General features: G+C 49.5%; 1 protein-coding gene across 1 annotated transcript; it reads right to left on the bottom strand.

The window, feature by feature from the left end:
- Window positions 1–17,252: 17,252 nt before the first annotated feature.
- SLC6A2 (solute carrier family 6 member 2) lies at window positions 17,253–53,527 on the bottom strand (the record flags this gene model as incomplete). Its single annotated transcript, XM_082677810.1, has 14 exons — window positions 53,239–53,527; window positions 42,559–42,690; window positions 41,587–41,824; window positions 32,562–32,700; window positions 27,621–27,755; window positions 25,901–26,004; window positions 24,531–24,655; window positions 23,677–23,789; window positions 22,303–22,431; window positions 21,245–21,344; window positions 20,172–20,272; window positions 19,509–19,676; window positions 17,912–17,983; window positions 17,253–17,276 (listed from the first exon to the last, which is right to left on the bottom strand). The coding sequence occupies exons 1-14, from the start codon at window positions 53,510–53,512 to the stop codon at window positions 17,253–17,255; spliced, it is 1,854 nt and encodes a 617-aa protein (XP_082533936.1). The 5' UTR covers window positions 53,513–53,527.
- Between the last annotated feature and the right edge of the window lie 6,393 nt (window positions 53,528–59,920).

Below are 59,920 nucleotides of genomic sequence, written 5' to 3'. Positions count from 1 at the left end.
TATAATACTTTTATTGTGCCTAGGTTTAATATAAACTAAATAAGATCTGATTATATCTGCTACAAATTTGTCAGCAATGAAAATAACTCAATGTGAAGAAACTTTTAAGAAGAAAAACTGCAAATGAGATAAGAACTTTGGGTGAATTTTTAGGAATAATTATGTTTTAGGAATATTTACTTAAGCATGATCTCTCCAGATATTAAACAACTTGAAAATTTAGAGTTGTGCTAAATTAAGTTAAAGGATGGAAGTTTATTAAACTAATTACTGCACATTGGCTTCCTTTTACAGAGAAACAAAAGGTTTAGAACTATTAAAAAATGTGTTTGGTGCCACACTGAGATATTTTCTATAAGGAAGCACATTCTTCAAAAATTATTATTTGGATGTATGTTTACCAATCTACAGAGTGCTGATATAAAGGACAGTTCATGGTTGCTTAAGGAAAGTAGAAAGTGGTTTTTAGTAAGGAAGGTAAGAGGAATGGAATTGCATTTTATTAAAGGAAAAGGAAGTAGGTCTGATTTACAGGTGGCTGTTTCTGATTGGGAAAATAAAGTGATGGATACAGAAAGTGATAAAAAAGGTTTGCAGAATGTGGACCCTTAGAAAAGAGTTTTATACATGGTACAAGTTTTCTTAAGATGCTGAACTGCCTTGGATGACAGATTTCAAGCTTGCTTATTTATTTATTTATTCATTCATTCATTCATTTATTTTTGGCTGCATTGGGTCTCTGTTCCTGCACACAGGCCCTCTCTAGTTGTGGCCAGCGGGGGCCACTTTTTGTTGCGGTACGTGGGCCTCTCATTGCAGTGACCTCTCCTGTTGTGGAGCACAGGCTCCAGGAGTGCAGGCTTCAGTAGTTGTGGCGCACAGGCTTAGTTGCTCCGCGGCATGTGGGATCTTCCCGGACCTGGGCTCAAACCTGTGTCCCCTGCATTGGCAGGCGGACTCCCAACCATTGTGCCACCGGGGAAGTCCCATGCTTCTTTACCTTTTAAGTGATCCGTTTGATACTTGCCTTTAAAATCTTCTATCGAGGGCTTCTCTGGTGGCGCAGTGGTTGAGAGTCCGCCTGCCGACGCAGGGGACACGGGTTCGTAACCCGGTCCGGGAAGATCCCACATGCTGCAGAGCGGCTGGGCCCGTGAGCCATGGCCTCTGAGCCTGCGCGTCCGGAGCCTGTGCTCCACAACGGGAGAGGCCACGGCAGTGAGAGGCCTGCGTACCGCAAAAAAAAAAAAAAAAAAAAAAAAAAATCTTTTATCGTTACTTTGGCTAAGTGAATAACTACTGTTTCCCAGTGACGTATGATCTTATCTGACTGAGTGTTCTAAACGCTTTTGATTTTTTCCATAAAACTTCCCAAATCAAATGTAATGAAGTTTCTTTGACCTCTAGGCAACTTTGGGGTGCTTCAAATGGCCCCTGAAACATCCCAAAGAGAGAGATTACACTAATTAGGTTCATTTGGTATGTTAAAAGTATGTGGGAAGTATTGTCAAATGTGTAATAAATCTTCTTAGGTTATATTGTATGGTAATTGTTACTAATATAGATAGTCTAGAAATTATATGGAGTTTCAAAAAAATTCTGCTATGTCCTGGTAAAATGTTATCAGTCATAATTCTAGTTATTATCTTAAGTGTCATATGTCACAACAGTAACCAAGTTACCTTGTTAATTACATTGTAATCAGATTTTAAATTTGCCTTAAGCCTTTTGTCTCCAGAGACACAGTTTCACTCTGATCCCTTTGCAAAAATGCTTCCTCATCAAGAAGATTTATAAAAAGGACTTCTGGATAAATACAAGTTTCTGACTTTCAGACCATAATGCTAAATTGGATATAAAGAAGCTCTTCTCCTCAAGCTACTTATGGTTTACAACAATTTGGTGATTTACATTTATGGGTAAAATTAAAACATTTATCTTCTCTATCTGCTCCCTCCAGAGACTGGAAACTCTTAGGTCCCCAGCAGCTTTATCAGATAAATTAGGAAGGCTACCTCGCTAACAGGTATAGAAATCTCATGGTATTTTCGGGACCTTGCAAAGGGAGGAATTCACCTACATCTGGTAAGCGAAATCTGTGACAAGCCCTTGGTGTGACTTCCCTGAGAGGTCTTTTAAAAGTTCAGTCTGAGACTCCTTATAAAAGTTTCAGCAAGCAAAAAGCCTATATGATCAATTACAGTTATATAAATCATCAGGCCAAGTTTATTGATACCAGACTAAAATTTGGTTCTCTTTCTCTGTTTACAGAACAAGGTTTTCTTGGAATGCTGCTTTAATAACAGACTATGTCAATTTCTTTGCCTTTACGTGATTTACATTTGCTTTTAAAATCTTCTGTTACTTTGGTAAAGTAAATATTATTTCACAGTGATCTGTAAAGATTATGAGGGCGCACGTAGATAAAGTTCACTCTGCTTCTACAAAAATTGACCCCTCATTGTCAGACTTTTGCCATCCTGATGTCCTGAAAACATGACAACAGTCTACTCCTAAATCAGGGAATTAAAAATGTGTAAACAATAGCTGTCAATCAAACAGTCAGGGCTATGGAAAATCCAAGACGGCTGCTTGGCTTTTTCCGGCTCCCTAACAAACCTCATTTTTTATTTGATGGTATAAAGCCTTCCCTGGCTGCAAGGTTAATGCCCTCACAGTGAAGAAAAAAAATTATGTTTTACTGAATATTAAATTCTAGTTTTGTTAATTGAGGTCTGTGTTTACCAAGACTCACTTCCCAGATAGTTCCTTGCTGTTATGTTATATTGCTAAGAAGTTTAATTGAATTATTAAAGGCCACTCTAAGTTTGTTTCTAAAGCTGATCTCAGTAATCTATCTTTGGATGAAGATCAGATGCCCCACAACCGACAACCAGAGGATTATACATACTGGAAAAGACATAATTTAAAGGACTATCTCCAAACTGGATGGAAGGACCCTTATCTGGTACTCTTAACTAGCTCGTACACAGTAAAACTAAAGGGAATTAATTCTTGGATTAATTTCCACTCACAAAGGGCCCCTGCACTGGACTGGCCTATAGAGAGGGCAGCTGACCTCAAAATCACCTTAAAACAATGCTCAAACAGCGGAGAAACTACACTCACCCCAGGATGAGAAAAAGACAACATCAGAAGTAGACAGCTTACCCAAGATCCTGGACCTGACTCATATGCCCATCTATAATGTTCTCTTGACTTCTTGGACCTTTGCATATGAATCAAATGTTTTTCTGTCATAGGCACGATCCTATGCTAGTTTTAAAAATCAATCCAGTTGTTGGGTTTGTGGCCAATTACCTATGTCTAGTACTTCTGGATTACCTGAGTGGATTTCTCCACTCCAAGGCTCTAATTGGTTGACTCTTAAGAAATTAATCGTAAAAGGAAAATTATAGTCACGTTCAGGCCACTATTGGTATTACTAGATAAGATCCCCTCACCTGACCCATTCATAATACCTGCTCTGACCCTGACCACAAATATGAATTTTCCTCTATTCCTCAAAGTTCAATCAGAGCAACAAGCAAAATTTCAGCCAAGGAATAAAACCTTCCCACCATCACGGGATGGATTTATGTAGTTAACACCACGCTATGGTAATTTAAGGTTAAAGGCTCCTCTGTGCTGGGAACAATTAAATCATACTAAGGATAATCATTCTAGTAACACTAGGAAGCTGGGCTGAGTACCTTATGGACAATGCCAATATATAATTTCCCTGAAGAACAGGGATTACTATAGAACAGACTAAGTCAAGACAACCTGGGATATACTGGGCTATACCTAATGGAAGTTCTTGGCTATTTGTATTTTGCCTATTTCAAAAAAATGATTGTTTCTTACGTTACCAAATGTGTGACTGAGCCTCTGATAAAGTGAGGATATATAGTTCCATGGGAGATCAAATGATTACCATAACCTAACTCTAGATATGAGAAGAAGCAACAAGAGGGAATATCCTGGACCATAAGAGACTAGGAAGACAGGTGGTCCAGAGACTTCTGGATACGAGTAAAGGCCTAGTCCAGTAATAGCACATGGAGTGGCCTACTAGCAAAATCTTTGCCAGACCTGGGAAAGAGCGTTCCTAGCACCGTGGGACAAAATGGTCAGGAAATGCCCCAAACCGTGGTTGAAATTATGACCATAAAGGGGCCCTGCCGACTGAAAACTGACACTTGCCATCTCCTTCTACAAGGATTAAATCATGAGCTTCTGTAGCTGGTGACCTTCAACAACCTCTACAAGGAGTTCAGGGTGGAGATCTTAAATGAGGCACACTGTACTCTGGGAAACACAGACAAGGACAGGCCTTCAGATAGTTAAATACTTTCAGGAGAAGATTTTATGAGCCCCAAGTCTTGCATCTTCTCATACCTAGAGAAACACTGACATCATTAACAGGGACACTAAGGTGTTATTTTAGGCAAGTCCTTTTATTGCTAAGAACTTGAGTTTTCTGAGCTGTGTTAGATTTGGGATGTTACCGGCCATTCTCAAAAGAACGTCTGCTGGCAGCTGGTAACTGCAACCTTACTTCTTAAAGGTCTCCTCTGGTAACTATTACACTTTTAGATGAAAAACTTGCTTTAGATCATATGTTAACAAAAAGAGAAAACACATATGTAGTGACCAGTAGCTCCTGTTAGTTATATGTTAATACCACATCAAAGGTTAAAACCTATTTTGATGAAACTAGATAACCGGCTACCTAGCTACAAGTGTCCCCAAAGCGCCAGGCCTAGACTGGGTTTCAGGCTTATTCTCCTAAAAAGAAATGAGATCTATTTTGTCTATTAACGTTTAGGTTGTCACTCCCCCAAATACTTCTAACAGGGTCTGTTACACCTACATCAATCACACTGGGCTAATAGAAGAGGACATAAAATTATATATATGACTACACCAAATGGCTCCATTCCTTTAGACAGGGTAACCCAAATGCTGACTCTATCTAGACCAGGATCAAAATTACCACCGAGCGTAACATGGCTCTTAGTCCTGCTTGGGACCCCGGCTACAATAATTCTTTTACTAATCTTTGGCCTCTGTTTTTTTTTTTAAACTACTTGTTAAGTTCTGTCTCTTCCAGATTACAATAGGTTCACATCAAGATAATGATGATGCAAAGATTCCAGCCATTTCTCAGAACAGATCCTGCCAAAACAACAACAGAAGTCACCCCGGGGCCCTTAACAAGACAGGGTGAGAGCTCCGTGACCCCAACTAGGTAGGGTCTACGAGCCCCTTGCCAGCCTAAAGAAGCTACAGAAGACATACCGTCGTCCCTTATCCTCCCAATGAAGATTTCTTGGGGTTCACGCCTCTCAGGGGGGGTATAAAATAGGAGATAGATGGGCCCCTGGGCCGGATAGCTGGTGTTTGTCAAGTGGAGCAAAACTGAAGTTTTGTCCTCAGCCAGACAAGAAGGACGCCTGTTTCCCTCCCTCCATTGATACGGAGGGAATGAACTAGCAGTGGGGAATTTGTTGCAGCAAAAATAGAGGTGAAGTTTTCTCCCTCCTGAGAACAAGGGAACACTGAACAGGCTAGAGAAGAAACATGACCTGGCCTGAAAGGTTAATCACTCCTAGTTTTTTTTTTTTTTTTTTTAACTGTTACTAATCTGTAGTTTCTGTAACTAGATTTGCACTTCACAAAGCTAACCTATTACTCTTTAACACTATGTGAATTACACTCCCTTGTAGTAAATCACCCCTTGTAGGTGTTGCATTTCAGAAAAAAAGTCGCAGGTGGATAAGGCAGAGACAAACGGACCCAATTACCCGACTGCCTGACGCCAGCTGTGACTGTTTTGAAATAATGCGGGAAGAAGAAGAATGCAAGACCTTCACTACTTTGATCCTTATCATATACCCCCGGACTGCAGCCCCACATATAAAATCTTCTCCGATTCCCGAAGGAGGGTGGGGGGCACAGTCCTTGAGGCGCTAGCCTGCTGTGTCTTCCCTTGTGCCTGGAAGAAAAAAATCAAGCCATCTCTCTCTTCCTCCAAAATCTCTGGCTCCGAATTTCTGTTCGGCATCGGTGCACAGAGAAGCCGAGATTTCGGCAACAGTTCTACTTATTAACTCAAGGCTGAAGTCTCAGGCAAAGAGGGCTGCGCTTATATTTCAAGGACATGTAAGAGTTAACCTCAAGCTTTCTCTTAGGCATATTTTTGTTCTCACAGGGTCAGAATTCTGAAAAAAAGTATTTTATCAAACCAGCTTTCTCTAACTGCATATGCAAAAAGAAACAGTTTTGGAATAAAAAAACTTCATCTTGGCCATTTTTCTCCAGAGGCTAAAGAACACTGTGGCCATGCAGTGTTTAAAAAAAAAACAAAAAACTTTGGGCTTCCCTGGTGGCGCAGTGGTTGAGAATCTGCCTGCTAGTGCAGGGGACACGGGTTCGAGCCCTGGTCTGGGAGGATCCCACATGCTGCGGAGCAACTGGGCCCGTGAGCCACAACTACTGAGCCTGCGCGTCTGGAGCCTGTGCTCCGCAACAGGAGAGGCCGCGACAGTGAGAGGCCCGCGCACCGCGATAAAGAGTGGCCCCCGCTTGCCACAACTAGAGAAAGCCCTTGCACAGAAACGAAGACTCAACACAGCAAAAATAAATAAATAAATTAATAAACTCCAAACCCCAACATCTTCTAAACAAACAAACAAAAAAACTTCTCTTTCTAGAAGCATACTAAAAATCACCCAGTTTCGTAAAATACACCCTAGGGAACAAGTACAAGATGGAATAGAGCTCTTATTACCCATTTTCCTTTTAGACATAGGCTTATAGCTGTAAGTTGGTCATTCGGCCATAATCCTTCCCAAGGGACTTTCAGACGGAATTGAAACGGCACCTCCCATGTTTAAAAGCAGACAAACGACAAAGGAACCAAACCCAACAAGGCCAGCTAAACAAACAGGAACCTTTCAAAACTCAAAAGAGAACAACTTCCCCGGGTTCTCTGGTCTCACTCAACCGTGACCTCCATACCATTGGTGCCACAAACAACCCGTAAAGGGCTGGAAGTTTCACAACCTTCCTTAAAAGTACGGAATCAAGGATCTCGGTGTGCACACCAGGGGACTTACCCAAATGGCCAAGGTGTCTCGACTCTTCCAAAATCTGTTTCCTTTTCCTCCAAGAAGGTTCAAGTTGCAGGGGACCATGTCCTATCTGGGGAGAGAGACCGGAGTTCCCCAGAGCTAAATGGGGCTCTGGCCGCTTCTTGGACAGTCCCTCACTCTCTTCCCGGAAGGCAGCCCTCTTGCCTGCGTGGGCTCCAAGTGCAACCTGGGGCGGGGGCGGGGGCGGGGGTGGGCCCTCGGGGCGGGCGGGCCCTCCCCGCTCTGACAGTGTTCCATCGGGCTTGGGTAGGGGATGAACACCACCCCACTGGGGAGCCGAGGTGCCTCTGGCTGGCTCAGCCAATTTGTAACCGAAAATTTGGTCCCTGTCCCCGATGCCAAATGAGAATAACGAGGGCAAGGTTTTGAGGATAAAGGAAGGAAAAATTTCTTAATGTGCCAGCAAATGAGGAGGGTAACAGACTAAGATCTTGAAAACTACCGTCCTACTCTCTGAAAGAGGGCAGGTCTATTTAAGGAGAATTTTGAGGGTGGGGATCGCAAGACTATTGACTGAGACCTCGCTGGGCTGGAGCCATTTCTTTTGATACTTCCATGATTCATGGACATTGTGGTAGTCTGCCTCCGGTCAAGGCAGACCAGACTGACTGTTTCTCTGCTGCCTGCTTGATCCTACACACCTGTGATTCAGGATAAAACGAAATAGCCAAACAGGCTAGAGCCTATCAGCATAGTTAGCAGAGAGAAGCAGCATGTGTACATTATTTGAATTAAAACATGAGTTAAAAGAGAAGGTCAGCTGTTAAAACTTTAACTCTGTAATTGGCTACAAGCAGACCTAGCTGCCAGCTCAGCCAGTTAGAGGTGCCTCTGTAAATGCCAACCCAGGTCAGTCTGTTCTCACCTGCAAGACCTGCGTCCTGAATCCCCATAACTTGAGCCCAAGGGAGTCATTGATCTCACCCCATAGGACAGAGAAGCCCTTTATCTATGGCCACTCAGACCATGGTGCTTTGCACAAGGGCCCCTGCCATTGTCAGCAGATGATGGAATTCAGGTGAGGAAGCCACGAAAGGGAGGTAATGACCAGTGTCTTCCCAATATCCTTCTCATCCTCTTCCTAAGATCCTCTTCCTGATTCTGTCCAGAGAAGCAATGTATCCAGTTACACAGTCTTTCTCCCACCCCAGACTCTCTTACAGCTAAAGTTGCCAGGTTACATGAATCTGGCCTAGGAGATGTAGATGGACATCCAGGTGGGTTTCTAGGAAATCTACTCTTCTTCAGAGTCAAGAGGCACAGATTCAGCAGGCCTCTGCCCTTTGCTCTTTCTCTTTATTTCCCTTCTTCCTGCCTGAAAGGTGGGCAAGATGTCAGCAGGTGGATTAGCCATTTTTCTCCATGACTGTGAGAACCGCATGCTGTAGATGGTAGAACAGGAAGCTAGAAGGAGTCCAAATCCTTGATGACTTTCTTAAGCATCACCAGAGGCATCCTGGGCTTCTGGGCATGTCCAGGAGGAGATCCTCACTAAAGTCCTTCTCCAGAACCAGGGACACTTCTCCTTTTTCTTCCTGCTGAAGAACACTCTTCTCTCTGACTCATTGCCTATTTGTTACAAGAAAATGAGAAAAACTCATTGTTAAGAGACCATGGTTAGATTTCAGTTACATGCAGCCACTTACCATCCTAACGCATATGAGTATAATATTTTTGCTTTTTGATAGTGAGTCCAGATGGATATAAGAACCAGAAAGCATGGGATTGGGGTGTGTATGGAGAAAGCCAGCAAAGATATTTTCCTTGAGATAAAGGAGAGGTCTGTTCAAGATGAAATCTCTTACTTTGTGATCTAGGGCAAGTCATTTGCTTCCTAGCATCATGTAGGCAAATTATATTTATATATAAATGTATACAGATTTAAGTGCATGCATATATAACATATGTATATAAAGTATGTATATGTGTACAAATTATAAATGTGTATACATATAAATAAATTTATTTTCATTTCTAGTACTTATTTGTAATTGGAGAGGGTGTTGGAACTAGTTGAGGACCCATGCCCCTACCAGCTGGACCATGGTATGCCTGGATGGCCGGGGACCAAGGAATATGCACATCAGAGTGGTTAGAAGCACAGACTGCAGCCGACTTCCTGGCTTCAAATCACAGTCCCACCAGCTAGTGAGTTGTCGCTTCTCTTTGTGTCTCCATTTTCCCCACTTACAAATGGGGATAATAATACTACCTCATCGACTCATTAAGAGGATTCAAAGAGTTGCAATTTGTAAAGCACCGGGAATAGTAACTGCGGCAGGATAAGCTGATGTGCTTGTTAATTGAATGTCAGCCCAGTGCATTGGCCTTGTCCAAGGTGCTGATGCTCCTAAGGTCTCAGTCCTCCTGGGAACCATGGCCTGTGAGACCTGGATGGCCCCATTTTCTATTTTAACAAAGCCAGCCAGGTACTGCTTGTGCCGTGCTCCCTTCCAATCCCAAAACTCCGGTGGGGAACTCTATGCATTTAATTGCTTACCTAAAAATTCTAGTCTTGGCTCTGACACTCCCTGATCTGATTCTGCAGCTCACTTGAAATGCCAGAGTGGCAATGTCCTTCCTTATCTGTGAAGTGAGTTTGCCTCGTTTATTGGCCCTGCCCTCTCACTCCTCTCCATTGATAGGTTATTGTTACTATCTAGTGACTGGAGATGGGAGTCAGGGGTCAATGGCAACTACCAGGGAAGTCTGGGGCGCCGTGGTGCAAGAACAGAAATGTAGCAAGAACCTGGGAATGGACTCAGGGTGAGCAGTAGGCAGGTACCCTGTTGTTGGCCTGACCACGGCCTTCAGGTCTGCCCCAGGCTCACCATTGCCAGAAGCTGGGTTTTTGCTTCAGGCCTCTCCTCTTCTGACTCCACATCTTCCTGTCCTAGGCTGAGACTCTGCACTGGAGCCTGCAGTAGGTGGGGTGGCTGCTCCCTCTATATTCTTTGCTGTAGAAACAATCAACCGTGGCTCAAGGGTATGTTCCGGCCATGACCCCTGCTGGGCGTCCTCTGGAGACAGAGATGGTTTCCCTTGATTTCCTACGGCCCAACCCCTTACCTTCATGCCCTGCTAGGGGCCCAGCTCAGCCCCTCCCAGGCCTGATGACAAGCCAGTAGCTAATAAGAAAGACATCAGAAGCCAATCACTTGCCAGCACTTTCAGGAGCCTCTGGTTACCACACTTCTGTCTCCAGCTCTTCTGGGTCATAGCTGAGGTCAGGGCCTCCCTGAAACATGGCCCAGCTGAGGGAGCATCTCCCTTGCCAGCAGCCTAATGGGGACTGACAGCGGAGGGCTTGTGAGGCAGCCAGGTCCTGCAGGAGGTTGGCTGCTGCCTGGCAAGGCTTGTGGAGGCTGGTATTTCCGAAGCTGGAACTTCCTGCCCAGTGGTCACATGCACTCAGGCCCAAGGAGACTCAGATTTGGCTACTCAGACCCCAATTCAAACCTCTGGGGCAGTTTCCTAAGGAGGGGACAAGGGAACAGAGACATTGTTTCGGCTACCTGAAAGCACAGCAGTAGCTGGGTTGCCTTTGAAATGGGCAAAGATGGGCGAGAAGGAGAAGAAATCGATCAGCATTATGTAACTGACATGTACTAAACATATAACAACAAGCTGTGTAAGCTAGCACTATTCTGAATCCAATATTAATATTTAATCCTACCTATGATCCCATGAGGTGGTGGGGTCATTGTCATTCCCATGGATCGATGATAAATGAGGCAAAGGGAGGTTAAGTAACTTGCCCAAGTCTTCACACAATTGAGTGATGGAACCAGGATTTGGATCCAGACAATGTGGCCCCAGAGAGGTTGGTCTTAAGCGTTCACCATCTTTATTCGATCCTGCTGACCTTCTTGGCAGTGTTATTCCCACTCTTCAGAAGCTAGAGAGACTCCGATTTTACATAACTTGTCCAGGTTTCCACAGGAGTAAGTAGTAGAGTTGGTATTCAAACCCAGGTCTAATCTGGCTCAAAACCTTTGTTCTTTTCATTAATCCAGGGCAAACCACAGACCTCAGGCCAAATCCAGCTCACTACCTGTCTTGTAAATAAAGCTACTTTTATGCTACAACAGGAGAGGAGTACTTCTGACAGAGACCTTTACAGAAAATGTTTGCTGAAACGTACACTAAAAATGTAGAATGGGTGAAAAGCAGCAACTCCCACTTCTGTCTATCAGCAGCTGCCTAGAAAGGTAGTCACTCACATTTTAGTGTGAATTCACCAACCATATCTGTGGTCGCTCCCTGAGAGTATATCATAGAGTCAAAAACAGAAGGGGGGACTTCCCTGGTGGTCCAGTGGTTAAGACTCTGCCCTTCCACTGCAGGGGGCATGGGGTTCCATCCCAAGTCAGGGAACTAAGATCCTGTATGCCACGCAGTGTGGCCAAAACGCCCCCCAAACAAACAAAAAAACAGAAGGGACTTTACAGAATCACCTAATCCAACCTTTTCATTTTACCAATTGGAAAACTAAGGTTTAACAACTGTTGCCAGGAAAACAGATGAGATATTGGATCTGGGGTGGATTAAAATGAAAAGTCAACATAATGCAGGGTGATGGAGATTTAGAAATGAACTCTGTTGTCATACTGATTTCATTTGGGGTGAAGACAGAGAGAGATGCCATGTACTATTGGAAGAAAGAGGCCCCCAAAGGTAATATATACCAGTGAGTCTTCAACATTTGAGAATCTGATGAATGTATCAATTCTCTCTCCCGGAAAGGTAGACATAAACTCATGCACACAAAAATTTGCGTTTCATTTCAGAAGGTTCTGATATTTCTGAAGCCTATCCATGAACACTTAGTGTTAATAACCCCTGACCCATTGCACAGATGAACAAATTGAGGCCCAGGGAGAGACTCCACATATCAGGGCCTTTTGGAAGGAGATAAAAATGAAGCTCTATCTCTCCAAACATAGGACAGGAGTGCTATTAAAATTGGGACATTTCAAAAGCCCACCAGTTTCTTAAAGTGAAGCCCACCTGTGAGGCTTCTCCAACTACATTTGTCAGCCTAGGGGACAGAATGGCAGCCAGCTCCCCAGAAGAGCTGCCCTTTCCCCCTCTGCTCCAGGCTCCCTCCTCTACTCCCGCAGGGCCCCTTATTAAATGTCGGCAGGCATGAGGGGAGGGCTGGAAGCAATGTGGTTGCCTTTTGTTTGATTCATTATAATAAACCCTAACTCCAATTCTGGAGGTAAAATTTAAATGATCAGATGATAATACCCCCTCTGGGATGTCTGCCCAGCTCCAATTCGACAAGCCAAACCCACCCTGACATCTTTGGCATAAATGTATTTGACTCTCCCAATGCTGCTGTGCAAGGTTGGGTTCATGGCTGTCCAAAAAAAAAAAAAAAAAAAAAAAATTCCATAAGCTCCAAATGGAAGGGATCTTAGAGGTATGCAACCCCCTCTCACACCCCTACCTGACACTGAGTTCCCTCTACAACCTCCCTAAGAGACATCACTGGGGTGCTCACTACTTCTGGCACTATCCCATTCTCTGTTTGGCCTCAATTCAGCCCTCGGGCCCACCACCCACTCCCTGACGGCCTTTACATACTTGAAGACATAGACTGAATTGTTGGTTGTCAATACCTCCCTTATATTGGTGTCACTGTCTATCTGCTTACTTGCATTAAAAATAACAATGTAAGGTCACACCTTCCCCAAACAATACAATATAGCACTAAGGCCCTAAGTGTTAGTGTATCCCTCTTCCCAGAAAAATGCACACAAGTGCTAAATTGCACATTCATTTCCATCCAACTGGAAGTTCTGATCCCCTTGAAATTCAGCCCTAGAAACAAAAAAGTGAAACTACTAACTTGGTATCCACTTTCTACTTAAATAAAAATGTGTCGGGCTTCCCTGGTGGCGCAGTGGTTGAGAGTCCGCCTGCCGATGCAGGGGACACGGGTTCATGCCCCGGTCCGGGAAGATCCTACATGCCGCGGAGTGGCTGGGCCCGTGAGCCATGGCCGCTGAGCCTGCGCGTCTGGAGCCTGTGCTTCGCAACGGGAGAGGCCACAACAGTGAGAGGCCCGTGTACCGCAAAAAAAAAAAAAAAAAAATGTCAATCTCAGAGCTAGGATTACAGATTTAACTCCCCCCTAGTCTTCTGTTCCATAGGTTATCAAGAGAGTTATTTGGGTGAAAGGTGGGCCACTATGACCAGAAGCTCTACTTTACTAGCTGGAGGCTGATCACAGAAGACCCATTGGACTTAATTTGTAGCATTTTACCTTCACGCCAGAAAGAATTCCACTACCAGATACATGGCACAGGAAATATCCTTTATTATTCTGTACACTTAATTTTCCATGAAGAGAACAGCTTTTAAAATAAACGCACACACCAGATATAGAAATATGCATGACATTGGAACAGTCCATGACACAGGGCACCACTGAAAGAGTCCTTATTTACATAAAAGTGGAGAAACAGAGGGAGGAGGGCGGGAACCCCAAAAGCTACTTCACATTCACCAGAGTTTTGGTGACTTCTATGATCGCAGCTACAGCCATGCTGCACATCGCAGAGCTGTGGATTTTGGGACTCATGAGAGCATGACAACTTACCCTCAAATTCCGCAAAACAAAAGGGTTGGATTTATTTTTTAAAATACCAAGTGTTTCTGGCATCAGTTGCAGAAATATTGTCGAAAGAGGAACTACTGAATGTCCAGAAAAATCATAGTTCTGATATGTCTGCTCAGTAGTAGGTTATTGGTCACTAGATCATTCTGGAATGTCCTAAAGTAAACCGTGTGCTTCCTTCATTGTAAATTTACAACAATAACATTGTTACGGAGACAGGAAATTTTATTTACTGGATGGGACCTTTGATCTCTGATCCAACCCTTGCTTTTACAGACAGAGAACTCTGAAGCCCACAGAGGTGGAGACCCTCTCCCCAGGTGACCCAGTAAGACAGCCGTAGACCCAGGTCCATGCAACTCTAAATGCTGTGCTGTTTCCCCCACGCCACACTCCCTCTCTGTTCTTCTCCCTTCCGTGGCTTTCAAAGGAAATAAAGAAATGAAGCGAGCTCAGTGGGCTTCTTACTAAGAAATTATATCTTTGGTAAGAATGTTTGGTCTCACATTAACGGGATCATTTGGCAAGAGACTGGCTCCCACCTGGGCCGGAACCCCTCTGAGAATTAAGGCAGCTTTTAGGACCTTTATTTGGCATGATATTTGGCAAGAGTTGGCAGGTCCCCTTCTCCTCTGTCTCATTCGCATCTAGAATGAAGACCGACTCACAGGTAGACACTAAATGATATAATTAGACGTTGAGTAGATGTTAACGGGATGGTATTAAACAGATATTTTTACACTTCATGGAAAATAATAATTCCTTAAAAAATCTGGTAAAGTATCAAAAGTGCTCTATACAGTACACAGGAGCACCCTTATCCCGGATAACCTCTACTATCAAAAACAAGGCCTCAAATAAGAAGTCAAACATTACTTATGATAAAGCCCATGCTCCCTCTCCAGCGAGTGTGGGTGAAAGGTGAACCCAGAAGGTCTGCCAGCACCTCCTCGAAAATGTCCACGGGTGCCCCGGGTCCCCCCATCTCCAGAGCCCCTCCCCAGGCTCGGGAGCCAACTTCCCCCGCAAGGCAGCACCCCTGGGTTGGTTGGTGTTGGTTCAGGTAGCACCACATCTCTGATTCGCCTTCGGACAAATGTCTGGAGGCAGAAGGGCCACGAGCAGATGGCAAAGAGCAAACGTCAGGCTCTCTCTGAAGGGTGCCCCTGATACACAGGCTTTTCTGACTCATTTCTGCCAAGTAGGCTCAGCTTTTCACAACCCACTGTTCCCTAGAGTGATTATTTTCATCAAAGGAGAGCAGCTAAATCATTTCCTCTCTAGCAACCAGTTAGAGGAAAATAAATGACATCCCCCCACGCCCCCCTTCTTCCAACACATTGTTCTTTTGCTAAGAAATATGCCTTGGCCACTTGACTGGATGGATTTTTGTTTATGTTTAATGACAGCCCTGGGTGGGGTGAACCATATTGTGCTGGGAATTTCAAAGTGCTCTCAGCTGAGAGTCAGGGGCTCTGACTTGAGGGTCCAACTGGATCCCTTAGTAGCTGGGGAACCTTGAGCAAGAATGACTGAAATGCTGGACCTTGGTTTTCTCACCTGCAGAATGGGGACACAGAAGCCAGCCCTGCAGTACTTGCTGGGCGGATGGGAGTAAACGTGGATGAAAGTGCTTTGTTACAAACAAACAAACAAGCTGTCACACCTAGGGAGGAATTACCCTTCACGGGGGCGGGTGGATTCAGTCACTTGTGAGGCCAAATTCCATCAGTGACGGGTCACCTTGCTCTCATTCCCAGACCCCTACCTGTTTGTTCCACTCTGTTGGATGCTCCCAGGCCCCCTCTTTTTCAGGGTCCAAGATACCTGCCACTTGGGCTGTCTCAGATTTTGAACTGAACGTTTTATATGGAGAGATCCAAGGTCTCCTGATTTTCCTACTTTTCTTTAAAGAATGCCATAAGGACCCTGTCCCTGGGAGAAAACCACCGCCATGCCCCCAGCCAGCCCATCTTCCACAGACTGCATGATCGATAGATTAGGCTCAGTGACACCCCACTTTCCCCAAAAGCACCTTTTGGATGTGTGTCACCCTCTACTCCCAGTGGAAATGATGTGGCCTTTTTTTTTTTTGCCCAAGATTCTGCAACAGGGGCTCCCACAGTCAGGACAATAACCCACAACTCTAGATTGCCAATGAGAGCGTAAGAAACTCAGACCATATGTTAAAAAAAAAAAATGCAAATGGATGCCACCGACTTACCAACTACAAATCGCTTCTCTGAATGAGCTGAGACCAGCCACCAGCACCACCAGAGGGCACCACTTATAAGTTTGTATCAGAAATCAACCTGAAATTCTCTACAACCGCCAACCTGCTCCGTCAATTGAGACTATTCTCCCCTCAACCTGAGTGACCGGGGTGCTATATGCTTGGTTCCATGCTGCCCTCCGCGGTGCAAAGTACGGCCCATGAGGAGAGACAAAGGGAGTTTTCAGGGCCCACTTCCCATCACTTGAGACTTCTGGTCCAGGCTGGGTGGGATTTCCCAGGGACAGGCTTTGCAGGTGTCTGTGAACAATACAGAAACAGGCAGCCTGTCGGGCTGCCCTTGGACACCCACCTGGCCCCGTGAGGACAGCAGAGGATCCCGTAGCGGAGACATGCAGCTGGCCTTGCTGGGTTCCTGTCCTGAGTCCCCCAGGAAGGTCTCAGGAGCCACAGGTAGGTTCCTGAGCTCCGTGCATCTGACAGAGCGAGACCCGCATGTGGTCTCTACAGACTTGTCTGCTGCTTCTGCAGAAGCCACTCACTGTGACACCCATAGCTCTGGACCCTCTGAGCGCCAGAAACCAGAAGAATATTCCAGAACACACACAAATCAAACCCAGGTCAACCAGAGTGAAAACTAACTATGAAGATTTCTGCTCACGACCCCCCAGAGCTTCTATCCACGGACTTCATAACAGCGACAAATATCCCCAAGCTCCCCAACCAAGGTCCAGACAACAGAGCACTAACCGGGGCAGACGAGAGAGGCAAGATCTCTGTACCTCCCAAACTCAGCTGGGCTTTTTATTTGTGTTTTGGTTTTACAGTGTCTGACCAAAAAGCAACATCCTCTGTCTGATCTGGTGGACTGAGGATTTCTTCTGCGGCCCAAAGTACCAGCAAACGAGGTGGGGAGTCCTTCCCAAGCCCGTGGACGTCAGCTCGGGCCGGTTCCCACACTGGGTGAGACTTCCTCAAAACTAAAGAGGTTCGACGGAAGTCATTTTTCCTGTTCCCTCCTCTCCTCCTCTCCCACAAGGCTTACCAATCCAAGCTCACAGCCCTCAGGCCAGGTGAACAGAAAGTGAACGAAAACCAGGTCACTAAATCAGTTGTTAACTTGGAAAAGAGCAAGAGGGGGGTCGGAGAGGAATCCCCAGACAGTGTCTGGGGTAGTAGGAAACCTTTGACCTGAACGTTGGTGCAGCAGGGTTCCTCCTCGGGGTCAGATTCAGATGGCCAGCCAGTGTTCCAACTGCAGAGGAAGACGGCAAGGCTGTTAGGCCAGGGCCAGGGCAGGCAGGGACTGAGGGACAAGGGCCAGCTGAGAAGGGCAGTAAGACACATGGAGGGGCAGAAAACACAGCTGTTTCCTTCAAAGACTCGCAGAACACGCAGGCCAATCCCCTAATTGTCACACGCACCCAGAAAGGGCCAAGGAGCCTTCACAAAGTCACACAGTAAGTCTGAAGCAGGGGGGCTCACCGGGACCCTCCTGGCTCCCCCACCCCCATATTTTACAGGGGAAAAGGGTAGGACTCAGGTCAACACGTTATTGATGTACCTACAGCACTTGCTTCAAGATAAGAAATCCTCAGCCTAATTTGGGGATACTCCGTGGTCACAACTCAAAGAGGGAGAACCGAGTTTAGGAAAGTCTGGGCATTTGGTATCTCAGGACCAAGGAGTGGAGGGGCAGGCGACAGCTGGTAGAAGGCAGAAGACAGGCCCCTCTCCTCCGGTTCGTAACATCACACCCCCAGGGGCTATAGCCCACAGCTGCTCTGGGTTTTCTGGAGTGTGGTGTGTGGTCTTGCCTCCGATAGCACAGCAGGGAGCAGTAGGGCCCCGCCCCGTGGCCCCCATCAAAATGGTCCAAGCTGCACCTACTTGGAACTGCCTGACGTCCCTCTGGGCCACCAGGTGATGCTCGTTCTCTGGGGTGATGCCATAGGCCAGTCTCTGTGAAAGGATGGAGAAGGGGAGGAGGCCTCAGCTTGGCCCAGGGACACCCTTCCAGCAGCCCAGAGGACACCACACATCAGGGCCACCTGCTATTTGGCCCTGAAGTCTCACATGGACAGCAGGAGAGGTTCGTACAAGACACTCCCCACCCTGGTTAGTTCACTTTGAGACATTCATCCAGTGAATGTTTATTGAGTCAATGACTGTAGTCACACACTGGCCTAGGCCCTGGGGATCCAGAGCTGAAGGTCACCCACACATTTTGCTTTGGGAGAGCTTACAGCTCAGGGAAGGGGCTGACACTGAACAGAAAAACACACAGGCAGTTTTACAACCACGATTGGAGTCAGTGCTGCAGAGGACAAGTTCAGAGCACAATGAGAACTCAGTGATGGGACCTCAGCCCTGCCTGGGGATTGGGACCGCCTCCTTGGGCTGTAGACACAGGGTGGACTCAGGGAATGCGTCTGGAGTCAATGTCTGATCACTAGAGGGGGATCCCAAAGTGTAGAGAATAAAAAGCTCAAAGCAGGTCCTGGTTCCACGTCCGGGATGAGCTCACAGAACATGGATCCTCCCAGTGACCCAGAGGTTCCTGGACTTTGGGATTTCATGGACAGGAAACATGTCACAGGGGGAGGGGGTCCCAGCCCTGCCTGGGACCCTCTGCCCTAAGTTCCTGTACAGCTCACTCCTTTATGTCCTCCTGTGTCTTTCTGTCCCCTCATGAGAACATGAGCTCCGGGGAGTGTGTCTAGAGCTGAGGATACTGCCTGCCCCGTACAGATTCTCAGTAGATATCTGTGAAGGGAGTGGATAAAGGAATGAAAGGATGAGATCTTTATAAGTAAGGGCATGAGGAAATGACTATCACCATTATTTATAAAAGAAAGGGCATTTAACAACCAAACTATAGGAAAGACATAATTTTAATGAAAACGCAGATCATGCGTATATGTACCTGCAATGTACACAGGTCAAAGAAGAAAATGTATTTTGGAAGTCTCTGGTTTAGGCTGATCAGGTATCAGGTTCACAATAGAAGCAGGTGAAAGCCAAGATACAAGGTCACGGTGAGTTTGGATGGGGAGAGTGGGGGACATCTGGGGACATGACAAACCTTAGGAGGTGGGACACGGGAGTGGGCACAGTTAATGCAGATTAACTGCTCTTTAGGGGACTGGAGGGCTGAGCTCCTCACATAAACAACAGTAGGAACAGAGTGGGAGCACACGGTGCATATGACGTTCAACACGATAGCAGGTGCCGCGTGGTGACCATCTACCGTGTGCCAGGCCCTGCGCTAAGCACTTCCTTTCACCTTTCAAGGTCTGTATGATTACCCCAGGTTACAAATGTGGAACCTGAGGCTTGGGGGTAAATAACGTGGCCAACGTGGCAGGTCCGTCTGACTCTAGATTCCGTGTCCTTCTGTCTCCCTCTCTCACCCCAGCGGGAATGACTCGGGATGCCCCCTCCCGTGCTGTCCCCCACCCTCCCCCAGGCTCGGCCCAGAGCTCACCTCGCGAAGGGAGCCCCGCGTGCTGAGGAACTTGTAGACGACGTAGGCAGGCACCAGGACCATGGAGGAGCCCGCGATGCCCCACCCGACCCAGTTGGCCCAGAGTGGGAAGATGTAGTCATCGTAGGTGAGCGGCTTGAAATTGATGATGCTCACGACCACCACAAACTGGGGGGAAGGGACAGAAGGAAGAGGGAGAGAGACAGGGAGAGGGGAGAGAGAGGGAAGGAGGCGGGAGAGAGGGAGAGATGCAGAGAGGGACCAGAGGGAAGTGAGGGCCAGCGTGTGAGATGGATGCAGGAATGGAGAAGATAAGGAAGAAGGGAGATTGAGAGAGAAAGGAGGAAGAATCCAAGTAAGGAAGGATAACAAAAAGGAGACAAAGAAACAGGAGCAATACAAAGAGAAGAAGACTAGAAAGGTGACCTTGGAACTGAGTGGTGGCACAGACAGCCCCCGGCCCAGACCTGGCCCCAGGCTGGCGACCCCTCTCATGTGCAGCCTCCTGGGAATCAACAGGGCGGAGCATCCTGAGCATCTGTCTGCGTGACCAGGGCCCTGCATCCCAACCTCCTCCCCTTAGAAGCAAAGATCCCCACCCCCACCCTCACCCCAGACACACAGCACCCCTCACCCGAGGATGCCCAACCACGCACTACACACCAGGAGGAACGCAGGGCTGACAAACTTCCAGCAGAGTCTCCAGTACAGGCCCGGCTTGAACCCCATCATCTGCTGGATGTCGTTGCTGAACCTGTCCACACCTGCGCACACACAGGGCAGGCCCATCACAGCAGCCCCTGCAGAGCCTGGGGCCACCCCTGCTGCCTTCCCAAGAGGGTCTGTCCCCAGGTGGACAGCAGAACAGTATCTCCTAAGACAGGGATACCCTGGCACTTAGGAGACCTGGGGACAGGCACTTGGCTGGTTCAGAACAGGGGAGAGAACACACTCAGGGGTAGCATCCCCTGGTAGGTGCCGCCCCAATTCCTTTTTCAGAGGGAAAACCAGGGCTCGGGGAGGGGAGGGGACTTGGCCCTGGTTACACAGCCAGGGTGGCCTGACTCCAAAGCCCAGCTCTTTCCTCCCGCTCCCTCCCTCTTAAAACAATGATGGCTGTGTATATAGAACTTTCCCCGACTTTAATCTGGTACAAGAGACCAGACTCTTTCCAATGAGTAGAAAAGAGTGAGTGACACATGGGGAAAAATGAACAATGACAACACATATCACTTTCTACCATGTTCTCCCCATTCAGCTCTGGAATAAGGTTGCCAGAGAAGATAGAGGACACTCAGTTACATTTGAATTTCGGAGAGACAACAAAAGTCATTTTAGTTTAAATAATTTCATGCAATATTTGGGACATATACTAAAAAATGATTCATTATCTGAAATTCAAGTTTAACTGGATGTGTCGTATCCCAGATTTGCTAAACCTGGCAACTCTACTCTAGAGTGAATTACATGGCTTGAGGAGCAGCATCTTCCTCTGAGTTCCTCTCTAACAGCTGACACTGATGCCTTTGGGGCCCTTGCCTCCTACTTTTAAAGGGAGCTCATGCAAAGATGAGCTGAGGGCTGGAAGAGCTGTGCCCAATAAGCAACTTGCTCAACTCTGGGATCAGCCAGTGACTGCCCTGGAAATGGAAAGCCCCTTTGCACCTCCAGGTGAAAAGGCTCCAGAAGCACATGGGGCCCGAGGCTTTTCCACACGCTCAGGACCCAGCACGTACCATAAAACCAGGAGACGCCTATGGCCTCCATGAGCACAGCAAACAGAATGGAGGTTCCCGCCGCAAACGTGTCCAGCAGGGTCAGCACGTATATTCCACCCTGGGGCATGGACAGAGAAAGCCTGAGGCCATGATGGATAGAAATGGCTATCAACTGTTACATCCATCAAAATTGAGCTGTCCCCTGTCCCGCTCAGTCAGAACCCACACCCACCCCCAACACAGGTAATGGGGTTTCTGGTGCTACTGTGTTGCTGCTACGTATTCTGTGTATTCACTGGGTCTGAGGGTGGGGACTTCAGCCAGTAAAAAGCAAGATGGATTTTATCAATGAAAAAAAAAATGTTGCCTGCCACGTCAGTAAACAAAAGATGTTGCAGCCATCACATTATAGCCACCCCTCTGAAGGTGAGCTCTGAGGGAATTCAGGATAGAAACAGGATGCCCGCCATCTAGCAGTCAGCAAAAAGCTCGGATACTGGCCCTAGATAGCTGAGGTCCATATCAAAGGAATGATTTCAGTGAGCCCAAACTCTTGCATCTTCCCATACATGGAAAAGCATGAGATTCCTTAACTTGAGACGTCTGGTTTTCTTTAGTCAACAGTAATCTTTTGATGTAACAAATACCTGGTCTTTGTTGCAAAAACTCATGTATCCTGGATCCTCCCTTACCTCTCTGGAGCAGTCGCTCAGAGCTATCTGAGATGCTGTGTCCCAGGCTTAAGTCCTCAGTTTTGTCCACCGAACAAAACATAATTCTCAGCTTTCAGGTTGTGCACTTCCTTCAGTTGGCAGTTTAAAATGGACTTTTGCTGTCCCCCCAAACCAACAAGCAGTTGAAAGATTTGTCTGGATATCCTCAGGCTCAGAAGGGACAGATAACAATGGGGTGTAACCCTAAGGGACTGGGCCACGGAGTTCAGGATACCAGGCGCTGCCATGGTTCCCCTGAGCTCACCCTAGCCCTACCTCCCAGCTTCAAGTCTGGGAATATCTGGCTGGATTGAAATGCAGCCTCAGAAGCCCCAGGTGACCCAGAGCCCAGCCCCCCCTCACCTTGGTTATGCAAAACAGGGCCAGAAGGAAGGTTCCAAAGGAGACACCAAATGTGAAGAGTTTCCGGTGTCGTTTCAGGACCTGGAAGTCGTCGGCCAGGCCCGTGATGACCGCCTCCATGCCTCCCATCTGAAGGGAACCAGGCAGGTGGGATACAGAGGTGAATGAAAAATGTTGTCCAACATATCAGCAAACAAAGGATGCTGCAGCCATCAAGCCATCAGCCACTACTGCTGCCCCCGCAAAGGTGCACCTGAGGGGACTCAGGATGGGAAAGAAAGGATACTGGCTCTACGTAGATCTGGTGCATATCAAAGGAATGATTTCAATGAGCCCAGACTCTTGCATCTTCCCATATATAGAAAAGCGCTAAATTCATTAACTTGAGATGTCTGGTTTTGTTTAATTAACAGTAATCTTTTGATGCTCTGACCACCTGGTCTTTGTTGCAAAAACTCCTACATATCCTGGCTCCTCCCTGACCTCTTCAGAGCAGTCCCTCAGAGCGATCTGAGAGCCTGCCTCCCAGGCTTGAAGTCCCCAGAAAGTCTGCCAACTGAAACATAATTCTCAACTTTTAGGTTGTGCACTTTTTTTTTTTTTGGCCGCACCACGCGCATGCGGGATTGTTAGCTCCCGAACCAGGGAGTGAACCCATGCCCCCTGCAGTGGAAGCTCGGAGTCTTAACCACTGGACCACCGGGGAAGTCCCAGGTTGTGCATTTTTTTTCAGTCAACACAGGAGTGAGGGACTCTCTGAACCCCGGTCTCAGGCCTCCCGGCTCCCCTGGACCTCTCGCAGCCCTGGACTCATGAACCCTGGAGGCTGCCTTGCTTCTCTAGAGAAATCAGCAGATCCTCCCTTCTCCCCATCCTCTCACCCTACTTCTGCCCTGTTCTCAGCCAACCTCAGAACTCAGCAACCATGTGGGAGAGGGTGAAGAGATAACTCCTGTCTCCCCCTTATCAACAGGGACCTGACTCCTGTCCGCTCACTCAGCCTAAGTGGATGCTGATGAAATACCGTGGGAAGAGTGGTTGGTTAGAGAACAAGAGTTCTAGCCACGCCCTCTCTGAATTCAGTTTCCCATCTGCAAAAGGAGAGCATTGGGCTGGCTTATCTGAGGTCCCTTCTAAGGTAGAGTTCCATGATGTCAAGTAGGTTTCTCTTGGTTCTTGGCTTTGGCCTAAATCTTGCCTTTCTGAGTGAGCACTGATTTCCTCATTTGCATTTAAATAAGGTCTTCTGCAAACAACTACTGATCAGGGGCTTGAATGCGGGGGAACTCTGAGTAGTGTGAGTGTATTTAGGGGAGGGAGGGTCAGGTCTAGTGGTGTCTGTGGGGGGATGGTATCCCCAACCAGGTCACTCACTGAGCTGTCAATTCCCAGAGCCAGGAGCATGACGAAGAACACGACAGCCCAGAACGTGGATCCTGATAGGGTGGAAATGGCTTCTGGGTACAGGATGAAGACCAGGCCAGCTCCTGTAAGAAACATCAAGGACCTCATTAATAGCTGGGACTGTTGGTCTGAGCTGCAGATGATAGGAGAGCATTTTGAGGCCCAAAAAGCCCCAGCCCAGCCCCATGATGTTTGGGCAGTCATGTGTAGATGGAGCAAACCAAGGTCTAAAGATGACTGATGAAACCAGCTTCAGCCTGAGTTCACCTATGCACCAAGGAGGTTGACCTCAAAGAGCCAAGCCAGAGGGCAGTGCCTCTCCTGGACAGCTACAGGCAATGGGCCTCAAACCCCACCTCTGGCACCCCATGAGGGATCCTCTTACTCTCAAAACTCTGTGATTTTCAGAGTCCATCAGAGGCAGCCCCTCCCCAAGTCTTGGCCTGTTTGTGGCCATAAGAATATGAGAAGCAGCGGGGAAGGACACGAGCTGGTTGAACAACTTCAATCGCCTGAGTCTCAGCTTTCTGATCTTTAAAGTGGGTCTATTAACACTTGCCTAGTAACACTGCAAGAACTAACCCAAGATACATCAAGTGCTTAGCACAGGGGCTGGTACAGAGTCAGTGCTCCCAAATCTATCTGGTCTGGCCTGACTCAGAAGATGATTCTGCCTGGACTTCCTACTGATGGCCTCAAAGAAAGTGGGCAGCTGGGAAAGCTCCGTGTCCAGTCCTCTCAGTCCCACAGCCACAGGAGAACTGCTAAGAAAGAGGTGAGTTTTGCAGCCCCCGCCTCCTCAGTGGGCGAGTCTGCCCACCCACCTTCAGTGGCAACATCCTCAATGTTGACCTTGTGTTCATGGGCCATGTAACCAAGGATGGAGAAGATGGCGAACCCAGAGATGAAGCTGGTGACACAGTTGATGGTGCTGGTGAGCAGGGCATCCCTGAGAGAAAAGAAAGCACCGTTAGTTCAAGTGGTCTGACTCTCCCCAACCCCGCTTATGGACTGCTGGATCATCTATGGAATCCACGACTTCAAATGCCAACCCTCTCTTCAGCGTCCCTGCTGCCACATGGGCCCCCAGCACCCCACCATCACAGGGTCAGAACCTGTAGGTGCAGGAAATAGGTCAGCAGCTTCTGGATGAAACACTTTAACACCAGAGCCTGATATCAAACTCTTGCTGGGAAATCGAGGCACCAGCCTCCTTCCTCAACAAACTTTCTGTGGCTCCCCAGTGCCTCCCAACTTTTCACCCAGGCATTCAAGAGCTTTGCTGAGATGACCCAAACTTCTTTCCAGGCTTATTTCCCATGACTCCCCAACACGTACTCTCTGAGCAAACCAGTCAACTTGCCGGTTCACAAACCCACCACCTCCCCTGGCTTTGCTCATGCTGTAAGTTGTCCACTCACTCCACGTCTGCCTATCCCAACCCTAACTATCTTCCAAGGCTCACCTCAAATGCACTTCTGTGCTCTTGCTGACCCCCCATCAGATGGCTGATCACCCCATTTCCTTAGCCTCCCTAAAGCCTGTCCCACTGGTATGCATTCATCCTACTCTGTCTTGTACCAGGGAGGTTATGATTCTGTCTTAAGCCTTTGATAGAGAGGGATGGAAGCAGCCCCATCTGTGCCCATGTCTGAAGCCCTCACAGCACTGGGGCTGCAGGAGGCAGCATTAAATGCTTACAGGACCAGGTGATCTAGAGCATGGTCTTCTGACTCTACGGCACTGAGCAGACTTCTCGTTCTGCTGTGTGGTCTTAAGCTCTGACCCTGCTAGGCCCTCACCCCTCAAGCAACCAGCCTGGATATTCCAACCTTGTCTGCCTGGGCATCAGATGGACAGACAGGCAGTGCTGGCTGCTCTGAAAGCCACACAGTGTCCCTCTGTCCCAGCTACCCACCCTCATGATATCCCAGTGTTAGTGGCCTCGACTTTGCCAGCTCCTCACCCTGCGTCTATCTGGGAGGTGTCCTGAACTGACATATGTTCATCAGGACCCCCATAGGCCATGTTGGAGTTCACGGAACATCCAGGATGGTCTACTCTGCTTCATTTCCCGGGGAAAGAAACCCAAGCAGAAAATTTGACTTGTCCCAGACCAGAGCCCTCTCTCCCATCCCTGCAAGGGTTGATTCCCAGGATTTAGAGCTTTCCAGAGCCCCAGGAAGGATCTTACCTATAGCAGTTGTTGTCAAATTTGTTGTAACTAGCAAATGCAATCAAGACACCAAATCCAGCGCCCAAGGAAAAAAATATCTGAGTTGCAGCATCAATCCATACCTGAAATGGGCAGATAAAGGCCATCACCCTCTGTTTCCACAGAATTGGACTACCTCACTGCTCCAGAAGGGCTGGGAAGTCCCAGGGATGCCCTAAGACCTGAGGAAATGAGGTCTGAACTAGAGATGGGCAGCCATGCAACTCCTGCTCTCCAGCAGCCTGTACAAAATCACTGTGGAGAGAGGCTGGGGTCTCTCTAGCATCTCCCAGCCTTGGGTGGTCGTGAGTGAGTTCACCCCAGAGGAACTCACTGGCTCAATCTGACATCCTGATTTTCAAAGAAAGTTAATAAACAAAATGTTCTAGACTAGAATGTGGATAGGGCAAGGGCAAAGGGTTATGACTATCTCAGCGGTTATGGAGACAACATCTTCAGAAAGGGGTAATGATTCCTAGTAGCTTCTACCAACTCATAGACAGTGGTGACTCCTTGGTGGCCAGTCGGGTCTACTTCCTTCATCTTTTGGATGATGAAACTGCATGGCTGGAAGCCCGGAGATCTGAGCTCCTCTCCAACCTCTCAGCCTCATGGTCTTGCCCTGGTCAATTTCACTGTCTATATCTCAGTTTCCTCATCTGTACAGTGGGGATAATTTTACCTAGCTCACCAGGACTAAGTCACAATTCGGATTTGTGAGACTTCTGTCATCTCCCCACTCGTGCTATTCTAGACTTCCCCTGCTTTGTAAGCAAAGGGTGTAATGAGAGAAGCAATCTGACGGAGGAAGATATATCTGCTCCCTGAGACGGCACTCAGGCTGAGTTTCTACTGTCCAGAAAGACTTAGGATATTTAAACAATGCAGAACAGATAGAACTCTGACTTGCTTCACAATTTACAAGGCTGTTTCATGTCTTATGCTCTGTTATTTTTCTGACAGTTACTAAGGAAGTAGGGTTTTCTCTTGGTTACTGGGCTGTAACCCAGAGTTGTGCTAGGACAATGGGAGGTGTGTACTGGGAGGCATCCGTCCTAATCCTATGTTGATCTTGCCTGCCAGGATTATTATGGGTTCAAGTAGAGTGTGGAGAAGTCTTTGGGGATTATGAGGGGAAATACTGAGGTGTGGTCACTGAGGCAGACGCGAGGGAGGAGGTTGGAAATAATCTCAGCTGTGATTTGAAGATGCTCAAGGCACTAGGAACCTCTAAGATTGTCCCTGTTCCCAGCCTCACCATGCTATTTTGGACTCCACTCCAAAGTCACCCCACCTTCATTGTAATCGCTGCCTCTGGGCAGGACAGTGAGCTGGAGGGGTACCAGAGGCCAGAGTTGGAGACCAGAGTAGAAATAGGGCTAGGGTGGCTGGGGTGAGGCTGGGGCCACGGCACAGGGCAGAGGTAAGAACCCAGGACAGGGTATTGCTTTCCTTGAAAGGAGGGGTCTGCAAAGGCCACTCAACAGAACCACAGATCCCGAGCCATCAGAGCTGGACAGGCTCACGGAGACTGTCAGGTGCAAATCAAATTGGCCTTGGTCAGGTAGAGAAGCTGCAGCCCAGAGTGGGAAGGATCCATCCCAGGCTACGCAGAGCTGGGACCAGATTTTCTTTCACTGCCTGTACCGAGAACCCTCCCCAACCCTGGCCCAAGGGTGGGTGGTCACTGGGCACTGACCGTGGCCTCTTTCAGACGGTAGAAGTCGATGTGCAGGTAGGCGTTGATGCCATTGGAAGCGCCGGGCAGTGTGATGCCGTGGACCAGGAGTACAAACAGCACGAGGTAAGGCAGCGTGGCCGTGATCCACACCACCTGGCGGTGGGCAAGGTCGCAGTGAGGGCCCGACTCTGCTGCCAGCGGGGTGGGGGGCTGGCGGGGGGCGAGCCAGTCACACCCTCCCCACACGTTCCTTCACACCGTGCGCGTGCTAAAAGCTCCACCTCTAGGCCAGGCCTGGGGCACTCCAGGACAGAGCGGACAGACCAAGGCTGCACCCAATGAGAAAGTCAGCACCCTGGGGGCACCGCTGCCAAGGAAGCCAAGGCAGTGAGGACGCAGACTCTCTCGGTGCCCAGCGCCTCCTGCTCTACCAGCTTCCTGCACTAACTAGCACCCTCACCTTTACGCCCTCCTTCCTCCCTTCTCTCCCCCTCTCGTTTACCTTCATTCAAGCGTGTCCTCCTAAGCTCACCACCCAGGGAGGGACGTGGCTGGGCAGAAAGCAGAATCCCTGGCTGCTCTTTATTTGGGGATGGATTTAGGGCAAAGACAAACTGCCTCATCCAGAAACCCATAAGGGAAAAAACTGTCCCCAGACTGAAAAGAGCCACCAGCCCACCCTGCCCACGATGAAGAAACAGAGAAGAGAGGTGGGGAGAGGAGAAGGCTGCGTAGGCTTCCTCGCTGTTCCTTCTCACCCCTGACTATACATTAGACGACTCTGGGGGAAGTTACAGACAAAAATGTCCAAGTTCAGACTCCATTTTTGGAGTTTCTGATTTAATTGGTCTGGGATGGGGCTTGCACTCCATGCTTTAAAGGCTCCCTCAGGTGGATGCAGGGGACAAAGCCAGGTGAGGATCATTTATTGAGCAATTTCCATCTGCTAGCCCAGCAGCGAAGACCTCTCACCCCATCCTCCCAGCTGCCCTGGAGGCGGGCAGGATCAGGAACTGCCCTCATTTTGCGGGGTGAGGACACTGAAGCTTAGGGAGCCTCATTCATCCCGAGGTCACCCATTAGTGAATGATGGTGCCGGGACTCCAACTCATCAACCAACACAAAGCTGTGTTCTTAATCACTCACGCTACTGCATGTTTGAGACCCACGTGCAAGTCCTGGCTCTGCCAAGACGGCTGTGAAACCCTGTCCCTCTCTCGGCCTCAGCTTCCCCATCTGTACAAGCAGGCTGGAGCACATGGCTTTGGAGAACCTTCCAGTTCAACACTTAGGCGTTTGGTACAGGCTTGTAGTTTCTAAGTGCTGGTTCAGCCAACACCTATGAGTGGGGGGTGGGCAGACAGGACTCCAGGGCGGCAAGCAGCACTGTGTGCACACTTGCCCGAGGCCCTGGGGGCTGACTGGCCTCCGCCCTCTACCCTGCGGTGGTCGGTGGGCCAGGGTCACAGAGTGTGTGGTCTGCGGTAACCCCTTTCCCTGATTCAGACTGTACCTCGCCCCCCAGTATCCCAGTGCCGGCTGTGGAGCCATCTTCCCAAGAACAGAGCCTTCACCGGCCAAGACAGGAAGTTTGAACACTTGCAATTCATTTCAGGCCAGCTCTGTGGCTTTGGCAGCCTGCTAAGAAAAGATCCGTGTCCTGTTCCAGACGTAGTCTGGGAAGAAATAAGCAATGCTCTTGGTTTTCTCATGAGCCAGAGTATAAAAACAATGAAAGACAGGACACTGCAATGTCCTGCATGAAGTTCCTTATTCTAGAAAGCCCCTCCCTATGGACTGCAGGGGTCCTCGCCTGCTCTGGAGGCAAAATGTGGGCAGGGACTTCAGGCGGCAAGTTTCCATCTGCGGGGGGCTTCCTAGGGCAACACTCCTGCCCCACTCGTCATTACATTCCTCAGGGGAGGGCGTGAGTCCTCCTCCTCCAAAGGTGACTTTGCACAAAGAAACGGAGCATGCGAGTCTCCCCTCCTTTTCTCTTTAGCATCAGTCTCCCCATAGACAACTCAGGCTTGCTCCAGCCAAGTGCTATACAAGGTGGGGCAGGCTGTGGCGATGTGGCGATGGCTACAGGAAACTTAATCTTGAGGTGTAATATTAGAAGCCCGTGGTGGCCCCTCACCCAGGCCGGCAGCAGTAGTAGAGTTCATACACCTTCTGCAGCTCTGCTGCCTGCAGAGGCCAGGAAAGCCCTGCTTTCGATACCCAGGAGAGGCACAGAGAGACTGGACAAGGCTGGCCTGGGGCTTCTGTAGTTTTGCTTGCAGCTGAAAACCCTTTCCCTCTGCCCCATCTCTACCTGACCTAGCCCAATGCCACCTTCTCCATGGTCTTTGCAGACCCTCTCAGTCTGAAGAGCTTCCTTCTTCCACTAATGTAACATCTTATGGTTTTTGGACCATGGGAACTCATGGTAAGAAAAACCTTATTTATCGAGACGTATGGGTTGCTATAACTGAAATGCAAAAATTCCACAAGACATCTCTATCTTTAGTATGTGCAATGCACACTGTTATTATCTAGACGATTTCATTTTGAAAAATTGTGGTGACCCACTAAATTGATTTAATGACAGTTGAAAAACCCACAGTTTGTATCTCAATTAAAGTGCAACCTACCTGATGTAAAATTGTTTTCAAGGTAAAGTTAAGTTTTTTAAAAAGCAAGATCTATAATAGTGTGTATAGTTTGTGACCATTAGTGTTTATTGAAAGGGGGACACACATATGTCTCTGAACGGAGATGCAAGAAAATAATAACATTGACCTACACCTACCTGGCTATAACACACATAATACTACAATCAATTGAATCTGTCTTATTTCTTCTTGCATCACTAGTACTAGCATCAAGCCCGGCACATAGTAGGTATCCATAAATGTTTACCAAGTTGAATTCAAAAGAACACTTAACGAAGTTCCCCAAACTTATTTACCCACCTACCCTTCTTCCTCCCTTCCCTTCTTTCCTCACTACTCTGTCAATAAATATTTACTGAAGACCTACTATGTGTCAGGTGTTGGGATGGTTGTGGTCCTAGCCTGGTTTTGCTCTATCTTAGAATTCCTCCAAGCCCTGGTCTGCATTTCATTTGGGTTCTTCCTTGGGGCAGATACCATGTCTCCAATACGCTGATAGGAAGTTCCACTTCAGGCTCTTGTCAAATTTCATTCCCGTTGGCTGCTGGTCCCCTGTCACTATCTTTGCTATCTATGGCATAACCAAGACTTTAGGAGAACCAGAGAGAACCCTGATGAACCCCACTTTTCAAAATCAGTTGCCTAGGGCTTCCCTGGTGGCGCCATGGTTAAGAATCTGCCTGCCAACGCAGGGGACAGAGTTTTGATCCCTGGTCAAGGAAGATCCCACATGCCGCGGAGCAACTAAGCCCATGCGCCCCCACTACTGAGCCTGCGCTCTAGAGCCCGCGAGCCACAAGTACTGAGCCCGTGTACCACAACTGCTGAAGCCTGTGAGCCTAGAGCCCGTGCTCCGCAACAAGAGACACCACTGCAATGAGAAGCCTGTGCACCACAAGGAAGAGTAGCCCCCGCTTTACACAACTAGAGAAAGTCCACGTGCAGCAATGAAGACACAACACAGACAGAAATAAATAAATAAAATAAATTAAAAAAAATTCAAAATCAGTTGCCTAATGAAGGTTCTCATAAATTCATGCCTACCTGATTATTGTTGCCTTGTAACCCCCAATGAACATACACACTGTGTGTTCCACACTGACTCTGGGCTTTACCACAAGACTTATCTTGTTCATTGGGACAATAGCAAGCATGATGAAAACAGAGACTGGAAGAGCTACTTGTACATTGGGGCTTGTCTGCTTGGAACATGCTCTTGGAACTCAGCCATCATGCTGTGACATACCCAAGCTACAGGGCAAGGCTGTATGGAAACTACCCAAGTTGCTCTGGTTGACAGCTCCAGTTAAGCTCCCAGCCAGTACTAACTGCCATCCATGAGTGTTAGCCATCTTGGAGGTTCCAGCCCAGTCAATCCCCCAGACATGTAGCTCAGGCAATATCACATGGAGCAGAAGAACCACCTTGCTGAGCCCAGTCAACCCACAGAATCATGAGAGGTAATAAAATGGCTGTTATTTTACAGCTCTACATCTTGAGGTATTTTGTTACACAGCGATAGCTAACCAAAACACTGGACAGAATATTTCCCAGCTACAGCCTCTTTAATACAGCCAAGCTCCACATGGACCCATAGGGTCCAAATGGAGCTGTTGTTCTCATGATATTCGTCAGGCTCAGAATCAATGTGGGCCATGACCTGAGTATACTCCACCATGAGGTGCTGACTATGGGGGGCACTGTCACCTAAGTCAGAATGCCAACTCTGGCAGGCTCTCCTAGGTCATCAAATCCTGTGCTCCTCTCTCCAGGAAACGTAGACCCTTGCGAGCACTCCGCACTGTGTCAGAGGATGCCCCAGGATTCATCTAGATATCTTCTGGAGCATTCTCATTTACTCAAAAATTCAGAGGTGGGAACAATCAATTTTATGGTGAAGGAAATGGTTATATGCTAGAGAAGGCTGCAATATTTGCATGCAGTTTTAGTCCAGAATTTAAGATTTATCAAACACATGTCAACAGGTTGCTTTGGGCTTTTTCCAGAGACCCTTGGGGTGTCCCGTTCCCTGGTCTCTGCTATTAGGGAGGCTTTGGTGGGAAATTGTGAAGAACTCTGATCCACTTGCACTCCCTCATCCTACTGCTGGGGAGTCCTGGGCTTAGGGAAGGGAGGGGATTCATCTAAAATCTCCAGCAAGCCAGTGGTAGAGCTGGGGTGCAAACCCAGGTTTTGTACTTCTAGCACCACCTTTTCTTTTCACCAACTACCTGTTTATAGGTAGAAAAAAACATCTTTTTTGAGGCCAACCTCCCAACTGAAAGAGAAACAAAGATATTACCTTTCCTGATGTCTTCACTCCTTTCCAGAGGCTAAAAAACAGGACGATGACGACGACAATCAGACAGAGCAAGAGCTGCCACTGGGGCAGGCCGATGTCATGAATCCCACTGCTCTCGTGAAGGTGCAGGACGCCACGTCTGCGGGGAGGAGAAGGGAGCGGACCGGGGAAGATGGTGTCGTCAGGGAGGATGATCAAGGCCTCGACCACAGGCCAGTCCTCGAAAGTGCACATTGATGGAGACAGGCCCTCGGCTGCCCCCGCTACAGCCCTGCATCACTTGGACCTGCCCTGCATAGTCATGGCCTGTGCCCAGCACCTCCCTGCCCTGGGCCAGCAACTCATCTGGGGAGAAGTCCCCACCCAAGGCTGCTTTTTAAACGGTAACAGAAGCTTTCAACATAACAAATATCTCTTGAGTGCCACTTGCAAGCCAGGTCCTAGGGAGATGGTAAACAGAGGAAAGGTCTCTGCCCTCATAGCACTCATGGTCTAAAGCAGTGGACACTGGAACATTTGGCAATGTCTGGAGATGTCTTTGATTGTCACGACTTGGGTAGGAGACATCTAGAGGATAGAGAAGTGGGACATCCTATGATGCACAGGACAACCTAAACATCCTATAAGGCACAGGACAGCCTCCAAAATTCCCATGTTGCTGAGGTTTGGAATCCCTGGTCTAGACACTGAGATAAGAGTAAACTTTTCTCCTATTTGGGAATATCTACCCCAACTAAAGGTATGTGTATCCTCTGCTTTAGCAATTCCACTCCTGGGTGTTTGCCCAGTAGAAACATTGTACATATGTTCACCAAAAGACATGGTCTAGAATGTTCATAGCAGCATTATTCATAACAACCCCAAACTGCAAAATAAATATCTATAAACAGTAGACTACAGGGACTTCCCTGGTGGTCCAGTGGTTAAGAATCCGCTTTGCAATGCAGGGGATGCTGGTTCGATCTCTGGTCAGGGAACTGAGATCCCACATGCCTTGGGGCAGCTAAGCCCGTGCGCCTCAACTAGAGAGAAGACTGCGCACTGCAACGAAAGATCCCGCGTGCTGCAACTAAGAACCAATGCAGCCAATAAATAAATAAATATTAAACAAAACAAAACAAAAACAGTAGACTACATAAATTATGATATATTCATAAATTGGAATATTATATAGCAACTAGCTCCGTATGGATGAATCTCACACACCTAATTTCATGAGAAAGAAGTCAAAACTGAAAGAGGACTGCTGGGGGCAGGTGACAAGGCTGTGGACAAGCAGGTGATGGCTCCAGCCACATGGAACTCCTGGGTGACAATAGCTGGTGCAAACATTCCCCATCTTGAGCCCTTTTCCTCTTCAGTAAAATGGCTCTCGCGAGGCTTACGTTGCAGAATGTGAGACAGTGCCTAGAACCCAGGAGATGCTCAGCGCCAATGGTCATTGTAACTATCATTCTGACTGAGTCCCAGCCTTCAAGGAGCAGCGGGCATTGGCAAAGAAGCTAAGGAGTGCCCAGAAAACTCAGCCAAGGGAGTCCCTGTGGCGGGCTCCACTGAGGGGCTGGCTGGTGCCTTCTCTGCGGGCCTGTGGGAGAGCCGGTGAGTTGAGAAGGGGTGGCCAGGTGTGGTAGGGGCGAGATGGGGAGAGGGAGGTGGGTGGTGACAGGAAAACAGAGGAGTCTGCAGTGAGCGCTCAGGAATGAATGAGCAGAGCTGTGTGGCTGATCAAGGCCCACAAAGACCCGTGTCCCCATCTCCAGGACGGCCTTCATCCCCACTGCCCCCAGGCACGATGCTGTGGACACAAACTACTCACCCTGCATCAACTTTCCTGAGCAATCAGTCTCTGTGTCTGGCCCCTCCTAGCCCTAGCTCTTGGAAATCAGCTCAACCAACACCCCCGTCCTCATGGCCCGATGCCAGGCCAGACCCATATTCTGTTCCTCCAGGACTACTGTAAAAAGCTCCCCATCCTCCCACCATCCCAGTCTCTCTACCTCCAGTCAGCCTCCTTAAATCTACAGTCTGTGCTGCTGTAGAACCATCCGATTCATCTGAAGTTGTGTTCTAACTTTGTCACTCTTCTGCCCCCAAATCCTCAGAGGCTCCTTATCACCTAAAAGAGTGGTTCTCACTGGGGGCAATTTTGCCCCTGCTTTCCCTGGACACTTGGCAACAGCTGGAGACATTTGTGGTTGTCACAGCTGGAGGGCAGAGGGGTGTTACTGGTGTCTAGTGGGCAGAAGCCCGGGATGAGGCTAAACGTCCAAAATGCACAGGACAGCCTTCCCACCGCAATTATCCAGCCCCAAATGTCAAAAGCGTCAGCGCTGTGGAATCCTGGGAGAGAGGATAAAGACATGTGCCTTTCAGAATCGGAGGCCTTTCTCAGTCGCCCTGTACCAAGGGCACCCCATGCCTTGCCACACCATGCCTTTGGCTCCTGGCGACCACCAGCCACTTGTCATTCCCGAATTATATGAAGCTCTCGTCACTCTGGGCCTTGGAACCGTCTGTTCCTTTATGCCTAGAACACACTTCCTGGCCCAATGTATCTGCCTGGTGAACTTCTGTCCCTGCTAGTCTCAGCTCAAAACTGAGGCCCTGGCTGAGGTCCCTCTCCTATGATGAGAAGGAGGGAGAGAGTGGGAGAGGGAGGGAGAGAGAGAGAAAGAGAGAGAGGAAGAAGAAGGAGAAGAAGGGGAAGGAGGAGGAGGGGGAAGAATGGGGGAGAGAGAGGAAAAGGGAAGGGAGGAGGGGGAGGGGAGGAAGGGGAGGGGAGGAGGGGAGGAGGGTGAGGGGGAAGAGTAGGGAGAGAGAGAGGACAAGGGAAGGGAGGAGGGGAAGGGGAGGAAGGGGAGGGGAGGAGGGGGAGGAGGGGGGAGAGTGGGGGGAGAGAGGAAAAGGGAAGGGAGGAGGGGGAGGGGAGGAGGGGGAGGGGGAAGAGTAGGGGGAGAGAGAGGAAAAGGGAGGGGAGGAGGGGGAGGGCAGAAGGGGGAGGGGAAGAGGAGGAGAAGCATGGGGTTGGGGAGGGGAGAGGGGAGGGGAGGGGAGAGAAGGGAAGGGAGGAGATTGGAAGAGAAGAGAGGCCGGGCATATCTAAAAATATGGAGAACCAGAATCAGGTACTGAGCCCATCTGACTCTTAATCCTGCTTCTTCCCATTTCTTTCCATACGGGCCAAGTATTGAATGGTATCAATAACCATTTGGCCAATTTGACTGTTAAAATCATGAAAAAAAAAAAAGGCACTGAACCAACTGTGCTTGCCCTCAAACGCGCTAAAATGACTCTAGAATCCAATCAGATGGCCGAAACGCCTCCTAACCAGCCCAAGTGACCCACATGTGTGTGAGGTCCACTTTCAGCCTTGCAGTGGTTGTCTAGATATTTCATCAGTGAAAAAGCCAGACTCCAGAGCTGATTTCCAAGAAAAGTGAATCCAGCCTCCTCTCCCGTAACAGGCCGAAGTCTTGGGGATTAGTACGAGTAACTTTGTTGTTTGTTGTAGTTTTCCAGCAGTTTAATGAAAATGAATCATCGTGGAGCCCACGGTCCAGACTTTCCGATGTCTACAGGCCAAACGGGCTCAGATCTCACTTGACATTTAAGTGCAAAGGGTTAGTGTTGGGGTGGAGGGAGAGTTCTCTTCCCCACCAGGAACACGCAGCGGGTAGAAGTTTTCTATTCCCTGAGCGTGTTCACCAAGGGTGCCCTTTTACAGATTAAGTTACAGAGCCTCGGGGTTTCCTTCAGCCTTGGGCTATTTGGCCTCAGGCCTAGAGCCTGGGGAGTATCGAAGTTTTGTTCCCTTGAATGATATGTTCAATCTGTCAGCTTAAATAAGTACAAGATGGCAAGAGAATCGGCCAGCAGGCTCTGAGGAAAGCAAAAAAAAACAACTAATCTCTTCAGGGTTGGTTGGCCCTGGGAGTCCTACCTGCTGGGTCCCCAGACTGAGAGGGGGTAACTTTTAAAGCAGAAGCATTTAGATAAAAGGGCCATTAAAAACAAAGTGAGAGAGTGGCATGGACATATATACACTACCAAACGTAAAATAGATAGCTAGTGGGAAGCAGCCGCATAGCACAGGGAGATCAGCTCGGTGCTTTGTGACCACCTAGAGGGGTGGGATAGGGAGGGTGGGCGGGAGGGAGATGCAAGAGGGAAGAGCTATGGGAACATATGTATATGTATAACTGATTCACTTTGTTATAAAGCAGAAACTAACACACCATTGTAAAGCAATTATACTCCAATAAAGATGTAAGAAAAACAAAAGAAAGCAAAAACAAATCCAGAGGCAGCTCATGACTTAGATACTGAGAAGCACACAAAAGCAGCTTCAGGGTGAGAAAGAGATGCATGAGAAGGGCTCTGATCTACCCACAGACACTCCTGCACTCCTGTCCCGAATACACCCCACTGGAGACTCTGATGGGATGGAAGAGAAGACAGGGGAGAGGCCTGTGGATGGGATGAGGGCCTTAACTCAGACGGCCCGGGTTCGGATCCCAGCTCTGCCACTTCCCTAAAACCTGTACCACTACATTCTTATCTGGAAAATAGGAGTAATTCCCACCTCCATGAACTGCGAGGACTAAATGGGACTTGGATATGAGAAGATGCTTGGTGCCTGGCTCACGGCAGCTGTGAAGCTTGGGGTGGGGATGTACTTAAAAGGATGGAGGAGGGGAAAGAAGGGGGAGGCAGGGAGGGGATAGGAGCTCTGTGGAGCAGAAAGCTGTAGAAATAAGTCTTGGATTCTGCTCCCCACAACATCCCCCAAGCCCCTTCAGCCCCACATAAGAGAATGTCATCTTCTTCCACCTTATTCTGCTCACAGCCAAGCTGGGAGGAAGTTTAAGGCTGTAATTAAAGCAACCTGGGTTTCAAAACCCAACTCACTTCTCCCTTCGGCTGGGGCAGATCTGCTGGCTATGAAGACGTCAGAGAAGGAATCAAATAATAACTAGACTAGAGACAAGGCTATCATTTCCCATTTTAATTTATAAGGACGAGGGTTGCCAAGAGCAAAAAGAACGATCATGTTTTCTTCCTTTATCATGAGATGATAAAGGAGAAAGCATGGAACCAATTACATGTATCATGCAGCACCCTCAGCTCCACTATCCTTTACCATCTCCTAGTCCAAACCACACTTATAAACTAGGAAGGCCTAAAACCTCCGCCTGCAAGGTCCCTAAGGGTTCTGGGATTGTCCGAGGCCACACCCCTAAGGAGAAGAATAAAGGAGGCCCTAGATTTTCCATGACATGGTCCTGTAGGCATGTTAGCCTGAGCCCACTAAGGATCCTATTCTGTTTGAGATGGGAGAATGCAGTGGCTAAGACAGGGGCTTTCAACCTTGGCTGGATATTAGAATCACTGGAGGAGCTGTTAATACAAATCTCCACGCCCCACCGGCTGCACCCAGACCAATGAAATGAATCTCTGGGTGTGGGATCCAGGCATCAGTGTGTTTTAAAGCTCTCCAAGTGGTTCCAATGAGCAGCCAGTGTTTAGCATTGCTGGGCTAAGAGCCTGGACTTCGGAGCCAGACTTCCTGGATTCAAACCCACTTCAAATGTCACTTCCAAATGCATGGCTGGGATATAATCTAAGCTGGATAAATGTTAGTTGTGACTATGACAGTATTTTGGAATAATAATAGCCGTTTATAATGGCTAGAATCCAATATAACACAGAAGTTAAGCCTGCAGACTCTGGAGTTTCACTGCTTGGCAAGGGAGGGGCCAGGGTGAGGAGAGTGAGGCTCCTGGGGGCAAAGTGTAAGGGGGCTCCCACTCTTCGAGTCCTGTAGCTGCAAACCGTCTGGGTCCAAATCTTGGCTCTGCACAAGACTAGCCATGTGGCCATGGGCCAGTGATTTACAGTGATTTATTCATCTGCAAAATGAGGCCGCGTCACACATGCAGTGAAGGTAAGAGTTACAGAAACCTCATCAGGTTGGTGTGAGGCTTACACTGACATAACACATACAGAGAAGTTAGCAGAAAGCTTGAGGCACACGGTAAGTGATTAGCTGTTGATGTGATGAGGAGAAAGACAGGGACGATGGTGTTGCTTAGATGCTTACTTTAAGTAACAGCAGTCCTTCAGATCCGTCTGGGGCTGTAGAAGGATTTTGAATTCCATGACGACTGTGGACCCTCTCCCCACAAAATTCCCAAATCTACATAATTGTGCACATGCCTGCTGAAGTCTGCAGAAAACACAGATGGGGGTAGGTGGACACACAGGTCCAGGACCCTTAGCAAATTCTCCGCCATGGCTCATTGAGGGTAGTTCCTGGGCCCTGAGAACCCTGACTCCTCGAGCCCCAGGAGGCAGCAGACTTTCCAGAGGCCACCTGTAACCACACCAAGGCTCCTTGGTCATGCTGCACCGAGATGGCAGGAGTGGAAATGGTCCTCAGGAACCCCACTCTCTGGATGATCAGGACTCGTTCCAAGGTCCTTAGCTGAGGGAATATATAGGACCAAAGCAGAGTGGCCCTAAGGTTTTGGTGTTGGTGAATTTGTTGTTTTCCATCCTCTAGACCTGCACTGCCCAATATGGTAACCATGAGCTATTTACACATAAATGAATGAAAATTAATGAAGTTAAAAATTCAGGGCTTCCCTGGTGGCACAGTGGTTGAGAGTCCGCCTGCCAATGCAGGGGATGTGGGTTTGTGCCCTGGTCCGGGAAGATCCCACATGCCGCGGAGCGGCTGGGCCCGTGAGCCATGGCCGCTGAGCCTGCGCATCCGGAGCCTGTGCTCCGCAACAGGAGAGGCCACAACAGTGAGAGACCCGCGTACCGCCAAAAAAAAAAAAATTCAACTTAGTCACGCTAGCCACATTTCAACTGCTCACTAACCACGTGTGCATGTAGCTACTGCACTGGGCTGTGCAGACATAGGACATTTCTATCACGGGGAGTTCTCCTGAGCAGGACTGCTCCAGACCAGCAGACCAAGCCATGCCCCGCCCCTCCCCGCCCCGTCCCCAAATCCAGCTGTGGCCCATTGAGTTATGGCCTGTGAGCTAAGGATGGTTTCTATCTTTTTAAAGGGTAAAATCAAATAAAGAATATGCAAGAGACCTACGTGGCCCACAAAGGCCCAAAATATTTCCTATCTAATTTTTTACTGGAAAGTTTTCCAATCACTACTCAGACCACGTGTACCTTGAGAGTGAGGTTTGAGTGGGATTTACTTGTCCTGCCCCACAGTTTGTACCAGGGACTTTCTGCTTAGCTGCTAACAGTTGCGTAGGGGTTGCTAAAATGGGACTCACCCCCGCCTGAAGCATAAAGACAATAGATGCTACATTCTGAAGAGACCATGCAAACATTTGAAATAAGGTGACTGAAAACAAGTTGACTATTACCAACCTCAAGGACTTAAAAGGACGGAGTAGAGGTTGAGAGGATTCTAGGGAGCAACAAAATAAATAATGATGGCTATGGGTTAAAACCACAGAATAAAATAAATACCAATGAGCCCATACTGATAGAAATGAATAAATGAGTAAACAAACGAATGAATAAATAGGGGAAAAGGGACTTTTCTCTTCAATTAATCTAGAGGGAATGATGGGACTAGAAATCACTTTAGATCAACACTATAAATAATAATCCTTGTTTGCAAGACTCACTGAAGGATGGTAAGAACTGTGGGCAAAAGTCTGATGACAAATGAGATATTTGCATAACCTCAAAGTAACTTCCCAGAAGACACTTACTAATCACAGAGAATAATGCTACCTCTGCACAGGAGGAAGCTGGTAGATAGCACTTTAGCTGAGTGATCAAGGTCAACATGCCTAGTAATAAGAGACTGGCATCCTGTACCCCCTGATATGATGCACCGAGAAGGACACAATGTCATTTCCAAGTTATTCTTGCCAAAAATGTCAAAGTCAGTCTAATCAGGAGAAAACAATGACCAACCCACACGGAGGGCTATTTTATAGAAAAACTGACCAGTGCTCTTCAAAAGCATCAAGGGCATGACACTCAAGGAAAGACTAAAGAACTCTCACAGATTGAAGGAGACTAAGGAGATGTGACAATTAAATGCCACATGGGACTCTAGGTTGGATCCTGGACCAGGATATGACATTAGTGGGAAAACTAACAAATTCAAAAATAGTCTTTAGCAGGTTGAGTGTTAATCCATGTTAATTTTCTGATTTCAATCATTGCACTATGGTTGTATAAGGTGTCAACATTAGGAGAAACTGGGTGAAGGGTCTACAGGGGCTCTGTGTACTACATTTGCAACTTTTTTCTACCTCTAAAATGATTTCAACATAAAATGTTTCTTTTTTTAAAAGATGTTCTGTCTTCTACACCAGTCAGTGCCTCTCATACACATAGTCCAAATAATTTCTCTGAGCTGTACACAGCTGGCCTGCCTCCCGCTTCCTAAATCTCACTCACAAACTCTGGCTACTTTCACCCATGGAAGCCCCAGAGAGACAGCAGCACACGGTGGACCAGGTGACAGCTTCAGGATCAGATTGACTTGGGTTCACTGCAGCTCCATCATCTACCAGCTGAGCCCTTAGGTGTTCCCCTGGCTGACTTCATCAGTTCTTACGACACCTCCTCCTAGAAGCCCTCCCTGACCACCTGCACTAAAGTTCCTTTTCCCTACACAATCACTGTGTAGCACTGGTTTTAGTTCCTTAAGAGCACTTATACTCCCTAAAATGTGTTTGATTTCCTGAACGGCATGTTCACGCTGTACAGCGTTCTTGCTTCCTTACCTTTTTGCTAGTGTGTTGTCTCCCCACCCCCATTCTGCGCCAGAACACAAGCTCCTCAAGCTTAGTCCACGGCTGTATCCTTGGCTTCTAGCCAGGATCATGCCTGTGGTGGCTGCTGAGTACACATTACAGTGACTGGCGTGGCCCCCTCCCCTTCTGTGGTTTTCCTTAGCATTTGGCTCAGGTCCTGCCCAGCACAGGTCTCGATGCGCCCGTGTGAACAGGACAAGGGGTTGATGACTTACTCATAAAACTCTGCTGCCGGCGTGAACTTGTACTTGGAGTACGTGGTATGGTTGCCCAGCACGGAACTGTTGAGGAGCTTGGGGTCGGTGCAGTTGGGGCTGTTCCAGGCATGGCCGCAGTCAGTCCAGGGCAGGTTAAGGGTGAAGGAGGAGAAGAGGTAGTAGAGTGACCAGGCAATGATGACATTGTAGTAGAAGCCAACGTAGAGTGCAATGAGGATCACAGCGTAGCCAACTCCTGGGTGGGGGTCAGAGGGGGTCAGGCAGGGGCTTCCTCAGAACCACCTCTCCTGGGGAGCTTGCTCCAACCATTGCACTACCCGACCCCCCACACCTCTCTTTTTTTCTGTAGCAGATTGTCGGAGCCCTAAACCCCCTAGGGCCCCACCCCCCATTCCTTTGCCTGAGGGCTCTCTCTTGCCCCTGGAGCCCCTTCTGTCCACTTATCATCAGGCAAGGCGAAAGTGCCAGGACATTTAATGCCCCAGGGAGCAGCCGGGTCGGGTGTTGGAGCATAAGTATCCCAGCTCCCCCCACCCCTTGGGCAGGATAACACTGAAGCATGATAACATTCTCTCCCAGCGGAAGGAAGCCCCTTGCCCACGGTGGAAAGGCACGTGATCCACTTATCATGTCTGCCATGGGAGCAAGAGGGGAGAGTAGTGGTATGTGTTCTGGGTACTTCTGACACTTCTATGAGTTTTTCCCAATCAGGAAAACAGATTCCCTCTGGTTACTCAGCTGTACAGCCTGGACTGGAACCCAGATTTCCAGACTTTCTAGGCTAAAGCTGTCCCTGACACCCCCAACGCGTTCCGTGTAACTTTGAACGGTGGACGTGCTTGACCTTGCCAATAACTGTAAATCTCGAGAGAGCTGGTCTACCGCAGATCCCACCTTTGGAGCAGATTCTCCAGGGGCACACAGAAGTCTTTTAGAACAACCTTTGACTCCCCCAGATTCCTTCTTTACCTTTGAAAAACGGGCAGATCTTCCACACGGTGGCTGCCCCTTCCCGGTTGTACTGGCCCAGAGCCAGCTCCATGTAGAACAGGGGCATGCCGGCGATGATGAGGAACAGGGTGTACGGGATCAGAAAGGCACCTGGAAGACACAGAAGCAGAGTGTGAGCCCCTAGATCCCTGCTCAGCCTTGGGCCTGCCCCTCAGAGTGTGTGGACCCATGTCAGCCAGAGCTGTGAGGGTCCTCATTCATGGCACCCGGCCACTTCTCAAGGGATGTCTTGTGGTAGGTAAATCAGAGCAATTAATACAAATAGCCATAACATAATAATAGTTATAGCAGTAGTCATAATCATAGTCATAATAGTGAGGTTCTGTGCTCAAATTAGTAAAATCTGTGTTCATCAAAGCTAAACAGGCTTGGGCTTCCCTGGTGGCGCAGTGGTTAAGAATCTGCCTACCAATGCAGGGGACATGGGTTCGAGCCCTGGTCTGGGAAGATCCCACACGCCGCACAGCAACTAAGCCCATGAGCCACAGCTACTGAGCCTGTGCTCTAGAGCCTGAAAGCCACAACTACTGAAGTCCGTGCACCTGGAGCCCGTGCTCCACAAGAGAAGCCACCGCAATGAGAAGCCTGCGCACCGCAACGAAGAGTAGCCCCAAACATGACCTCACTGGATTGTCCTTAGTCTCACATCAGCTCACAGAAATAATCAGAGAGGGTCATTATTTCCCCCCAGGGGAAACTGAAGGCAGAGAAGGGAGTCGAATTGGTTTTGTTTGCACTGTTGCTAAGTGACAGAAGCAGGATTCGCATTCATGTCTTCCAACCATCAAGCTCACTCTGTTACTGCTGGCTGAAGGTAAACAAACACCGGATCAAAGAGGTCAGAGGCTCAAGTCTCTGACCAGGGAAGATGCCCACCCAGAACACTGCCGAAGCTACAGGGAGCCCTTGGCAATGGGCAGCAGCAAGTCCCTGGGAAAATTCCTGGTAGAATTAGACACGTCTGAGTTCCAGAGACAGTTCTCAGTACGCCTGGTAGCCTGGGGTGAGCTTAACGGGCTCTGACGCCGTGAGGTGACTCACAGGGGTACTTGCCACGTCAGCCTAGGCTGCTCCTTGGCCTGGTGCAACCGGAGGTGGCCAGGCCAGATCCACACTCCTCCCGCCATTGGCCTTTGGCTGAGATGTCGTAACCTTGGAAACCAAACACTCTCTGACCCGCCCGCACTAGGAAAGTGCAGAAACCGGGAAATGCGTAACGATGATAATATTAGGAATATAATATTCCCTACTGTGTTCCCAGCACTGTGCTCCATGCAATATCTCATTCCATCTTCACAACAACCCTAAAAGTATTACTACCGCCATTTTACAGATGTGGAAACCGGGGCACCAGGCTAGCAGAGAACTGTGGCAAAGTCGCACGCACCCAGGGTCAAACTCCCCCAGCTACTCAGACTGTCAGTCTCCACTTTCCTCCCAGGGCTTCTCCTCAGGAAGCCCAGGGCTCTTAGGGACAAAGCATGAAGTTTTGGCTGCAGTGCTCTGAGACCCAGTCCTTCTGAAGCAGAAGACGGACTAGCAGGGTGGGCAGTAGGGAAGAAACCACTGGAACATGAGTATCTCCTATGTATCAAGCAGGGCACTGGGCACTGGACATCTGTGATCCCATTTATCCTACCCAGAAACCATCTCAGGTGGCAACTGCTACACCCATTTTTCAGAGGAGGAAACTGCGGCTTGGTGACTTGTCTAAATTCACCCAACTGGTCAGTGATAGATCTGAGATTTGGGCCCAGGTCTGCCTGGCTCCAGAGCTCCAGAGCCATTCCCAAAATATTCTGTTGATTCCAGAATATCCCAGCCTCGATGGAGGACATGAGTCTGCATAGAGGCTTGGTGGAGGGTGATCTGAAACTGGGACTCTGGGGCCAGCTGAGCCAGCTGGTCTGCTGGTCATGGGCTGCTCCAAGCCTCCAGCCCCTGCTCCAGGCTGGACTTCTTTGAAACGGCCACATGCTAACCTCTCTCTTCCCCTCCTCATTTCTACTCTCAATCTCCACCCTTCTCTTTCCCCACACAGAGAGGGCTAGTCTGGCACTAGAACCCACGTCTGTTCACGCTGCTGATAGCAATGCCGGTGATGCTGATGGAGGTCGGGGTGGTGGTGGTGACGGTGGAGCTGGTGAAAGTAACAAGTACCATTTATTGAGCTCCATTATATGCCAAGCCACACACTAAGTTTTTGCATAATTATTCCTTTAAAACCATCCCTGAGAATTACCACCAATCCCATGTAAAAGATGAGGAAACTGAGGTTTAGAAAGGTCAAGATGCTTGTCCAAACTAGTAAATATGCTTGCTTGGCTCCACATCTGGATCTGCCTTGTGGCCACCTGTCACTGCCCTTGGGGGCCTGGAGCCAGAGAGTAAGGGAAATAGCTGTATTAGAGTATTTAACAGGCCTGAAGACTGAAGTCAGTGGTCTAAGGGACAACAGGGAAGGAAGAAGCCAGGAGTCATGGCTCAGATCTCAGCACCGTGGTTTGCCTCTGTCAACTAGATGTTCTTTTCTACAACCAGAGGAAAAAGCAATGTCAGCCAATTCACCAGGGATCTCCCATTGGCCAGTTTTCTCAACTCTAACCCTCTGGGTGGCACTGCCAACAGGTAGGTAAATTGCCCAGTTGTAGGTAAATAACCCTCTTGTGCTGGCTGGGAGTTCCAGTGGAAGGAGAGGAGGAAAGATTATGGGTCTGCACAAGCCCAAGACTCTTCCAAGTGCGTCTGATGCGGGGCAGCCAAAGCTTCAGGTGGTAACAGATGGGGAACGTTCAAGAATGTTGGAATGGCTGAGTATGAATGAAAACCAGAAAGCTGCCCAGTGGCCAGTGTCTTATTCTAAAAGAGGACATCGACCAGGGAGATGGCCTAAGCCCCCTTGCAGAAAGATCTGGAGGAAGCCAGGACAGAGCTGAAGAGTCAGAAAGAGGTTTCAGGGGTGCCTGAGGTCAGCTAAGGATGCTTCTCCTAGAAACAGCCCTGCAGCAGCTCCTGGGACACCGAGGCTGGTTGCAAACTTCCTAGAAGGTACTGCTCTGCGAGGCCCATAAGTGCCACATTCCCACGGCCCTGCCTCATCTCCATGCGTGGCTGTGTAAGCTTCATCCAGCCTCATGCAGGGCCAGAGAGCTGAGAATCTGAGGAGCTACAGGCCCAGAATCCTGGCTCTGGAATGCTCTGGCTGGGCTGACAGGGGCAGACCTCCCGAGGGTCTCAGCTCCTAGGGGTCTCCAACATCCACACACGTACACAGATGCACACCTGTACATCTTCATGCAAAGGTACACACGGATTCTGCACGTCAACACACTCACATGAACACAGGAAGAAAAGACTGTCAACTGCGAAAGGGACTCCGACCCGTGGCCTTTGGATGAATTCAGTAAGAAAAGCATCTGTCTGGCACACACTGCCTGATGCCGCCCCGCCATTAGAGAGGAACCCTACTGGTCAGAGAGGGGCTCTGGACTCCTCTGTGCAAATGTCAAGTCCTCAGAAAAGGGAAGCCAGTGGTCACTCAGTTCAGATGGGAAGTGCTGGAGCAGACCCCTGGTGGGTGAGGAGGACCCCAGGGGAGGGGACGGGATGCCTGTGGGAGGTGGCTCAGCGAGAGGAGGTGTGGGCCAGGCCTGGTGTGGGGGTGGAGAGACTGATCAGGGAGGGGCTGCAGGAGGGACAGGAGGGTCCCTGAGACCTCACTGGCCCAGCTTCCCAGTTGGTGGAGGGTAGGATTCCTCAAACTGGCCACATCCTGATGTATTAAGAAGTGAAAACCCACAGGACCGTTCGCCTGGTGCCTGTAGCTCAGCTATGGGTGGTCACTGCCCGTGGCTTTCACCAGAATTCCAAGAAAAAGTTGGTCAATGCCTACGGTAGCCAGATTTGTCCCCGCTTCCCAGGTACCCCAAGGGTATAGACATCAGGGTGCAAAAGAAGGTGAGATTTCAGTAGAGACAGGGCTGCATGCAGCAGGCCCACCCGACTTGTAGAAATGGGGACAAGAGCACCGGTGGAGACTTACCCTGCGATATCCACATATTTAAAGGTGACAACTCAGGCCACAGCTGTTAAGCCAAACCTGCTCTGTCATCCTACCTTGACAACTCAGCATGGTTCTATTATAAAGTTCAAATCTGGAATCCCCAGTTCTTGGAGCTTTGCGCTGGAGTGTGGAGGCCTGGGGGGAGCCCGCACCCTGCTTCATCCCCACCTCAGCTCCAACCAGCAGTGTGTGAGGCCTTTTGCACGTACGTGTGGACTCTTGTGCCCACATGTCTAAGCTCTGTCCACAGCCTCTGGCTTCCCCTTGGGCCTGGGGCTGTGCAGGCCTGTAACACAGTCCAGGCTGGGGAAGCAGGGTCCAGGTAAGAGGACCTTGTAGACTGGGGTGGGTGGATGTTGGAGTGTTTGGGCAGGGAATTCCGGAGTCCAGGTACCTGGAGTTTGATGGGGGTTAGAATCAGTGCTCTGGGTGGGCAGGCCCTCTCAGCCCTGGCATGGGGGAGGCAGAGAGGAGGGCAGATCAGGGCCCAGGGCCCAGGGCAGACCCCCTGTCTCTGCTCTGGACTCCTGACACAGAACTCCTAAAACCCTTGTAACTTCCTGCGTGATGGGGGTGACAGGAGCATCTTACGCAGAGCTCCTAAATCCCTGGGAATTTTCTGGGTGATGGGAGTGTCTTTTCTTCTAATGAAGCCACTCTTGGTGGGCTTCTAGATGGGGGCTGGTCCCCAGAAAGATCAAGCCATGATTAGAGGCTTAGGACTTTCAGCCCCACGCCCACCCTCCAGGGAAGGAAGAGGGGCTAGAGATTGAGTTAATATCGATCATGCCCTTGTGAGGAGGCTTCATAAATATCCCAAACGTAGGGGGTTTGGAAAGCTTCCGGACTGATGCACTGGCGAGCACGTGCACATACTGGGAGGGTGGTGCACCCCAACTCCACGGGCTCAGACGCTCCTGCACCCAGGAACCTTCCATACCTCACCCCCTGTGTACATCTTCACCTGGCTGTTTACATGTACCCTTCATAATAGCCTTTATAACAAACTGGCAAATGTTTCTCTGAGTTCTGTGAGCTGTTATAGCAAATTATCAAACCTGCAGAGGGGATCATGGGAACCCCTGATTATAGCCGGTTGGTCAGAAGCACAGGTGACATCTTGACCCTTGTGACTGGCCTGTGAAGTGAGAGAATTCTTGTGAGACTGAGCCCTAACCTGTGGGGTCTGCACTAACTCCAGGTGGTGTCAGAATTGAACGGTAGGACACCCACCCCAAAGTTGGAGGATGGGTTGGTGTTAAGAAAAACCCCACATATTTGGTGTCAAAAGACGGTAGAATGCGTACAAAAACGGAGTTTTCCTGTTACCCCCTTGCCTCGATCTGAGGCAATCCTGGCCCCCAACCATGCTATTTATGGCTTTGTGACCTCGAGCCAATGTGACTTCTCTGAGCTTTGGTTCCCCCTTTGTAAGGGGGGATAATACCTGCATCACTGGTTTGCTGTGATCATTAGAGATAACGGAGGTGAGGTCCCTGGCACTGAGGTGCTCTGTAAATGGGAAGCATGTCCTGCCATCACACATCTCTAGTTCTGAGAGAAGGACAGTTGCAGTGAGGAAACATGCTTGCTCCTCTGGTAGATTAAACCCCGCCCCTCTAAGGAGGTCAGTGGGGGTGAAATTCAGGGAAATTGGAGTTGAGGCTACCCCTCCTGTGACAATTCTCCCTCCGTGTCAACTTTGCAGGATCTGACTTGATTCTTACTAATGAAGCTCCTCGAAGATTCTGGTTTCCCACCTCTTCCTTCCTGGTCTCTTTAAGAGGAACAAGTTACAGGGTGTTTGGAATGGTCAGAACTATATTAGAGAAGGAAATATAACTCACAAAGAACAGAGTGGAACCTCACCTCCCGGATTTGGGATATAGTACCTCCAATAACAGAATTGAAAATGACGTTAACTTGTAGAATATCTGTAATAGACTATGAACTCCCTAAAGGCAGGGATTGCCTTTTGCTCACCTCTATATTCCTGGCATATGACAGGCATTTAGTAAGTGGGGTTTTTTTGTTAAATAAATGGATCCCGGCAGTGACTCACACAGAGGATTGCAGCTAATGAAAGCCCCGGGGCCTTTCTCCACTTGTGCTGTGGCCTAATCCTTACTTAGGCAGTTGGGTTTGGGATCACAGGGCAGGATGTAACATTTACCCCTATGAAATCCCACCTTGTTGAAAACAGTCCCTCTAGATCTTTTTGGCCAGCTCAGAGCAATGGGCCAAATCATGCCGGTAATGCCAGATCACAGTCTCAGCTCCAGCCCCTGATGAATGCCTCCTTCCTGCAAACTTGTTAGCCGAAGGGCCATACCAGCTGGCTGGCTCATGTACATCTGAGCTGAACCATCAGCCTCGGGCTTGGCAAGCTCAGGGTGTAGATGGCCCCCTGCAGCCAGGCCCAACGCGAGGGCGATGAGTTTGCAAACTCCTGCCTTTTGTACCCGTCACCGCCTCCTACTTGACCTCAAGAACCCCAGATATTTTGGCCAAGAGGATTCCCGAAGGTCTGTGGGTACCTGAGACCCTGAGCTCACTTGAGGAAGGAAGGGAACCCCATTTGGGACCCAGAACTACATATCTCATGGGACCCCATATAGGAATGTTAATCCCCATTTTCCAGGTAGGGAAAAAACAGTGGGATAAGGTTAGGCTGTTAGAAACCCCAGACCCAAGTGTGACCACTTTCCAGCCTTATATCCCTTCTAACTTCCTCTTAGAATCAAATCTGCTCCAAAATCAGGACCCCAGCCTACTCCTGTATCTAGCCCAGGTCTAGCAGTTAAAAATCATTGAACAATAAAAATAACAGCAACAACTTCATTTATTGAGCCCCTACTACGTGTCAGACACTGTTGTAAGTACTTTGCTTATATTATATCTAATGTCATATCACCCTGTGGGGAGAGGCAGTCACCTTCCTTTTCTGCACATGGAAACTGAGGTCCAAAAAGGACGAGTGCCTTGTCCGAGGCCACACTTCTGGGAAGTGTCAGGCTCAGATTCAAACTCAGGTCTGTCTGAACTTAAAGGACATCTCTCTGACAGCTCAGAGCTGTCAGCCGGACACATCTCAAACAGAAGCGTTCATTTACAAAGGATAATTCAGAGTGGCCTCTTCCATGGCAAGGAGACAGACACGGGGACTCGATGGATCCGTCCACTCCTCCCTGGGGACCAACACAGGCCTGGCCCAAGACCACAGGAGCGGAGCACCTTGGAAAGAGCCCCACTGACACCGCCTCCCTGTTTGAGAAGGTTCTGAACAAAGCCTTGGAATTTCCAAGAGTGGCTTTCCCGGCTGGAAGGAAGCCACTTGCCCCCGTGCATCCCAGCAGCTGGCTTATGGGAAGATGTTCGGACAGGTTGATCTTTCTCAGTAACTCATTCAAAAAAATATTAGCCAAAAAAAAATATATTAGCCAGGGGCCTAAACTATTGGCACTTTTATCATTTCAAAACATCCTCCAGTCTGGGCCAGCATGAACAGCTGGACTTGGAGGTTACCGTGTTAATATTGGCACCAGAAGAGAACACAGCCTGTTAAATAACAGGGTGCGTGAGTCCTGGCTTGGGTGCAGTGCTGAGCCAGGCGTTGGAGAGGGACGGATCTTGGGGGTCATCCAAGCTCACCTCCAGCTGTAGCGGGGAACTTGAGCTCAGAGAGAGTGACAGAGATGGGATTTGAACTTGGGTCTTTGGGCTGCTTCTAGAATTACAGGATATCCACCTGCCAACCTGCTTGCCCATCTCTAGGCCTGACTTTATAATTGCTGGATGAGAACTGATCCACAAGGAGCAGCCAGGAGGTCTCAGCAGAGACAAAGCCCAGAAGAAGCCAGCCGAGCATCCCCTGGAGGGGTGCAGAGTAAGAACACCTCAGACTCTGAGATGTGGGACTGCACTGCTCCATTGTGCCAGCCGTAGACATCCTAGCCAGAAATGGAAATTCACTCGTATAACCTCCCCACCCCGTAGCCTGCCAGCCACGGTCTCCATAGCCTGGCCCCAACTTGCCTCTCCACCCTTATCTCTCCCGGCCTGCCCTTCAGCCAGTCTGCACTCCTAATCTCAGAGACCATCCCTCCTGCATTCTTGAGCAACTAGTACACCTGCTCCCTTCCCCAGGCTTGTCCGCGCTCCATCCGTCCCAAGGAGCTGAGTTCCAACCACACAGCTCACTTCCTCTGAGTCTTTCCTAAGCAGCCTCTCCTCAGGCCTTTAGAGCACATGACACCTCTCCCATCCATCTCGCGCATCATCGCAAGGATGTGAATAAGAGGTGGCAGCTATCTTTACTAAGGCCGTACTTCATGCCAGGCCCTCCACAGCATTATCACATTGAGTCCTCACAACAACCCTCTGAGTTGAACACCATTGTTTCCATTTGACAGATGAGGAAACAGAGGCTTGGAGAGGTGCCCAATGTCACACAGCTAGAAGCTGGAACCCAGGACTCCACAGCCAGGGCTTCTGATCTCTAGGTGCCAACCCCGCCTCCCACCAGCACAGGCTGCCTCACTTTGTTAGCTCCTGCCGGTGGAGTTGGGGGTTCTGCTGTTCCTGGGTAGGCATTAGGTCTCTGAGGGCTTGAACCATTTCATTCATTTTTTTCATTCAACAGAAGTTTGTCGGGCACCTTCTACCACATTGCCAGGATCTAGCCCTTATCTTGGGCATTAGAAATACAGGCATGAAAAAGCCACAGTCTCTGCTCTCAATGTAACCCCGTCTGTTTGGAAGACAGACTCACAAAGAGACAAATGACTCAACGACTCAGGATGGGTGATGTGCAGGGCTAGCAAGCCTAGGAGAGGGAGCTTCTGGCCAACTTCACCTAAAAATTGGAACGTGTGACAAATGTGCTGTGTTTGGTGCCCTGGGCGCCTGGTACAGACTACCTTGCATACAGCAGGCGCTCTCAGTTGGTGGCGGTGGCCAAGTGAGCGGACAGTGTCAGTGAAAGCCCCAGAATATCCATCTAGCTGATGTGTTCAATTGGCCATCTGGGGTGCTTTTAGTTTCAACAGATACTTATAACAATGGAAATGATGGGTAGTGCATGACAATGAAGCCCTTAGATGACTAGAGCTCCTGGCAGGCAGAAGTGGTGGTTAATACATCTAGGTGACCCCTGCAGAGCCTAGCACTGTAGCTCATGCCAAGAGGAACCCAATCAGTATTGCTGATTGATGACAGAAGCTTCTGCTGTCTAGGGACACGCAGCCTCGGACAGTCATGGAGGACATGCTAGACAGAGTGTCCTAGGTTTTCTTAGTCTGTCTTTCATTCCTCGTCTCCCTGTCTGCTAAAAATACAGAGAATCTGCATTTCCTCCCTCCTTGAGTCCAAAGGGCCAGAATGCTTAAACCTGACCAGAAACTCTTGAGAAGATGCAGCAGTCAAACGAGGAAAAGTTTCACCTCTGGATCATCTGTTTTCCATTCCTCACCCAAAGCAAGTGTCCAGAGTACACACTGAAGCAATCAGCAGGGGCCCAGACCCTATGGAACAAGGTCATGAGCTTTCCCTCCAGCTCCAAACCCTCACCCTACCTCCCTCTGACCCCCTGGAGTCCTGAGCCAGAGCCCCTGCCAGGCAGATGGCCCAGTGGATAGAAAAGTGTTTCGGTTGCTGGTGGCCACCCCTTTGCCGACTTCTTTCTCTGGGTCATTTTCCCAGGCTCTCTACAGGGTACTCCTGAGCTCATCCCAGCAAAGGGGGCAGGTCTGGGGTGGTTTGGGCAGAAGCTCTCAGGAAGGAGTTAGGGCTTTAGGCCCCAGGATCCTGCCCCCTGGGCTGCTTCCCCCAGGACTCTGCCCCCTGAGTAGGCTATAGTTGATTTCAAGGCTCTCATCCCAGGGCAGACAGTAATCGGTTACCCAGCAGGGGGAGGGGGAGAGAGCCTGGTTGCTGGACTGGGGTCTCCTCCAGAACTTCCTCCCACTCCACCCTGCAACGTGGCCAGGACCCCAGCAGGTAGACGCTTCATCCCAATCACCCAGGCCTCCTGTCTCAAGGACCAGGCCAGTTCTTGGTACCCACTGATGCAATCCCGCCTAGGCTGTGTGCTCTGGTCCCTCCAGCCAAAGGACCACCAACCCGAGAGTGGAGTTCTCTCTGCCACTAGCTTCTCTTTATGCGTCTCTGTTCCAGGGTTTCTGTCCCCAAGGGAGCAGGGCCTCCCAAGTGCCTTCAGGGTACCCAAGTCCTTTATCAAACCTGGAGCGCTGGAGTTGGGGTCACCGTGGGCACTTTTGGCGCCCAGTCAAGAGCTCTCCACCTCCCTTCCTGCGGACCATCAAAAAGTCAGAGTTCCTCACCCAACCTGGTCCTTCCACGCATGCGCCTATCACCGTCCAAAGTCATGCCTCGATTTCCCTGTTCCACAGGGGACTCCTTTTTCCGTGAGCCCTATCCAGTCCCTTCCTGCGTCCCAGACTTGCCCTTCCGCCTCCTCTTCTCCTCCCGTGTGTATCCCAGCTCCTCTCCCGGCCACCGCTGTGGACTTCAGGTAGCCTCCCAAGTACAAACCCCCAGCCCGTCAGGGGGCTCACCTCCGCCATTCTTGTAGCAGAGATAGGGGAAGCGCCACACGTTGGCCAGGTCTACGGCGAAGCCGACCACCGACAGCAGAAAGTCGATTTTCTTGCCCCAGGTCTCCCGGGGCTGCTCGTCGCCGTCGCGGGATGCCAGGAGGCACTGGACGCCGTTGCGCTCTTTCACCACCAAGAGTTCTGCAGCTTTGCGCTTCCGCTGGGGCTGCTCCGACCCCGGGCCCGCCCCGCTGTTCTCAGGCTGCACCTGTGGGTTCATCCGCGCCAGAAGCATGGGTGCGGCTGGCGAGAGGGGAGTCGGCGATACTGGGAGCACGCCGAGACTCTGCTGGAATAAAAGGAAAAGATGCGGTCACTGGGCCCTTCCACCCTGCCTGCGCCTCCCGAGGCCTCCCGGGAGCGCCGGGATACTGTGGTCGGCGCGCGCTGAGCGGACGCAAGGTTCCTAGAAAAGGGCGCGCGTCTGTTGGAAAAATTTGGAAGCAGAGGCAGTGGGGCGCCCGACTGGGACGGCACTTCGAGGTGGAGACCACCCCTGCCGCCCTAGGGATCCTGCTAGGCACCCCGCAGCTCTTCCCTCATTCACCCGCTCTCTCTTGTCCCCAAACGGCGGAGTTTGGACACGTCCAGGCAGAGATTTCCCAGGGCGGTGACCCGGCCGGGTGCAGCTGGCTGCCCCCTACCCTCGGCTCGGGTCTGAGCCACGTCCGAGAGCCCCAGGAGTCTCCCCGGACACTTATTACCTCTGCACTTCAAACTCGCTGGCACCCTACCTCTGCGCATCCCAACCTGGGCCTCCCCGGCACACCTAGCTCGGTTCCGCGCGCAGGGCGCACTCACGCGTTCGGCGGCGACGGGATCCCGGCTGCCGTGCGCTCTGCCTTGCCTGCTCCGGACCCGCCTCGCTTCGCCTCGCCTCGCCTCGCCAGGCTGTGGGGCGCGGGCTGGGGCTGGGCTCCGCCGCGTGGCGCTCGGGCGCGGCCTGAGGAGCGCTGAAAGCGCGGGGCGGCCGGCGGGGCTCACGCTGGCTGGTTCTGACCGCGCCGGGCGGGGGCCGGGCTGGTAATGTAGCCTGCGCCCCAGGTAACGCGCCGATTGCATTAACCCAGCGCCGGGCCCGCTCTGTCTGGAGCCTGTTAGCGCTAATGGAGACTGACAGCGCGGCCGGGGATGGGCAGGGGCGGGAGCGCGGCGCGGCTCGGGGGACGGCGGGAGTCCCGCTCCCGGCGACTCACGGGACCCGGGCGCCCATTCCCGTTGCAGCACGCACTGGGACACCAGACTCAGCTCCTGGGGGCACCAGGCTCTGACCTCTGACTACGGGAAGAGAGCGAGACTCTCAGAAATAGTATCTAAGTCGCGGGGACGGGGAAAAGACTGGGGAGATCAACGACGGTTCAGTACCAGCTCTGTCATCCGCCGCAGGCCACTTAAACCACCTGGCCAGAGTTTCTCCACCAACAAAATGGGAATGTTCTGTTCAGTGCCTAGGAAGGCACACTGAGGGCCTGCAGGCCATTGGGTGGGTTTTGTTTAGCTGGCTCGAATTGAAAGGTCACAACTGGGCACTTACTCCTTCGTCTGTTTGTTATGGGCAGGCTAGCAAGGGATTTGAGGTTGTGACCCCTGTTGTATGAGGCTTAGAGTCGCTATTCATTCATCTATTCACCCATTCATGCACCCCTTTGCTCACGTGTTCCTACATATGCCTTTTATGTGCCAGGCACTGTTCTAGGCTCTTGAGACACATTAGTGGACAACTCAGTCAAAAATCTCTTTAAAAAAAAAATCCCTGACATGATGGTGTTTACAATCTGTCATGGGGAGTCAGGGGAAAACAAGAAACATAACAAGTAAACACATTATCATATAGTATATCAGAAGGTGATCTGTACTATGAGAGGATAGGGAGTGCTGTGTGGGGGGAGGGTGCAGTTGTAGTGTGACCAGGGAACTTGAGAAGGCGAGTTTAAACAAGTAAAGGAGTGAGCCATTTGGACCTGATATTCATTCATTCGTTTACCTGTTGGTTAATTTATTCATTCATCAGTAGATGCTGATCACCTGCTATATGCCTGAAGCGTGCTGGCTGGTGGAGCTATGGAGATAGTCCCTGGCTTTAAGGAGCTCTCAGTCCAGTGTGCAAAGAGTTGATCACAAATCAGCGTGGTCAGAATTAGTTGTGACCACAAGGGTGTGGAAATTGCGCGCAGCTGAATTAGCGAGTAAGGGGTGGGGTGGTGATCCAAGAAGGCCTCACAGAGGTGACAACTCTTAAGCAGGATAGGTAGGAGTTTGAATAAGCCCAGGCACACTGACCTTTCTTTTGTTTAAACATTCCAAGCTCAAACCCACCTCAGGACCTTTACACTTGCTGTTTCCTCTGCCTGAGTTGTTCAGGTCTCAGTTCAGTGGTCCCTTCCTGACCACTCAAATTTAAAGTGTATGCCCACTCTCTATCACATCACCCTATCATCCTATTTTATTCCTTTCATTACATCACTATCCAAATTTTAAAATTTGTTTATCTATTATATGTCTCCTCTTGGTGGCTTTTGAGCTCCATGGGGGCAGGGATCTTGGCTGTCCTATACACTACCATATTCCTAATATCTGGAACATACTAGGGCATCAGTTATATAAGGTGAATGAATTAATGGTGGTGCATGAGGGTGTTTAGAGCATTTTCATCAGGGTGACCAGCATGAGAGATGTCCTCTGTGAAGGATTCAGAGAGAAGAGAAAGGGAAAAATAGTGGGGTGGTGGGTCAGCCTTGGCCTTCTGGAGGCTGATGGTCAGAGAAAGGAGGAGGTTTCAGGAGGAAAGCCTGGAACCACACCCATCAAGGACGTTCATCTCCTCTGACCCGCGGACCATTTTGATAAGCCTGTGAGGAAAGCAGGAATGGAATCATCTTTCCAATCTGGGGGTCAGGAAACTGTGGCTGTGAAGTCTCACAGGTTGGAAGTGACAGAGTTGAAATGAGAACCCAGGTCTCCTGGCTCCCAGCCTGTGTCTCCTCCACCAGCTTATGGATGGAGACACTCAGAATCTCTCTGGGAGTCATGTTCCCCTCCTCTCTTCTACCCCATGTCCCATCCAACTGGTCCTGAGAATCCCACCTTTAAATCTGCTACGAAGCCCCATTCCCACTGCTGCAGCATCCCCACAGAGGGTCCCCACCCATCGCCTTCCACTGTAGCAGCCTCCTCGCTGGTTACCCTGTGTCCGGTATCTTTCCAGCCACATGATATTCACCAGCTGCCAGAGCCTTTTCTAAAACTCATCTGATCACCTCACTCTTCTGCATAAAACTCCTCTGAGAGACAACAACACATCAACGTGATTTAATTAACCCTGGATTTGAGGTAATTTTATTTTCTTCTTTATACTTCTCTTTATCTGACAACTTTTCTACAATGAGCATTTGATACTTATGCAATCAGAAAAAAGATAATTTCTTAAAATCTTCCAATCTTTCCAAGATAATATCAAAACACCTTCAGCTGTTCAGACAAGATTCTGCCTGCCTATTTAACCACATCTCTTGCTATTCCAATTCTCTCCTCATTCTTCTTAAAATTCCTTTACCATCTCCAAATTGTGCTTTATTCTCCAGCAACATGAGAGATACTCAACTATTAATGGTTCCTTGGACACCTTGTGCCTTTTTACACTTCTGGATTTTTAAGTAGGCTGTCCATCTTCCTCTTGTCTACCTGGAGAACTCCTATTCATCCTTTAAAACCTCAGATGTCACCTCCACTGTAAAGCCTTCCCCGATAACCACCTCCCACAATAGAGTAAACTCCCCCATTATATTGCTTTGTATTTTTGCCTAGTACTTTATCTGTGTGACTTCCCTACTAGGGAAAAGGACAGTACCTGATATATCCTGTTACATAGCTTGCACTCCAGAAATGTGTGCACAACAGAACTAGGTGAGATCTCAATTGTTGGCTGGGTTTGGTTGGGGTTTTTTCTGTTGGTTCTTCCAGAAACAGAACCTGAAACAAAGAATTGAATTCAAGACGTTTATTTAGGAGGGGATACTGGAAGCACTGATAGAGGAGGGGGGAGGTAAGAAAGGGAAGGAACCCAACAGAGGGGACGTTAAAAAGCAGTTACTACCAAATATAAAATCGATAGCTAGTGGGAAGCAGCCACATAGCACAGGGAGATCAGCTCGGTGCTTTGTGACCACCTAGAAGGATGGGATAAGGAGGGTGGAAGGGAGACACAAGAGGGAGGAGATATGGGGATATATGTATATGTATGGCTGATTCACCTTGTTATAATGCAGAAACTAACACACCATTTGTAGAGTAATTATACTCCAATAAATATGTTAAAAAAACAAAAAAGCAGTTACGGCTGTTGGCAGCTGTTGGTCAGTCTGCTGGGAACTTCTGGGAGACAGCATTGACCGTGCCTCGGAGTTGTCCCATCCCCGGGCAAGGAAGCTGGAGTATTTATCCATGAAGGCTGCTCCCTTCAGCCTTCTCTGGAAGGGTGCTAACTTCCCAGCATTCCCAGCCTGTCTGGTGTGTGGGCTGAGCGAGCTCCTGTTGCCAGAAAAAGTCTCCCATCAGAGTCCCAGGTACGGGCAGTAGGAAGCTTGTGGGTCAGGTCTGCGTTGGCAGGAATAGAGGATGACGAGTGGTGTTGGTGAGGCAGTGGAAGTGTTCACTACAGAGATGGAGGGAGACACCCTCCCATACATGCACATCACTGGAGGGGCCGCCAGCAAGTCCTGAGGGTTCCACTTTGTGGTTTCAGAGACTTCTGGAGGACAGCAGTGAGGATACCAGCCCGCGGCTGTGCTGAAGGGGAAGACATCTCTCTCCATCTCTGGCCCAGACTCCCTGCCCTCAGTTCCAAGAGCCATGGGGCCATGTGGCTTCTCTCTGTGCCCTGCCTCCTGCCCCTCCAGGTGGCCTGAGGGCAAGTGGGTGGGCAGGCGACTGGAGCATTATCAGAGCTACCGGGATCCCTGGGGAGGCGTCACTTCCACTTACCACGGCACTTGGTGACACAGGCCATGGGCACAAGGTGATGGCTGGTGCTGTCAGCCCAGCTCTGGCCATCTCCCTGCAGACACCAAGACCCTGACACACAAAGGCTGGTCTGGAGGTTATTTGGAATCTAAGTGGCTCAGTCCTGGAAGTGTCCTGAGGATACTATCAGAACCTGCACCCCTATTGCACTGATGAGGAAAATAAGGCCAGAGAGGAGGAGAGGTTCGTCTGTACGTTTCCTCCCTTCCTTCTTTCCTCCTTCGCTCCTTCCTTCCCACCTTCCTTCCCTCCCTCCCTCCCTCCCTCCCTCTCTCTCTCTTTCTTTCTTTCTGTTTCTGTTTTTCTTTTTTTTCATCTTTTGATCAGGGGCGTTAGACTGATGTCCTTGCCACTGACCTGCCCTGCGTCATTGGTCATGGATATAGGTTAAACTGCATTTACAAATAGCAAAAAAGTGTCCTCAGTAAAAGACCCCTAGGAGCTGAAATCAGTCTCCTTCAGGACACCTCCCACTAAAGTCCCCCAGGTGTCCCTGAGGCTTCCAACCTACCCCGATGGGACTCATCTGGGTTAGAAGAGTCTAAGGACTCTTCTCTACGGAACTCCTACCCAACCTGGGACCACATCCGGGCACAGGCATTAAAGAGCATCTATCCATCATTGACGATGGATACAACCATTTACATCCCCTGCCTGGATCTAAATACAGACCAACATCTCCACACGGGTAGTAAACGGCACCTGGAACTCCCATGTCCAAGATAGAATTCTTGGTGCCCCCTTGCTGACCTGCATGCACACCTGTTCCTCCTCACCTCCCTCATTCCAGGCGATGGCATATTTTTCCTTGTAGAGCCTCAGAGGCCAAAAACTTTGGAGTCCTCTTTCTCACGTTCCCACAACCAATCCTACTGCAAACTCTGTTGGCTCCGAATCAGATCCCACCTCCACACCTCCAAGGTCGCCACCCTGTTCCAGGCTATGTCATCCCTCACCTGGATTACTGTGGCAGCCTCTGAATGGCCTCCCTCACTTCTCCCTTTGCCCCCTGAAGTTTAAGCTCTACACAGCCACCAGGAAGACCTTTTGGAAGCGAGTTCAGATCCTATTCCTCCCTCTCTCCAGTGGCTCCCATCTCATTCAGAATAGAATCCGAAGCCCTTCCACGGGTGAGATGGATGAATGAGTAAACCATCCTTTTGTGGATTTGCCAACACAAGCCCGGCCAAGCCTCGTGACCCTCTATGGGATGGACAGAGGCACTGGCAGGTGGGGTGGCAGAAAAAGCACAAGGCTGGGAGTCAGCACCCTGGGCTCTGACTCCTGCTCTGCTGCTTTCGGGATTTTTGGTGAGGGCCAAGTCCATCAGCAAGATGGGGAGGGACAGTAGGAAGAAGAAAGAGACAGAAGTTATGTCAGGACTGGAACTGCAGAAGGAGAAAGGAAAGGAGGTGTTCGAGGCAAAGGAACTCAGTCTCCTGGGAGGAAAGGAGGACCTCCCTCTTCTGCATGAGCCACCAAATACATCCTTTGGCCTGAGGTGGTCACGTGAGTTATGGGGACAGAGGACTCATACCTGGTTTATGTCCTGTTCCAAGGCAGAGGGGGGTTGAGATCAGCTGACCAGGATGAGCCATAATCAGGCTGACACAAGGCCTCTGTC

Source organism: Grampus griseus (genome assembly GCF_964374135.1).
Source record: "Grampus griseus genome assembly, chromosome: 19".
In the NCBI taxonomy this organism is placed as follows: Eukaryota; Metazoa; Chordata; class Mammalia; order Artiodactyla; family Delphinidae; genus Grampus; species Grampus griseus.
The sequence above is the reverse complement of the archived record's forward strand: the minus strand, read 5'-3'. Positions and strand labels throughout refer to the sequence as shown.